The sequence below is a fragment of the Candoia aspera genome, chromosome 1, assembly GCF_035149785.1.
Source record: "Candoia aspera isolate rCanAsp1 chromosome 1, rCanAsp1.hap2, whole genome shotgun sequence".
NCBI lineage: Eukaryota > Metazoa > Chordata > Lepidosauria > Squamata > Boidae > Candoia > Candoia aspera.
Window position 1 is genome coordinate 76,761,737 of NC_086153.1, and position 63,863 is coordinate 76,825,599.

General features: G+C 41.1%; 1 protein-coding gene across 4 annotated transcripts; it reads left to right on the plus strand.

Annotated features, from left to right (window-relative positions):
• Window positions 1-16,579: 16,579 nt before the first annotated feature.
• On the plus strand, window positions 16,580-56,469 carry FRMD1 (FERM domain containing 1). 4 transcript variants are annotated; one of them, XM_063307480.1, is made up of 14 exons: window positions 16,580-16,796; window positions 27,400-27,594; window positions 32,688-32,778; window positions 36,218-36,297; window positions 36,917-36,993; window positions 40,722-40,908; window positions 43,872-44,027; window positions 46,024-46,089; window positions 47,319-47,387; window positions 48,873-49,047; window positions 50,240-50,575; window positions 50,716-50,829; window positions 52,313-52,392; window positions 53,146-56,469. In XM_063307480.1, the coding sequence occupies exons 2-14, from the start codon at window positions 27,526-27,528 to the stop codon at window positions 53,431-53,433; spliced, it is 1,788 nt and encodes a 595-aa protein (XP_063163550.1). In that variant the 5' UTR covers window positions 16,580-16,796; window positions 27,400-27,525; the 3' UTR covers window positions 53,434-56,469. The 4 variants fall into 4 exon arrangements, with proteins under 4 accessions (XP_063163550.1, XP_063163558.1, XP_063163566.1 ...); XM_063307488.1 differs by lacking the exons at window positions 16,580-16,796; window positions 47,319-47,387 and having other exon boundaries at window positions 27,159-27,594; XM_063307496.1 differs by lacking the exons at window positions 16,580-16,796; window positions 50,716-50,829 and having other exon boundaries at window positions 27,161-27,594.
• Window positions 56,470-63,863: the final 7,394 nt, after the last annotated feature.

Genomic DNA, 63,863 nt, shown 5'->3' on the forward strand with positions numbered 1-63,863 from the left:
GCTCACATACCTGCAACTGAGCCAGTTGAAAAGGACAAAAATAGGAGCTTGCATGTTTAAATGTCACAAAGTGTTCAGAAACTACCAACCTCTGGAAAGCTACTACTTCAAAAAGCAAGCCAGAGTAAAATGAATTAGCTTTTCAGACCCTGGAAGCATCCAACTCTGTGATTGTCCATTGCATTTTGGACTGATACAGATTAGAAGGGATTCCACCATCTTGTTCTTTCTAAATGGGGTCTCAGCTTTCACCCCTGCAGCAAATGTATCCAGGAATCTCCACAAGGGGGTCAACAGTATCAAAATCGTGGGTGCAACTAGGTGATTGACACCCTGCCCCATTTTAACATGTGTTGTATGCATGTAAAATGGGGTGGGGCTTCAATCACCCAGTTGTACCACCTCTTGGATGCTGTTGACCTCCCCTGCAGAGATTTTTGAATATGTCCACACTTATCGGCTATTGTGAGAAATGGAGTTTTCTTTTTTGGTCAAAGAAAAGTAGCATTTAGAAGGCCTTTCTATCAGGATTCTGAAGCCACATTGAAATAGGAAAAGGGACAGGTGACCTGGCAGATGTTGGTGAGCCTCAACTCTTGGCAAGCCTCACCAATTGCTGAGGTTGTTGGGAATTTGGATTCAAGCACATCTGAAGGGCCACATGTTGCTGACCTCAAATTTAGATAAACTCAAATTCTACCTTTGTCTTGACAAATGGTATTTTGGGTAGAAGTACTGAATATGGATGCTTATTTTATATTATATGCATTTTCCCATAAGACTATGCACAATAGTGTTTCCATGCAAGCACTATTCTTTTTAGAATAAGTGTGTATTTTCCTTTTTTTATTCTTACTAGAAAAGGGGGAGAGAAAAATTTCCAATTCTTATCATTACACTACACCCTATTCCCACCTCAGTTTTCCTGTCTTTATCAATCCCAAGCTTAGTCTTGACTGTTTTTTTCTAAAACAGGAAACAATTAAAAATGCCCCTTAATTTTTTCCCCCCAACTTTTCCAGAGTCATTCTGGAGTCAGGTGGCACCTAAACTGAATAAATTTAGCCCTTTTTACAAACCTTGGCTTCCCTCAAACCTGCTTATGCCATGTCTTGCTATTTTGGCTATTTTAGGAAACCAGACTCAGAAAATGAGTGTATTATTATATAGGATGAAACAAAAAAGCAGCAGTATGGAAAAATTCTTTAACAGTTTAAAGGGATCAAAAATAAAGAAAAATTCTTTAACAGTTTAAAATTCTTTAACAGTTTAAAGGGATCTTTAAAAAGAAGCAGGCTTGTGATGTAACTTTAGATGTCTAACTGAGCTGTGTCTCCAATATCTCTTTGATATATTACAGAATTAAAAGGATTAACCTTACATTCCCTTCGAAGTTGATGGCATGATTTATGTTTTAGTGAAGATAGTTTAAAATTCTCAGTCACTGAAGCCTGCTTAAACACACAAGTCCAGATTTTATTGCATGAAGCTTCCCACACTTTTTTGAGGGGAGGCATGGGGATATGATATCCTTTATCCAATTTTGGAGATGAAAGGCCACAAGTTGATCCTCCACAGACATTAGATTTTAGAGCCACGTTCCTAATTTACAAGGGTATTTAGTGACGCAGTCCATTTGTATTTTAAGATGACAGACATAATTTTTTCCTACTTTACAAGCCGATATAAAAATGTGTAGCTTAACAAGTGAGATAATCCTTTGAAACTCTTTAAAAAGAAAAGTGTCAAGAGTGACATGTCAACACTTTCAATCTATCAATTGTAGGCTGGAAAAAGTGGTGTGTGTGTTTGTGTGTTGTGTTTTAACAGCAGTTGTGGAGTAGGAGAAAATCCAGGTAGAATTAGATCTTCTGAAGGAATCCACTCTCCAGGCTTTGTGTTCTGATGTGCACTAGAATGTATACCTATCATGTAAAATATTAATAAGGGATATCCATGTTCAAATAATAGAAATAACATCAACAGCAATGCTCCAGGGAGCCACAGAGCAGATCCACATGACCTTGGGTGTTTGAAGATTAGTTTCAAGTGACCAGAGACAGCCTCTTATTCGCATACTCCTAAAGTGTCCTGGAACTTGGATCTTTTGCATCATATTAGCCAGAAGAAGTATTAGCGAAAATCATGAGAAAATGTCTTGATCATATGATCGGCATGCTTCCGAGAAACTTCTGCTACTCCAAAGAAAAAGACTCAGCTACTGTATAGCAAAGCGCAAGAACTTAGCAATGTAAACCAAGGGGAATCATGATAGCATGTTGAGTGCTGTCAGACAATCTGTCACAGTAGGGATGGCCAGTCACAAAATCCCTTTCTGATTATCCTTTTTTTTTTCCCCAGGAGAAATGGGGATGCATTTTCTGCCATTGTTCAATAATTAACTCGAATCCATTTTGGCCTACAGCAAATCACCCAGAGACATTATGTAATTCTTTGAGCGCTGGGAAAATATGATAGCTCCAAAGAAGAGCCTTTTGTAGATGAGTTTTAGGCAGGGAACAAAATGTATAATTAAAATAAACTCTTCAGGCAATAGTTCCTGGAAGAATCTCTGCAACTCATGTGTTTTTCTACTACCATTCTTGGCTTGAGACTTCCTTTGCTTGTGCAGCCTCTGCCCGCCCCTGTTGCTTTTCAGGAATGTTGTTTGCCTCCAGGGCAACATTCAAAAAAGTCTGGGACCAAAGAAGGGGTCCCATCTCACTTTGGCTTGCAGAGAAATGGAAAGGAATGTACAAAGGACAGTTTCGGTGGGGACAATTGCTTCCAATTGTTTTTGTTTCAGGGCTTCGGCACCGGCAGGGCAGAGCTGCTTTGAGTCACGTCTGCCTCTTCTCAATGCCTTACTCATACTCCAAGTTCCTTCTTTCATTTTAAAGAGGGAAGAGGGGAGGAGGCAAGATTACAATTTCCAGATTGTATCTGCCAGATCCTCCATTCTGGGTGGATCTGGGAGATATTTATTTATTTATTATTCAAATTTTGCTACTGCCCATCTCCCCCAAAAGGGGGACTCTGGGCGGTTTACAATAAAATATTGAGGTGTAAATCAGAATAAGCATTTCAGGAGGAAAAAAGAAAAGAAAAGAAAATCAAGGACAAAAAATTGAACATACTTTCAGGAAAAAGAATCAGGAATGAACCACTGCTAATCCCCCTTCAATAAAATGCTTGTACCATTTAACTTCTGGAATTTTAGCCATGTGGAACCCTGCTTGCTTAAGAAAGAATACAATGGTTAATACACAGGCACACAAAGACAAATACCAATTTGTTGGCATTAAAACCAGGTAAAACCGGAACTGAGTCTCGCTTCCAAAACATAAATATTGCTCAAGGTTCTGAATCCCAAGTAGCTCCCTATTGCATCAGAAGCCTATCATTATCTTCAGCAGCAAAACTCTTCGATTATGCCACTTAAATATATTTGCACATCTGTTTTCAATTCAAAAAACATCTGGGAGGCCAGAAAAAAAGTGCAAAGGTTCAGGTCTGAAAACCCAAAGCTGCTATCTTGGTGAAGGCAAGTAGGCCTGGGTCTGGTCAATCTCTGAAGAGGAGATGGTCTGGAACTTTCATGCAGGCTGCTTGACTTCCACTGAATATAATGAAAGAAATAGGGATTGAGAAAAGAAGAGCTGCGCAAGGGAAGGCTTTTGACAGAACAAGCTATTACCAGTGAAGGGTCGTACTTTAATAATCAAGTGCAATCTTCTCTAACTTCAAACTTTCCAGAATTGCCAGACTAGAACCTATCACTATTCTGGAAATGAGATGAAGCCCAACACAGCTGGAGGTTTACCTTAAATAATTTTTAACAATTTTATAGTACTTGTTCCAGAACTCACATAAAGCTGTAGAAAAAGCTTTTTTTTTTTTTGGTCATTTCTATGAGACTGCAGTTTTAGATGGTATGATAGAAGGGAGAGAAGTCATTGTATTTTTTATTATGCTGATCAGTGTCACCTGGCTATTCTTCAATGGTTTCAACAGTTTTGATACTTTTCTATCACTGTTTTATCATGCTTGGGATGGCTTTATCCTAAAAGAGGGCTTATGATTGAATGAATGAATGAATGAGAAAGAGAGAGAGAGAGAGAGATTTGGTACAGACTGCTTCATTTCCTCATTAGCACAACTGTTCATAAGCAAAGTACTGGATATTTTAGATTAGGTGATCATAAGCAATTTTGTTTTGTACCAAATAATTTACATTTACATAGAGTTGTTTTCAATGCAGACAATCTGGACTAAACAGCATGAGCCTTCTGACTCAAACACCACAAGCAAAGAGTGCAATTTGGCATTATATTTGTTCATGACTAAAGATCATGCATGCTCATAACATATACCTCCAATGACCCAACCAATTGCATGAATCGTGGTGTTTCGGCTGAATGCTGTCCCTGTAAGTGGTAACATGAATTATGCCAGCAGACCCAGGAGGAATTCCCTATAACCAAAGCCATATTTTCTGCATGATTTCAAAAGAATCTTAGCATAATTTCAGCCTTGAAAGTTTCTGTCATAGAAAACAAGCATGCAGATGCTTCTAACTGGTTTCTGCAGGGGTCACAAAATCCCTGTGGTTCATAGTATCAGAAGAAAGCATTTTTTTACACAACTAGTCTCCACATTGAAAATAAATATATATGTTATAGGTAAACTAACTTTCATTTTACAGTGTGCCCTCCTGATGGGTTGAATTACAATACAATCATTTCCAACCAGCATAGAAATGGGATGATGAAAATTATAGCTCACCACATCTTTTCCAGGTTGGGGAAGTTGTTTTATTTCAATGTGGTTAACTTGTTCATTCGTGTGTACATGATCTTAACAGGTAACTTCTATTGATAGATAATAGCTTGGGTGCTGTACAATCCATTTTTAAAATCATTATTTACTTTCCAAATATTTTGTCCTGTTTTTCTTCTAGAAACAATCTAAAGTTGCTGGTAATAAATAAAAAAAGGAACAATGAAATAACATTGAAACAGGTTGTTGAGTTTTTTTTTAATTCCAGCGAAGCAATCGTGGCTATCTTTTGTCCCATTTGACTGTTGTTTCTTAGGTATTAAGTAGCTGAACAAAAATGCTATTCAGGTGTTACTGTCTGAAACTGTGAATACTACTTCTATCCCTATGTCCTTGTGTGTGCTAGTTCTAGATGGCAACATAGATCACATCATTTACTTCAAAATGCATCTAACCAACCCTGATGAATTTGGAGCCCTTCTTCTAACTGTCCCAAAGTCCCACCCTGATGGCACCAATATTTCCAGTATGACAATATATGCTTATATATCCTTCCTCACATGTCCCATGTAGCAGTTCTTAGCAGGGCTATGGCTAAAATATGGAACTCCTTTCTCACACAGACACACAAACATCTGCTTAGAAATGGTTTCTTCTGCAAAACTGCTATGGCTATGAATGCTATTATAGGATGCACATTTAGGGCCTTTCCCCAACTGCTGAGATACAGAGGAATCCACTCATCCTTTAGTCAACAAAAATCTATGCTAGCAGAATTGCTGTTCCCTGTTACCAATTTCTATTTTGACTTTATTCCCAGTCAGTCACCTGACTGTGACCTTCCTCCAAGGTGACATTTTTACACACACCTTGAGGCTGTCCTTGGAGAGCATTGGAATAAGAGGGAACTGCTAATTTAACACTGGTACAGCTAAAGATGAGCTATGCCTATCTTACGCATAGAATGGGATGAGATGAAATAAATGCTTTAGAACATTGTATAGTTGTTCATGTAGTTTAAGGCACACTGTTGTCAGAACAAACAGTAGCTAGAAAAAGTATAAATCAAGCAACGCCTCTGGTTCCTAATTATATTTAAACTTATAAATGTAGCAGTAGTGATAGCATTAATGGACATCTTTGTGGCTTTCCTGATAATATCTTCAGGTGTGATCTTCTCAAGCTATGAAGGTTTTAGTTAACATGGTGTAAGTGCCTGGGAAACCTCTGCAGTCTTATTTAATTGCATTATTTTTAAAATATTTTCCAAGTAAGTTCCATTTACACATTAGTTTCAGTCTACTGTACCATTAGCTGCAGAATTACAGATTACTTAACATGTCTTCAGATATCCAGAGTGGTTAAGTCAAACTATATGGAAAGTTAACAGAAAACTACTTGAATTTTTAAAATGGTAAGTTCTTGATTGTGGATCTGGAGCTCAATGCAAAAAGAATAGAATCACAGATTTCCAGTTTGTCAATCAGAATTAAGTCCTACAGGCCCAAGTATTTGTGGATTGGCTAATTTAGAACAACATGATGGATATTGGCTGCAAATCTCTTCGTATTTGGAATCAGGACCACAAGTAGCTTACTCAGCTCTGCTACTGAGTTCACCCAACATACTAAACTCTAAACCAGGTAACAAATTACCTCTGATACAGTCATATAATATAAGCCCAAATAAAGCATACTGTGTCATTATGTGATGGCCTGATTCATACAGCATGCTAAAATAATGGCTGCGTTGCTGAACTATTTTAGCCTAATTTAGTGTGTTGGGTGAATCCAGTTTAGCTGTAACTAAATCTGGATCTAAGCCATGAGACTAAATGGGTGTTGAAGGATTGGAACGCTGAAGTATGTTTTATTAGATGAAAGCTGTTAATTTTTGGAGTTAGCACTCCTTTTTAGTGTAGAAAAACCTCTCAACCAAATACGAACATAACCTAAAAATAGGGTTCACAATGAAATTTGCAAAGAGGGTTAGCTTGTGTTTTCGGTGTAACCACATAATAACTATCCTGAGTAGCAGAAGAACCTGAAAATTCTTTTCTAATTCTGGGTACCAACAAGCAGTGTAATATTTAAGAATGGAAAATAATACCCAGAGAGGATATAGTTTTCAGCTTAATATATCAGAAACTAAATATAATTCCATTCCCTACCCTATACTCTTACAGAAAAAAAAGATAGAATTATTCTGCTCTATTCTGCTCTTTGAATAATTTTATACTTATGGATGCCCTCTAAATATTCTTCCACTGATGTGTGTTTACTAAATGTGTGGAAGCTAAATACCCCAGATTTCTAACTTCTGAGTCATTCACTTGTGGCTGAAACAGGTTAGAGCATTTAAAAGCCATGAGAATTCCCATTGTTTCTACTGATCAAGTATTAGCTCTAGTAGTTGATCAGGGATTATAGTTGAAAGACTACTATATGCTCTGTGTAAAGGGGAAGTAGCAATATTTCCATGTTTGAAATCAAAACTTTCTATCTACTTCTTTAATAGGGCTTACTCCCTAGTTTACAACTGTAGCCTTAAATAATTATTTAACCCTGATATTAATCTCCATGATTAAGGGACCAATAGTCAATGATTTGTCCTAAATTAGCTCCCGGAGAAATAGTCATGTCACAATAACGAAGAGTCTTACAATAAATATATTATTGCATGAGTTTTTCTTCAACCATTAACATTTAACTGTTACGTGAAGAGGTACTTCCTAACAGGTGGATTCACACATTATGCAAAGCCAAAATCTATCCTAAGCTTAAAATATGTGAGCCCAGCCATCATGGGTTGTAAACTATGATTTATGGCCTATCATGTGTGAACCCTGCCAACTGTGATGCACTGAGTAAATCATGGTTAAATAAACCATGATTTAAATTAAAGTATGAACCAAGTTTTTGTCTAATTTTCCATTTAGTTTCACTGGCTATTTGTGAATTCTACTATTTTGGCAGAGTAAGAAAAATTTCTCCCTAGCCACTTTCTCTAGGGAATGTATACTTTTATACACTTCCTTCAAGGTCCCCCATTCCTCATTTTCCCATGTTACAACATCCCAACCATTTCTTGATAGGAGGGTCAGTACATTCCCAATAACATTTGATACTGGGTAGATGAAAAGCATAGAAGAAAATAGCATAGCACAGCATACAACTTTAGTTGCTATTTTAACATATACAGATTTTTTGAAAATATCCTGAGGGGGGTGATCTTCCAAATATCTTTTTGTTTTAAATACTCAGAATAATTGTAGTGGCTACCTCACTACTTTCCCTAACTCCAGTTCATTTATACATGAGTTCAAAATCATAGATTCTAATCAGCTTGCCAGACTTAGCTGAAACATAAAATTTGGGTGTGTGTCCAAGGACTATGAGTTGGTTGGGTTGTGAGCTTACCCTCTCTGCTATCTACTCATCATGATCTTACATTGGACAGCCTAGTGGAAATGAGTTACTCCTGGAAAATTAAAATGTGGGTTCAAAGCAGTGCTTCTTTGTGTTGTTATTGTTGAGGTTTTCCTACTAACAGATTAAGCTACTTTTATACCTAATCATTTGGCCAGGTGAAGGGGTTGCATTTGATTGTCTCCTCTCACGTGCTTCATGCAAAATAGCCTGGGGGGAGGACCTGCCCGGACTTGTTCTTCACTTCTTCTTTTTCTCTCTGCTGGAAATGTAGCTCAGCAAGGCTTGCTCCAAAAAGGGAGCTAGGTCCTTTAAATGTTTTGCTTTTGTTTTTGTTTTCTGTAAATAAATTATTTTTATAGAAATGCTTGGTGTGTGACTTTTTTGACCTCTCCTGGGCTAAAGGCTTTCCCAGCATTCTGCAACAGGTTATGGGCCCAGTAAACAACGCAGTAAAACCCAGAGAGAAAAGAGAGGTCAGCTCCACACCTCGTGCACAATTTAAAGGCAGGTAGCAAAGACCTGTGAAGATTTTCTTTGGAGCCACCTGGAGATTTTCCAGCAACTGCCGGTCTGCAGGACAAAGAAGCTAGCTGAGATGACTTGCAAAAGAAGGAAGAAGCCATGGCTACCTCCCAGCCCTCAGCGATGCCTCTGGAGCGCCTATCAGAGACCAACTATTTGAATTGGGCCCTGAAGATGGAGATGTATCTTCGCAGAGAGAATCTTTGGCTGCCAATTGGTGAGCAAACCCCCCAAAATCCCAATGCTGAATGGCTGAGACAGGATGAGCGGGCTAGAGCCACCATTATCCTGGGAGTTGAGGACAATCAGCTAGTCCACGTGCGAGGCATGCAGTCTGCAAAGCAACTTTGGGACGCTTTGAGAGACTTATATGTAAAGGCAACAGCAGGGAGTAAAGTTACTCTGACGAAAAAGCTGTACAGAGCCTACCTTGCAGAAGGAGATAGCCTTCCTGAGCACCTGCATTATATTCAGCAGCTGTTTGTTGAGTTGCAGGAGAGAGGAATGGAATTTACACCTCTCACAAAATCCTATATCCTCCTGTCCTCACTGAATGAAACGTGGGACACGCTGATTTGTACCCTGGAGGCTATGCCTGAAGCAGACCTCACCCCATCGTATGTTACACAGCGCTTACTCGCTGAATGGGAGAAGAGAGAGGAAAGATCCCCCCCCATCTCTTCTGGAAAGCTGCAAGACCAGAAAATGAGGGAAAAGAAGGGAAAGGAACCTGAGGCCACAGCGCTAGCAAGCCAGCGATGCTTCACTTGTGGTTCAGCTGGACATTTGCAAAGAGACTGTGCCATGAGACCCAAGAGTAGAAAGACAGAGCAGAAGAACACAAGGGCAACACAGAAGAAGGCTCTTCAGACAACCCAAATTGCACAGGTTGCTGAGAAGGGTAATTCTGATGTATGGGTGTTAGATTCTGGGGCCAATTGTCATTTATGTAATTGTAAAAGCTCTTTTGTGTCACTGTCTAAAACTGAAAGACAAAGTGTATCTTTGGCTGATGGGTCTGTCACCAAAATTATGGGACAAGGTGACTTGTATTTATCCTGCTTAGGAGAAACTGTAAAAGGTGTGTTGTATGTGCCAAATTTACAATCAAACCTTTTATCTGTGGCACAATTGGCTGCAACAGGGTATATCATAACATTTAAGAAAAATGGTTGTGAGATACGTAAAAATGGGAAATTGTGTGCTACTGGTATGTTAAAAGACTCCTTGTACATTGTGCAAAATGCAAGGAAGCCAAGCTGCAAGGCTGCAGTTGGTAACACTCCATATCATGACCAATGTGTACACCTGATGCACAGGAGATTTGGTCATGCTAATATCAAGTATATAGAACAAATGCCACAGCTGTGTGCTGACCTAAAGATAAAACCCTGTAATAAGTACTTAGACTGTGTAGTTTGCAAAGAATGCAAAACACTAAAAGCTCCTGTGAGTAAGCACAGTGACAGAGTTACAACTAGACCTTTGGAAATTGTATACTCTGATATTATTGGTCCTTTTGCTCCAAGTCTTGGACAAGCAAGGTATGCAATGACCATCATTGATGATTTCTCAAGATACACATTTATCTACATCTTAAAACATAAAGATGAGGCATTTGAGAAATTTAAAAGTTTTGTGACATGGGCAAATGGAAAATTCCCTAGGCCTGTATCTGCACTCCAATGTGATAGAGGAGGAGAATACCTTTCTCACAAATTCAGAAGGTTCCTAGTGGAAAAAGGGATAGAACAAATTCTTTCTAACCCGTACACCCCTCAGCAAAATGGTGTTGCTGAAAGAAAGGGCAGGACCTTGCAAAATGCGATGGAATGCATGTTAAAAGATTCACGATTATGTTTTAAGTACTGGGGAGAAGCTTTATCGACTGCTTGTTATGTTCAGAACAGGTTGTATAACTCTATGATTCAGGACACTCCATTCCATTTGTTTTATGGTGTGAAACCAAAGGTAAGCCATCTTAGAGTGTTTGGTAGCACTGCATGGGTTCACATTCCAAAACAGCAGAGAAGGAAAGGAGGCCCCACAACAAAGAAAGCCATCTTTGTTGGCTATGAACAAAGCCAGAGGAGCTACAGGTTCATAATGGGAGAGAAATTAATAATTAGCAAAAGCGCTTCTTTTGCTGAACAAAACTGGGGGAGATTAAATTCTAGCTCTCCAGTTGAACTGACCACCACAAGAGAACAGCAAGGACTTGCTGATGGTGATCTTTTGCCTGATGAGGACATTAAACCAGAAAAGCAAACTGAAGATCTGTCTGATGAGACAGATGCTTCTCAGGAAAGTGATAGGAGTCAAAATTTAAGCCCTGTATTATCTCGCAGATCTCAGAGGAGTAATAAAGGCGTTCCTCCATCACGTTTTCAGGCTGAAACAGTAAAGGCTTTTCACATATTCACAGAACCTGAGTCTTTAGAACAAGTGAATGCTTTACCACCTGAGATTGCACAAAATTGGCATTCTGCCATGCAACAGGAATTAGCATCCTTGAAAGAAAATAAAACATGGAAACTGGTAAATCTACCTCCCAATGAACGCTGTCTGGGTTGTAGGTGGGTTTTCAAACTGAAAAGGGATGCTGATGGCAAAATCCAAAAATATAAAGCAAGGTTGGTTGCAAAAGGGTTCACTCAAAGGAAAGATTTAGACTTTGACAAGACTTTTGCACCAGTTACTAAAGGTGAATCAATTAGATTACTGTTAAAAGTTGCTGCACTCAAGGGAATGTCAGTTAACCACTATGACATTCAAACTGCATTTCTCTATGGTGATTTAGACCAGAGATTATACATGCAGCAACCCCCTGGCTATGAAAAAGGGGAGAATCTAGTCTGTGAACTGCAGAAGTCAGTCTATGGGTTAAAACAAGCTGCTAGATCCTGGAACCAAAAAGTAGATGAAAAACTGCAGAATTTTGGTTTTGAAAAAGGAAAAGCAGATCCCTGTGTATATATGAAGAAGGACAAACAAGGCTGTATGTATCTGTGCATTTATGTTGATGATTTGCTGCTATTCACATCAACAGAAAAACAAAGGCCTGATTTTAAAGCCTGCATGAAAAGCCATTTCACATTAAAAAGCCTTGGAATTATAATAACCTAGGTTTGGAAAAACACAGGAAGAAAAATGGTAACTTTCTGTTAAACCAAAGGGGAGATAGTGGTAATGTGAATGGAAAGACATATAGTCAGAGAAGATTGGTTTGCATCTTAATCTGTAGTGTAAAAAGGGGAGTGTTGAGGTTTTCCTACTAACAGATTAAGCTACTTTTATACCTAATCATTTGGCCAGGTGAAGGGGTTGCATTTGATTGTCTCCTCTCACGTGCTTCATGCAAAATAGCCTGGGGGGAGGACCTGCCCGGACTTGTTCTTCACTTCTTCTTTTTCTCTCTGCTGGAAATGTAGCTCAGCAAGGCTTGCTCCAAAAAGGGAGCTAGGTCCTTTAAATGTTTTGCTTTTGTTTTTGTTTTCTGTAAATAAATTATTTTTATAGAAATGCTTGGTGTGTGACTTTTTTGACCTCTCCTGGGCTAAAGGCTTTCCCAGCATTCTGCAACAGTTATAATCCTCCACCTACTGCAATTCTGGGACCACTGGCTTTGCCTCTATTGATTCTGGCATTATCAATCATTATATTAGCCTGCCACTGCCTCTGATTCCAATCTGCTGTCCTCTTTTCTTCCCCACCAGCTCTAGTCTGTACCATCTGCCTTTGGCTTAGGAGCAGAAGGGGGGTATGAAATTTAGCATCTCTCATTATTGACTTATATCCTAATATCATAGGGTAGAAATTAGGTGGTGAGGCACTATGACAAACATTGTTTTTGACACACAAGAAACTTAACCCTGAAGTGATGAAAAAGGGTATTCCTTTTAGGATTTGTGTTGTGGATGTTGTTGTTCTCCAACATTTGGAACTCGGGCTTCCCATTCAGAATATGTTCTATCTTCTCTCCAAGCCAACATTAATAATCTGCTGCACTGGTGATCACAAACATTCCAAGATCCCCTTTCTCTGATCTGTCATGATAAGGCAACAGATTTAGGGATCTAAGAGCAGCAAAATGAGTAGCAAACATATCTTATCTACATGGCACAGGCTACCAATCTCTTCTCCTGCGCAAGCTCCACTGAACTGAATAGAAATTCTTCAAGGGTATAATAGTGTTAGATGTTCATAAGGAATTACTTCCAAGCAAAGCAAGCAACAGAAGAGAATATATGTAGCTCATGGTTGAACTGTGGAGTTCTTGGTGCTCTCTAACCTCAGGCAAACAATCAAGCAGAAAACAATACCCTAATCAAGGAACTACCAAGGAGAATACCTAGTTGGGTAATGAAACATCTGCAAACAAACAGCCAAGCTCAGAGAGCACCAAGGACTCTAAAGCAAGCAATCTCTGTCAATTTCATATGGTTCTGCCTTACTGTTAGTCTTTAGTGCAGTGAGTAACTAGCTAAAAAGGCAGAGGACCAAATGTCAAGTGTGATTCCTATGTAGTGTGTGTGTATACATTCAAGGGAAACTGGTGTCATTGTGTAAATGATATTTCTTCATCAGCAGTTTAATTGCAGTTTGTCCTGATTAAGCTGCTCTACTGCATCCTGAGAGGAAACATGGACATTTTCACAATGGCCTCTACTTAAAGAGCACCTCTGGTAATGACACCTTCCAACATGTGTTATCATCACTGACACACAGCTAGAGCTGAATGAAAAAATGGACTCCATTCTAAGGCCTCATACACCAGAACAGTCCTAGATACAGAAGGTTGGACCACGCCTCTTTCCCAAGGTATGGTAAAATTAAAGCATGTGAAATGTCATGAACCCGTTGCACATCAATTACATGCTTTGAGTGTTAAATGTACTCAGCATGGATGGGCAAATGACTAAGAGCTATTGACTTTGAATAGGTGAGCAGAATGCAAATATTAGCTCCTATTAACTGAAGCCCACATGTGCTATGGCAGTTGCATCACCAGCTCTGCTGGTTGGTGGTCATTTTATTCATGTTGTCCATTTCATCTGACTCATGGAGCTGTGGGACTTGTAAGGACCGGTATCTGTTCTGTGTGTTCCATCATTATGTGGCTGTGGAGTTATTTATCCCCATCTCTCAGAAAACAGGTGAGGAGAAGGCTCTGGCCTTGGAACTGTTGGTTTGAACTGGGTTGGGTTGATGTTGAAGGATGGTTGCTGATTGTCATGTGGTCACCCTTGGGTGAAAAACAGGGGGAAGGGTGCAACCTGGCACTGAAGAGTTCTGTTTTGTTCCCCCCTGGTTACACGGGTGAGAACAGGGTGACAGGGTGGTGGTGGAATGGAATGCTTTCTTTTAATGAGGGTGTCTATGGCTGTGGTACAGAGTGCATGCTACTGGTTAGATCAAGGGACATAGAGTGCTAGGCAGAAATGCCCCTGACATCTGACAAGTTAGCTGGGTGAGACAGTGTCACCTGGAGTAGGATGGGCCCTCTGAATTGGAGAAGGGAGGGAAGGAGTTGGGGAAGGGTGGTGCTTTTAAGGGAGAAAGGGCCGGTGGCAACATTATGGTGGTGCTGGACACAGGGAGATGTGAGGGAGCTAAAGACTGGATTGCACATTGAACTTGGCATCCTTCTGGCCCAGTCAGGGATTTAGGATTCGGAGACTCGGGGTTGCAGTGGTTCTCCTTTCCCCATGGCTGTCAGGGGGACAGAGTTCCAGCCCTTGATCTCTGCTTTACCAGATGCCTTGGGGCTCTATGCTCTCCTCCTATTCAGCATCTACATGAAGCTGCTGGGTGATGGCATTCATCAATATGGGATAAGATGTCATCAGTGTATTGAATATACTGTCAGCCTGACCAGATGGACACAACCAGATGAGCTAATTCTACTTTACTGTAAGGCTTCAGTAACAGAATCTTGCAAGTCTGATAGTCCAATTCTCCCATCTCCTTTACAGCCTGGGAAACTAGGGAAGGTCCCTTCTGAGCCTCTTGCCCCACCCACTATCCAGCTGTGGGCTGTGCTGTCTCTTATCTGACCATTCCCTAGGCAGCGTCTCTGGGCCCCATCTCCCGATGTCACTCCATTCCCACATACTATTACAGATACCCAACTATACATCTCTGCCACAAGCCAATCAGATGATGCCATTAAGAATCTGCCCCAACCTTGGCAAGAACAAATGGCTGTGGGCATTGGGACCTCCCCAATTTGGAGAATTTTCATATTTAATTTCCATATTTCATTCTGAATAGGGTTGCACTCCCCCAGAAAGAGAGGAGGTCTTGGGGATCTTCTAGGGCTTACAGCTGCTGCTCAAGGAGCAGGTGGCCAAGGGAGCCTTTGCACAAATCCATCTCGTGTACCAACTGTGCCTGTTTCTAGACCAGGAGGCCCTGCTGATGCCTTACTTACCTCCTATTTGGACTACTGTGATGCACCTTACGCAGGGCTGCCCTTGAAGAGTATTCAGAAGCTTCAACTAGTCTAGGATACAGAATATTTGGGGGCACCATGGTATGCCCACACAATGCCACTGCTTCCCAAGCTGCACTGCCCCACATGCAATTAAAGTTGCTAGTATTACCTATAAAGCCTGTCTCCAACGGTTTCTGCCCATCCCACTGGATCTGACTGAATGGGCATGCTCCAGGTCCCCTCCATAGGGCAGTGTTATCTAATGGGACCAAGAGAGGTGCCTTCTCTATCACAGCACCTGCTTTATGAAACCATGCCCCTGCACAACCCAGATGGCACCAACCCTGTTGGCCTTCCATAAAGCCTTAAAGACCAGGCTATTCCCCTAAGCATTAGGCCAGATTTTCAGTGAGCCTGGTCTGCATGATGGCCGTATGTCAGTTAGACCTGGGAGTCTCAGTCAGTCTCTGGCAACGTGGCATTATATTGGTTTTTGTTGTTACTATTTTATTTGTGTTATTGTTCTTTTAAATTGTTGTTAGCCCTGAGATGGGTGGCTGTTTAGGCCCTTTAAATAAATAAATAAACTCTTCACCCAGCAAGTAACAATGATTTTCAGGAAAGCTGTAACCCAGTGATCCCAGACCCATGGCTGTTCTCCCCACTACCATTTTTTTTCATTGTATTAAAAGATAACTTTTCCCTCTTTTTTGCCCCCTACCCTATTTTTATGTTGGCTGGTGACCATCACCTCCCCTTTTTTGGCCAGCTAAATGTGACACAAATGAATCCATATATGAGTTACTTATGAATCGCCCACTAGTGAAGTCTGAAGGATCAGACTAAGGCACTAGTCCTCAGTAAACGTCTCCAGCTGAACTCTACAACTTCCGCGATTCTCCTCTACGTCCTTAGCTCCTGCAGTAATATATTTAATGAGTGACCCGCTACAAAGCACTTTAATTACGCCTTAAAAGTGGGATGGGCTGTTCTTGGGCTCGGCTGCAGTGCCACGCTACTGGTTTCTTGGTGGGCATCCCATTATCAGGAGCATCAACCTGAATTATAACTAAATTTAGCAGCTGCGCTATCCCCTGGATTGACGAACCGCCCATCCACCAAAAGGGGGACCTCCGCCGCTGCTCGCCCGGCCCGGGGCATTGTGGCGGCGGGGAAGCGGGGCTGCTCGGTTTTCCCGGGGTTGCTCCGTATTTCGGGCACCGCCTCTCCACGTGGGGTTCCATTGAGAAAGCGACAAAGCTGCCCTCTCCGCTGTTTACAAGCAGTTCGGTTTGGAAGGCGCCACAAAGCAAACGCGGGGGTGGGATAGCAGGAGCAGCGCCGCGATTGGTAGCTGATTCGCAACGCCGAGGGCTTGATGACTCGGCTAACCCTTAATCCCAAAGGGCGAGCTTGAAGGGAGCCTCCCGAGGCCGAATTTCAGCGGCTCTCCCTCTTTCTGATGTGTCGTCGGCATCTCGCCGTAGAGGATAAGGTTGACTGAGTTCTTGGGGGAAGCGCGAAGATTAGATGCGCCCAGGAGAAAGGAGTGACCGCACTTGTCAGAGTCAAATTAATACATTCTCCCCTTCATCGGCTACTTGCTGCTCTGCACGCAGGACTTGGCTGTAAGTACTAGCTACTGGATTCCCCCCCCCCATCTGCATATTTTATGTGCGCACACGCATGCACGCGCGCTCCGTTTAACCCACGTTTTACTGAACAGTACCATTACCCTGGTGGGCTTTCTTAGTAAAACTTCAAATTAGCATGAAGCTTAAAGTATTTCTTGCCGATCTTCTCCTTGGCTGTTGTTTTACGCTGTTAGGGGTTCTTTGCTGTGTTAACTTCTAGAGTCGCGTGCCAAGCAACAGGTTTAGTAGGCATCAGCTTCAGAGACTTCGTCTTGAATGTTCCTTTCTTCAATGTTGTGCGCTCCCGAAAGATCACCTCTTTGGGATAAAGCTTTCCTGAACAATGCTTTGTTTAAACAGCGTGTAGATAGCCTAGCTCTGCATAAAAACGTTTAATTTTACTTCTGGGTTTTGATCTGCCGTCGTTTCTGGGGTAAGCGTTTGAAATAGAGTTACGATAGAAGAAACGATTAATGTAATTCTAAATTCCACCGCTGTAACCTTGAAAAGGCTTCTTCTCCTGAGTAAACAGGTTTAGAATTATACTAGTCCTCAGATGAATCCCTGAAAAAAGTTCAGAGTTTCTTGACTGTAATTTCCCTGCCCTGCCACCGCCCGGCTGGGTTTTCCCGATTTATGTATGGTTGAATATTAGTAGCATTAGACAATTGCATTACAGAGATGAGGTGCATCTTTTAATAAATAAAACCAATTTTAATAAATAAAATTGGTTTTATTTATTTTTATATACTGATTTTTTTTAAAAAAAGATTAAATCCAAATATAGGACGTATGTATAGAAGATACAGCTAGCTAATTTATCAGACAACTGAATTTTGGAATTGCTATGAAAATGTGCTGTTCAAGGGGGTTCATTTTAATTAAAAGGTGAGTGCTTCAGCTGAGAAGGTAACTTTTCTGTACTCCTTCAGTTAAAACTGTGTGCCTAGGGCGGCTTCAGACTTTTTTTTTTTTTACCTACAAGAAGTAAACTAGGGACATTGTCATCTGGAAATACCATGTGTACATATTTTCTGAAGCTAGTCATTTTCCTCCAACTGGCCACATAGCAATATAAACAATGTTACTTCCTTTAACAATTAAAGGAAATAGATTTAACCCAACTGTTCAGCTAGTTGCATGAATTATTAGGGGACAGGGCACACAGAATCCCATATTCACTCATAATTTAATGGTTTAATGGTCAATGGATGTGGTTAGATCTCATTTTGGATTGCTTTGGGATCTGCCCCTTTTTAAAATATTTTTTGTAGTTCTATAGATTTCAGGGTTATCCTCTGTTGCGCACTTGTATACATAAAGATCAGCAGTCAGATGTGGGTGAAGGCATTCAGTGAAACCCCTTCATATGTTATTTTTCTATATATTGAATGAACATGTGAAGGAGAGAGCGGTAACAGATATTCAGGCGACATCCTGGATGTCTCTGTATCTTTGATTGAAGGAATCTGTGCATTCACTGAATGTGTGTAGACTAGAGTTAGATGTCCTGCACAGTTGGGACTCTTAATCACCTAGATGGCTTAACTGAACTAGGACAGGTTCCCTTTGCAGACTTTCTCCGCAGCACATGAAGAGCGGTTTAAGAAGGGCTGGACCTGGAAGCAAATCTTCATTGTGGCAGCCCCATGTCTGGAATATACTGCCTCCCTCTCCGCCCCATATGTAGAGCTCCCTCCTGTCATTTTGAAAGGCCACAGAGTGGCAGGGCATTTGGGATATGCCGCTGTGGCGTAGCCCATATTAGTCCCTTAAATATATGAATAGTGATATTTTCTCATCAAAGTTGCATTATATTCATTTTTTATAGAAGCTACTTGCATATTGGGGAAGAAGAGGTGGAAAGCTGTACATTTTAGTAAATCGTGGACTGGTGGGGGAAGGAATGATTTGGAGAGTGAAGCACAAATGGATGGCCTTTGCCACATGTTCCTGATATATGGAATCATAACTTATGAAGAAAGGCCAAAAGTGACAGAATTTGGGACTACAGGTAGCCAGTAAAATTTTTAAATATTAAAAAAAATCTTATATGTAATATTGCTATATATAAAAAAGACTGTAAAACCAATTCCCTGGTGGAGACCTTCAATATTTGTTTTAATGTACAGGAGAGCCTTCAAAATGGGAATAGCTCCATCTTCAGTCCTAACTGGGATGATCCAGACATGATCTACCACAACAATCTGCAGTAAAATGGTGTCTCTTGTGGAAAAAGCAGCGAGAACCAAAATATATCAGAAATGATATGTATTGCCTGCTTGTTTTCCAACAACTGGGTTTGTTGGGTTTTCTTTTTTCTTTTCACAGTCTGATTTGCTGGTCTGCAGCTGTATAAAAATATCTTCCTCATCTTATCTGATTAAAGCATAGCCTTGTCTCCTGTAAAGGATTGGAACATTCCCTGGGGAACTGATTCAAATGCAGTTACAAAAACTGGCATTGAGTATTAAGTCTCATCTCTGGAATAATCTGTTCAGTGATCAGTCTCTGCTTTTGTAAAATATTTACAGTGATGTTCTATTTCTCTGCCTGTCTATCTATCTATAAAATTACCTTGAGTGTTTTATTGTTTGGCACAAGTTCACATATTCTTCCTCAATTCTGATTTATATGTTTTGGCATTTGGACAAAATGTACCCAGTGTTCCAGGGTTTTGATGTTGAATTAAACTTCCATTATCAGTACAACTGATAAATCTAAGTGTAACTGGCAGAGAAGGTGAGTTTGGTCAATGGGAATATGTTGGAATTTAGTGATGTTTCCTGAAAAGCAGAATTGAGGGTGTGACTCAGTTTCTCACTGAGTTCCAGAGTTAGCGTGCAGGTTCCATCTCTGTTGGGTTTGCAGGAGTGAAGCTCATTCCCTGCCCACACACAGGCTCACATATGCATTTACCTATAACAGCTTGGAAGGTAGGCCAATATTATTTCCTCCATATATTTAACGGGTAAAAAGTATTATTTCCTCCATATATTTAATGGGTAATAAGATAGAGCTAAGAAACAGCAACTTCATTAACTTAAAAAAAGACTGCAACAAAATGATTAGCAAGTGAAGAAAAGCAATGGATCTGTGCCAAGAAAGAACTTATGGAGTTGCCGAGTTATTTTGATGTAATCTTTATTGGGGCAACAATGGCAAGCAGGTTCTTCTATGGCAAGAAAATAATTGCACCGTAGCAGAAGATGCAGTTGCTGGCTCAGTAAAACTCTAATGCTTTGGGCAATTCGAATTTTCTTTCTTTCCTTGGCGCCTGTTTGAGGTCTACCTCATTATTTATTTATTTATTGCAAAAGGGACCCCAAGGGTTCATGGTTGAACTGGGTTTTAAATCCAGGATGAAGAATGCTCCTACCTACTAAAGAAGTATTAATCTGCTAGGAGTGGTTTGTTTGTTTGTTTGTTTCAGTGGTCTAGCTCTATCACTCTGCTGAAAAATAGAAGCAAAAGGTATTTTTCTACCTCCAGAAATTAATGTTTAAGTCTGAATAATGGGCAGTAAGAGGAATACACACTGTTGTGTATAGGGTCGTCTTGGGATTAAAATTATAGCAAACTGTAACCCTGATCTTGGCCCAAGCTTTCCCAGCCCTGTTCTGTTATCCTCATGCGGACGTACGGATGTCTCAAAAGGATGTGTATAAGCTTTTATGGAAGCTAAATTCCTGTGTAAGGAGGATTCTGCCTCCTACAAAAGCAGATGGACGGACGGACAGACAGACAGATGATACAAAATAGATACCTTTTTGGGACACACATGTCTGTCAATTTATGGTCATCATTCCCATTCCCACAGAAAGGAGCACTGTTATGAGAGCCATTTCCATCACTCCTTTTCCATAGTCTGTTGTGGGGACATCTAAGCCAGGTTTTTCCACCTGATGTTCTCCCCAGTATTAGCTTATAGCTCCCGCTGCCTTTGCCAGCATCACAATCAATAGCAATAGCTCGGGTTGATGGAAGTTGTAGAATAGCACAGCTGAAAGGTTCTAGGTTGGCAAACGCTACTCTAGGTTCTTTTCAGCTCTACGTTTTCTGCCTTCCAACCTTTTTTCCAACATGGTTATTTTCTTTCTTGAAAAATGTAGTTATAAATCCCTGCCTTGAGGATTGTCAGGAGGTTAATAAAATAAATCTTGTTAAATTATAAACTGCAATAACATTAAGTTCTTTAAAAACTATCCCAAAGGCATTCTCTCAATAGCTACGGCACCTGCCACATTGCACAGGCCAATCCTTCTTTATGTCTTGCCCTGCTGCAGTGGTTGCTGTCATTAAAAAAAAAAAAAATCCGACAGGATTGTTCACTACTTTTGATGAAAGAAAGAATGTGAAATGCTTTCTTATTTATTAGCTGATTTGTGTGTGTAAGAATATGCAAGTTTCCAGACAGTACACAGAGCTTTTAGGTAATAACAAGACCTACTTTTATTTACAAGTGAATGTTCTTGGAATTATGTGCTGAATAAGATGGAATGCATGGATATTGGCTGCAGTATCAGTTATATAGGATAGAAAATGATGACTGTTTTCTCTTTGTTCAGAGGGAATACAAGACAGAATTTATATGAAACTCCATGTCCTTGCTAAACAGGGAACATTAAAAGCATCTTGTGTTTTCAGATCCTCACAAAATGTTAAGGAAATCTTAAGTGGGTCGATATATATAATAATTGTGTTCAAAAGGAGTACAGTACTTAGCAATCTTCTCAAGCATTTTTTCCACAGCTCTTCAAAAGCCAAATCTTACAGAGTAAAAACTCTACTCTCACCTTGGGCTGAGAGTACCTTATACAAAATGGATTAAGAATTGACATCTGTTTGAAGCTTTCCATGCTTCCTCTCTCTCATTATAGTTGATTTTTTTCATATATTCAGGGATTTTCTCCTTCCTTCATAACATGTTCTGCCATACCACAGTAATAGTTAGGAAAAACACTGCCACTATATTATTTTAGAACATAGCAGAGAAGAATGCAGTTCATCTTATTGCTTTCACATGTTATGCTAATACATTGGAGGAAAAGATGGTGGTCTTACTTTCCCCTTGAATCTTTTTACTTTTACATATTTGAGAGTAGAGTTTTTACTCCATAAGATTTGGCATTTGAAGAGCTATGGGAAGCTATGTCATCCCTGGTTCTATTGCAGAAAGGGGGAACATACTCGATTCTAAATGTTCCATGTGAATTCATGTACATCAGGGCTATACCCATCTGCCCCACTGTTCAAATCAAGCTCTTTTGTGGTCAAAGACCAGCACAGTGCCCCACTGTTATGGCAGGCCATAAGTGTTGAATTTACTACATCTTTCCATTCTGTTTTGTCTGTGTGTCCTGCTTATCTTCAGTACATCATGAACACTGAAATCTGCAGTATTGAAACAAAGATCTGTTGTCATAACAAAGAGATTGCCCACCATGTTTGCCTTGATTAACTGCTCAATTTTTCAACAGCAATACTTAACCTTTGCTGCCAGGTAGCTTAACACACCAAGTCTATTTAACATGTTTAGATTTGGAGCCAAGCGATTTCCTAATACACATGGCTACCATAGGAATTGTGCTACCTTCTGTGTTCCATTCCTGCCAAGGGAGTTCCTAAAGCCAATAAAAATATAACTAGTAAATTTGGGTTTTTGTCTGTCACTGTGGGTCTTTTGTGCTGTTTGTTTGCTTGTGTTAATTTCAAGCATTCATGAACAGTGACACACTCAGATCCTTTGATTGGCTTTTGGGCCTTCTGCCAAGCAATTTTTACTTAACCTTACAGGTAGGATATTATTGTTCAGAACAATGAAAGTGAGGGGTAGACTGAAATCAAGCGTAATCACATATTTAATTCCCCTTCTTTCAGAGTAAAGGTTAAAACTGTTGGTACTAGACAATTTTGTGCTGAAGAGTGCTGTAGCTAAAATGGGGGGGGGGGAAATCTTGACTTCTGGTATAATCAGTCAGTAAACCTAAGCCTGACTTCTGGTATAATCAGTCAGTAAACCTAAGCCTCTGCTGCCCTATTGTATTTCCATGTTCAAGGGCATGGCAGTAACCACGTTCATAGTTCTTGTATCAAAGGCTCAAGTGATGGACATTTGGGTGGGGGCTAACTTAGTGGTAAAGACATGTGCAGGTTTCCCAGGTTTAATCCTTTAATCCTTGGCCTCTTCAGGTAGGCTGGGAAAAAGCCCTCTCTGAAATCCTGGAGAGAGTACAAGTATTCAGCTAGATGGGCCAGTGGTCTGACTATATAGCATCTTAAATTCTTTGGATTTATGTGGTCTAATAAATCATACTTGCATTCATAATCTGATTTAACTGAGAGAAATTGAACCCAGGAGCTTCATAGAAATAAAGCACAGAATTCTAATGAGAATTAATTGCTTTGAAAGTTATCTGGTTTGTTATGCATCAGAAGGAATTTTAACCCATAATTTATTAGGGGAGGTGATGCAATCAATCATTTGTTTCATAGGTAATAATGTTTGTGTAGATATAAGAATTAAAGAAAGCAAAATATTTTTGGAAAATATATATGCTGTGGCTTTGACTTTCATCTCCTGGTCTGGTTTGAAATCAGCGTTTCCTTTCAAAATATTTGCCATCCACACATGGAATATAAATAGCTGGGTGGATTAATTGATTTTAACTGCCTGATGAAATGAACCATACATGGAATGGAAAGAAAATGGAAGCAATTTACATATCCCTGCCATTAACAAGCATACCACTCTGATGCTGGACCATTTAGGTTGTCCCCGGGTTAAGTACGCCCCGCTTATGGACAATCCATAGTTAAGAACGGAGCCTATTGTAGCAAAATTCGAGTTAAATACACAATGATTCAAGTTAAATACACAGTGGTTCGAGTTAATTACACAATACTACTTAAACAGTATTATACAATAATACTGTTCCAGCTTATATATCAGGGTGGAAAATATTTACCCCCATCTCTGCATGTTGATCCTGAAGCTCTTTTTTTTTCCACTTACAAGAACCTTCTCCTACTTCACTGCTGAATTTTGGCTTTCTGTCATGATGTAGCTCCACTTAGTTTGCAGTTACTGTACCCTCCAAAGAACTATGTGGTGTGGTTCCCAAAATCTGAAGTATATCAGTACTGAATTCATTTTCCAAATATAAATCTTTGGGCATCCACTCACTAAAGAAGATGATGATAGATTCAGATTAACCCCCAAATTTTACAGATGTAGAATAAGATAGCATGTGCCAAAGACTTCATGCAGCCTCATGATAGGAGAAGGAGGTAAAATGGAAAGTGGTTGGAAGGGGGTGGAATGGAGTATCCTAGGAGAGGAATGGCTGGAACTTTGAGCATGCCTCATGATAATTCTGTTTCAAACCTGTTGGTCATCATTCCATACTATGTGTATTTTCATGGATACTTGCTCACTATCTAGCTTAACATTTAAGTGTTCTTCTTCCCACCTTTTACAACTTACAAAAGGAATGGTTTTCTTTCCGTTTTATTCATACGGAGAACAGGGAGATACTCCTGTAGAGTTTGACAGTTGCACAGTTACCAAGTGGAGATGTTTCTAATAATCTACTGGATGGCCATATGGTGAAAACTTACCTATATCCTCTACTCTAACAGTAAGAGATTATGTTTTTTTTTAATGCCTTCAAGTCAGTGTTGACTCCTGACAAGTGCCTGGAAAAGTCCCTGCAGTTTTCTTGGGAGGATTTCAGAAGCGGTTTGCCACTGCCTCCTTCCTAGGGCTGAGAGAATGTGACTGGCCCAAGGTCACCCAGCCATCTTTGTGCCTAAGGCAGGACTAGAATTCATGGTCTCCTGGTTTCTAGCCTGATGCTTTAACCACTACACCAAACTGGCTCAACAGTTAGAGTTACTGATCATTAATCTGTCCATTCAGCTCATCCTCATCATACTACTACATATTACATACTATATCATACTATCACCACTACTGATCATGAATGGTTATTATGCAATATATATAATGCAATATCATGAAATGACTGATAAGATTGTTTGCCCATCCAGTTTTGTTTGAGCCTCTAGTACTGAACCATTAGGAAATGGGTTAATGTCTGAAACTGAGCAAATTGAAAATTTGAGATCTATTAGATATCTATCTGAAATGCATTAAAACAACCATTTCTTTGGTCCAGCATCTCTGCTTTTAAATACCAAAACCAGAATGATGCTTTTCAGTGGCACCCAAAAGGAAAAAACATGAGGAAACTCTTAAAGCTCTTTTTTTTCCTCCTGAAATTACCTACTTTCCAATATTTTAGAGCAAGGGATGCCCTGGCCTTTTGTTTGTTTGTCTGTCTGTTTTGGGGTTTGGCTTTTGGCAGGGTGGGGGTAGAGCGGTGTTTTGATTTTATTCAGAGTAAATTCACAGGTGCCTCTTGGTTTAACTGTGTATGTTAGTCATCATTCATGCATTCCAGAGGCTACTCAGTTTGGAAACCTAATCCATCATTTAGGAATCATTGATATACTACAGGCAGGTTTGGACTGATAATCTTAGCTACAAGTTTATCTGGAAACCAAATGATACTCATCAAGGTTATCTCTTTTCCCTGAGCTGACCTCAGCTTTGTAGGGAAAGTACATCAGATGCTTAATAGAGGAGGTATGTTTAAGGGTCATGTGCTGGTCATCAGCACATTTTTAAATAGAAATAGTACCTACCAGATAGACCTTGGAATCAACAAAGGTAATTTCTTGAACTAAGTCAGTCTTCCACAGTTCTGGTCCTTCAAACTTGTCATTTTGAATTAAATTTAGAAGCTGATTAAAGAGGTACTTCTGCTTAAGATATTTTAGCAGATGTTGGATAGCTATCAGTCATGCATGCCGTAGTTGGATCCTGAACTGGGTATCTTGCTATGGACAGGGTATGCTAATTAAATGCACTCTCAGGTTCCTTTATGGTTCTTTTTGCAGACATGGAAGCTCACTGGTTAAGATTGGGCTAATCATACTTTCTCAGCCCAATCCAGATCCATTCAAAACCAGGCAAAATATAGAATATTCTAAACAATTCATTCATTTTAAGAGTATTAACCTTGCCCCAAAGGGCAAGGTTTAAAGACTGCCATCTACTGAGATCCAAAGAGATCTATATTTTTTATTCATATTTAAAGTGATTATCTGCCATAATCACGTGAAATAAGAACCCCAACATAGGTAGCATATTCACTGCAAATCTGAGACTGATAATTGCTTAATAAATTCAAGCAGGTATTTTTATCTATTGGCATAAATTCTGAATTGGCCCAGTTAATTCAGTATCCTGCTGTTTCCCTAAACATATTATTAAATGCATCAGAACTAGAACTGAAGCACAGAATATAGAGATCAATAATAAAATATCAGCATATAATATGAATTTATGTTCTGCAGAATTAAGATATAAACCATGAAGATTATAATCTTGTCTAAGAGCACACACTAGGGGTTCCAAACAAATATTAAAAGTCAAAGGAGGAAATAGGCTTCATTGTCCAAGGTCTTTACAAAGTGGAAAAGTGAATGAAGAAAGAACATTAACTGTCTTTTTGGATACAAGGTCGACATGGATCCAATAAGTTTCTGTTAGTGAGACAGCTCTAAATCAGGGTTATGAACTACCAATGAAGCAACAATGATCAGTGCACTGCAGGACCTGTAAAAGCTACAGGGCATTTTTAACAATGAAAGAGTCTTAAGCAGGTCCATATAGAAAAATAGATTTCTGCGGGTCCCCCACCCACTTTCATTGGTTGCAATGCACCCTTTTGCTCCTCTATCCAACAGCCTTGGAATAGCTAGGTGCTCTCACAGTGAAGGATTAGCCAGGCTGTCCCTGCTTAGTTTTTGAGATTAGCCTAAGTGCTGTAGAGGCCCAGGATATTTAGAGAGGTACTAATGCCGTGATGCCTTAGGACAGCATTTCTTCTGTGTGCCTCATTTCCCTCATGTTCCAGTGTAATCAGGTGCTAGATTAAAAGAAAAACTTCCCCACATACTTCTACTAATACTTCTAAACCCACAGAAACACATGATTGCACCTTCTCTGAGTCATCTATGGCGCTATTTACCAATGGCTTTGTAATCTCGGGTCCAATGTTCTAAGTATTTTTTCTCCCCTTCATTCTTATTGCCCCTTACATTGCTTTCTCTGTCTCTCTTTCCAATGACTCAGGACTTTGCTTTTTAAAAGCTGAGTGACACATAGGGGATGCAAGTGTGCAAAAAAAAAAAAACACCACCAGCAACTCTGGACTACGATATTTGGCACACAGGCTAAAGTGGCTGATTCAAGGGAAGGGAATGTGAGCCTGTGGATGCTGCTTTCCTGGGCCTCCCTCAGATTATTTTCCAAGCTACTATTCCCACCTACAGTGTAACGTAACCAGCTGCTAATCAGTAAAAGAGCTGACTAATGTGAAGATTAGGTATAACAATGCCAGAGCTTAGTCAGATGCTTGGTTGTTAGAGCTGCTTCTTAGAACAAAGCTATGGAGAATCATTTAATGTATAGGCTTCTGGCTACAAAGTACTCCTACCCTTTATTCTAAGGATTTTTATTTCTCAGGTTGAAAGAATACGAGCAAAGTTGGCTTGATTCCCAAGGCTCTGATTGCGGCATTGTTACTTGGTGAAGCAGTATGAGAAGTTTGCGACCAGTTCTGCAGTGAGCAACCAGCTATTGCCAAAGAAGATGCCTCTGGATTTCAGGAACGTATGTGTCCTTCTGCCAGACAGAGACCAGCTCAGTTTGACTGTCGGGGTAAGTGTATCTAAGCTTGTTTTAGAGATCACTATGAATAACACAGATAGGTGCCTGGGTTATTTAGGTAGTGTGAAGAATATCGTGGAAGTTCTCAAAATTTGCAAGTTGGAAAAAAAAAAGCTTGTCAGCTGATAAGTTGATTTTAAAAATTGATCCAAATTAGCGTAAGTTGGGCCTGTTTCTTCTGAAACTTCTTTTCATGTTTGTTTGATGGTTTTATACTGTTGGAAAACTAAAAAAAAGCTTTTCCTTAAAAGCTGTTGATTTAGTTGTGTTAATTTTTCATGGTGGACCTGGGGAATCATACTTTTCAAGTTTTATTATCTTGTATTCCTTCAAACAAAATTAAATAGCACTATATCCAGAGAACTTTTCCTTGTAGAAAAATAAAAGTTGAAATGTAGTCCAGGAGTTAAGGTAGAGAATGATGTAGTTTGTAATCTGTGGTGCCTGTTAAATATATTAATAGCATTATGTTTCTCTGCAGTCATGCAGGTTTTAATGCCCAGGTTTTTCATGCTTCTAAGAATCTGTATTTTAATGAACAAAAAAAATAGTTATCACTGAAGTTAAATTTCTGTTAGGATTTGCATGTTTTCTTAAAAATGCAACATGCACCTGTTTAGGTGGATTCCCCTTAGAAAATATACATTTTGAGTCAGGCAGCTATTTCTATTCATGCACAGACCTGTCTATTACTTCTTTTTTAATCTGTTCTGTCACTGAAGGGAAAAGTATAAAAAGAAAGATAGAAAAGAATGGAAAGCATATTGAACACTTTAAAATCATCTGTGAAGATGAAACATGGAGCTGTGTGTGTTCAGAGTAAACTGTCAAAGGAGTGTATGTCATTCTCCCACTCTGTTTTTCGAATAACATGGCCCTTCAGAAGAGCATCAGAAAAAAACAGCATAAATAGCCAAAAGAGTATTGTTGAATTTCCTGATGGCTTTGCAGTTAGACTGTTAGTGGCTTCATACAGTTATGTCTGCTTGCTTCCAAATAATTTTTACTGTGCTTTCTAATGCTAGATAGTCAGAGAATTTTTCTCCCCTGATGTATGTCCCATCACATCCTAATGGGAACAAATTTAGCATCATTATTTATTTATTTAAAACATTTGTATAGCTGCCCATCTTAAACCATACTCTGGGTGGCTTATTTCTCTTCTTGTGCCATCTTTTTATTATCAATTTCCACTACTTTTATCTTCTACTATCTCTCTCATCCTTCCTCAAATTGCTGCACTCCAGAGATACTGAATTACAGTTCATCAAACTGGAGCTACTCTGAACATTGGCCATGTGGGTAGAAATGATGGGTATGATACCACATCTTTGGAAGAGTGGTCTAACTTTGTATGTAAATTTCTTGAATCAGGGTTCTTTTTCTCTCCTCATACATTATTCAGTAAACTGCCATGTGTATAGACAAGTTCATAATCATTGTGAATTACTAATGACAACCCTTATGTGTGGATTCAATTTGTACCTTATAAACACAGTTCTTCAGCTTAGCTTGTGTCTGGATGGTGACTGAATACCTTAACAAGTATTAAGCCTGTTTGAAGTCTAGATTCTGTGTAGAGCTTATCATGCCATTCTCTGGAAAAAAAAGTCAGATCAGCCGTAGGAAACTCCTTAGAGCGGATTTCTGAGGAGTAGTCCTTTAATGATGTTCTTCCCATTGCTGAATTTCAAGGAATTGCATAAATCCCTCTAAGTAACTAACCCATAGAATTTCAGTAAGATAAACACAGTGGTTAGGAACTTAAATTGACAATTTTATGTCAGACAAGTCTAGTTGGGAATTGTGAAAACTTTACTGCATGGGGTAATGCCCCTATTATGTCTTTGAGGAGGTGGTGATAGTCATGGAAACAAACCACCATCATGATATCCCATGATTCTTGCCCTTGAGTGAGTATTGTTTTCTAAATAGGATGATGGAAAGGGTGGCTACAATTCAGCTGAAGGTATTCTTGAAAGATGCTTACTATTTAGATCAAGGTTGGACAATCTTTTCTAACACTGGACACTGTCACACAATTATGCATGATGTTGCAGGAGTCATTTTTTAAAAACGAACTGCCAAATCCTGCAAGATTTGATCATATTTTGGCCTTTTAAATGATTGGGTTTTTTGTTTCTTTGCACTTTCTTTTTTCATGACCCAATTCTTCATTTTTACTTTGTTTTTTATTGCTGTATTCTGTAAGCCACCCTGAGTTGTAATAGATTAGGGCACCCTAGAAATCTGATAAATAAATAATCACCCCAAATTCATGAGAGTTTGGCATTCTTGTTGGGGATCCCCTGGGTTTATTAGAGATTAAAATGGTACAACCATGCTTTTTCCTCCTCTGAGCAAATATTGATTAATCGTTGCAATATTCCTGCCAAGGAGGATAACTGACTTGGATTCAGGAAGCCAGAGGGCCCTTATTCCTAAGATCCCCCACCTCCTTTTCCTGATTCTGCAAGAGGTCCCATCTACTTCTACTTTCTTTTAATGCAGTGATACTTAGTTTTCAGTAAGTTCGCATCCATTTGCACTTTTTAAAGCTATAATCTTCCTATCTTCCCCTGAGGTTATGTGATGGCTTCAAAATAATTTTTCAGAAGTTGCCCTAGATCCTTCACTCCACACGTGTCTGTATCAAATGTGCTATTCGTAGAGGTTGTTCAGTATCACCTTGATTATAGCCTTGAAAATGGTATGCTACCCTGGAAAAACTTGGTTTGGAAGAGCAGCGCACACATTTAACAAATAAAGTGATCCTTTTTAAGAGAGACAGCACATAGTATCTGGATGGGCTGTATCCATTTTTAAAGAGAAGTCAAAGGCCTTTTGGTAGCATTGCTGTTGTTGTAGAGTTGTAGAGAATATTGTTTATGGATACAGTTGGCTCGGTATAGATTGTGAAGAAAAATAGTAGATGTGCTGATGTGCTGATGCAGGCAAGTTGAATATTGTATGTACCGTTTCCTTTTGATTTCTGGAATGTCTTGCTTTATTTACCTAAAAGGGTTTCCCCCCATATAATTTACCTTAAAATGGGAGTGTCATTTTAGAGTTATTGAGAATATGCTAATGGAGGCACACCAGTTTTTCCCTTTTGTGACAATGGATTATCTCCCTTTGGGTTAAATTCTCTACGGATATTTAGCCATTTCTGTAAAAGTTTAGAATATGCAACATTCCTTCCCCGTTTTTCCTCCTAGCATTATTGAGTATAGGATAAGGAGAGAGAGATGGCTGGGTTCTTTTCCATAGCTAAGACACTGTGGTTTGTTTAACAGGCACAGTTTTCCATTGCTTGCTTGTTTTGTTTTCCATCTATTCAAGCAAAGCTTCATAGCTGCACTTCCATCCATATGATTCTGTACTCATGTGATGGAGCAGATACAGAAGTGCTCTGAAATGGAGCAAGGGCCCCAAATATGTCCTGTCAAAAGGAAAAGGTCTGTTAATTCAGACTTAACAGGAAAGTACAATTAGGACAAGCTTCAGTTTCAAATCCTGGTTTGTTGGTTTCAGATCAAGGACCATAGCTTGTCAGCCATTAAACATAAACCAGAGTTTATTAAAAGCAAGATTGGGTAACCTGGGCACCTGCAGATATTTTCTAGTCCTAAAGCCAATGCCACCTTGGCCAACTGAATAATTAAAAACCTTTTGAATACTTACCCCAGACTTGTAGGGGATGAAGCTGTTGAGGCAAGAATCAGCTGTGCTTGGGCCAAGCTGAGCCATTATGTAAAAATGGAAGAGGTGCCTTAGAAAAGAACAGTCTGAAGTCTGTTAATTTAAAAGGGCAGAGAGAAAAGGCTTAGGATTTCAACCCTGGGGCTGGAATATATATGCAGGGCTTGATTACTATGTTCTGGAATAGGCAGATCATCTCCTGCAATATACTGTAAGCATTCTTCCTTGTCTGCAATAAAATAACTTATCTATGTTTAACTTGAGAAGCAATACAGAAAGAATGGCTGTACATACATGACACAGTTAACTGGGTCATGGGTGAGATTATGTAAATGCTATAACTCATTCATCACTGGGGTTAGGGAGCGTTGCAGCCCCAAGTTTGTTTTGAATTAAACCAAATTCCCCTGAGCAGCCATGTTGTCCAAATAGATTGAAAGAGGTAGCAGAGTTAACTCTCTGTCCTTGCTGATGGCACAAAGTGGCCCTCAAAAATGGGAATCTAGTAACTCTCTTGAGCTCTTTGTTTACTTTTTCACTTCTCCCTCTTAAAGCCATGTGAGGATGAATAGGGGAGGGGAGGGAGGGAGGGGGAGGAGGGAAGCTTCCCCCAAATTTGCCATGGGTGTTGACCTCATTTGGACCATAGACATTTTTAAAAAAACTTAGAGGAGCCAAAAAAAATGACCGCCTCTCAACCACACTTGCAGTGCCTGGGCGTTCATCAAATATGGGCATTCTTCATTTGATTGGGATATCTGTGATTAGGCATTCTTGGTGCTGAGCTTATTTACCCCAAGACAGAATTAGACAGGCTCAGTGCCAAGTGAACATAGTCTGTGTGTCATGTTCTGCCTGAATCACATATGCATCTTGGTCAAGAACATACAGTTCTGTGACATTAAATTATTACAGTGATAATTGATTAGTTGATTAGACTTATAGAACAAATTAATCACAAACCAAGCAAATCATGTTTTTGCTTGGTGTATTGTGTGAACCAAGGCAGTGGATCACACTCTGCAGATATATAAAATGTCCACTGTTTGTTCTGTCCTTCAGGTGTACAACAACATAGCAGTATATCACACAATATACCATTGTTTCACTATGTAGTAATATCCTGATTCATTGCTAAAACATTGTTTAAAAATTAACATTGTATTAAGCTAATTTAAGGCCTTTGACTACAGAGTAAAAGATACATTCATAGTAGTCATTGCCCTGGAATCCTACCATAAATGCTTCAACAATCTGCAAGCTTACTTTGTAGCAATGTGTTCCATTCATGTGTCTAATGCCATAATGCAAAGGAGTGCATAGTTATGATGGGCTTGAAATACCTTGCTCTAAACTGCTTAAATACTATTTTTGTGTTGTAGGTAAAAGCCACAGGACAGGAACTCTTTGACCAAGTTTGTGATGTACTGAAAATTAAAGACCCTCACTTCTTTGGCATCAGTGTTGTAAAAAGTAAGCATGGAGATCAATTATTTGGCTGATATCAATCGGATAGCCTGTATCTGAGAGAGATTTAAGTAGGCATAATTAGAAGACATCTCAAAGTCCTTTGATCACTGACCTGTGAATATGCCTATAAGATAAAGGAGGAGTATGTTCTTTTGCACTCATTTCTCTCCCTCTCTCCCTCCCTCCCTCCCTCTCTCCTTTCGTACCTTCAGCTATTCTTTCTGCCAACTTTTTTTTCACCTCTAGGTAGAATTTAAAGCATTGTTTGTGTAACAAGGCTGAATATTTGCAAAGTCATCACAAAGTCTGTTTCTTTCATAGCTTGCGAAGAATGTTGTTGCTACAAAAATCTGAAGGACTTTGAACTTTATTAAATTATGCCATGGGAAAGGCTTACAAATCATTCCAACATATTAGACAGCATTTTTGTAGCCAATCCTTGTCACCCTGATACCCTGGGAATATTTGCATGTGATATAACTCAAAAAGAGTTCCTATACAAGAAAACCGATCTTTGGTATTTGGATGCCTGGCTCTGCCAGTATATTGGAGACAGTGGGTGGACTGTTGTGGGGTTCTGTGTCCTCTCCAGAAATATTCATTTGGTATATATTTGCTCTCTTAGATATTGGAATATTGCTGTGAATTTAAAACATTGTCTCCCTAAAACTATAATAGTGAAGTATTCCTGTGACATGAATGATCACTCTTAGGTTTTGCATGTCAGCAGTAGACAGTCTGATGTCCATCAAAGTGTTGGCTTCAATCAACTTCAGTCAGCATGGCCAATGGCAAAGGAATGTAGGGACTGTAGTCTGAGAACCTTGGAGAAGAATGTTTATTTGAGCCTTTCCTCTGTTTTCTTCTCGGTGTATCTGATGTCACTGGGAGGAGGGGAAAATCCATTGATTTTTTTATCCATTAAAGTCAGTGGCCCAGTAGCAGGGGCTATGTATGGAAATTCAGATATTTCCAGGCCTTCTATGAGTGGACCTGGAACAATTGCTTTCTCCAAAAAAGTTTCTGAATCTAGACTCTCTGGAGGGTACTCACCTAACTTCATTATGTGTTTACAATCCCTGTTAAAGTTATCTCTTTAGACACAAGATAATGACTATGAATTGATTAACTTCTTATTTATCCCAATTTAGTTAGCATCAATAAGAACATTATGCTCTTTTGCCATATTTTATTCACTATAGAAATTAATAGTAAAGGAAGAGGATCAAGATTTGGCCCTCAAAACACATTATTTCCTCCCTGGTTTGCACCTCAGTATAAATGGGCTCTCTGTGTTCAAAAGTAGAGATTTTGCACACATGTGAATATAAACCTTTACCTTTTACCTTTACCTACCTATATACATAACAGTTTGAACCTGGCCCAGTAGGCACAATCCCAGTCTAAAATGAAAGATTCCCTGGATGAAACTTGTGATTCACCTGTCATTTCATTCAGTCCTAAAATGAGAATTACACACTTCAAAATTACACTTGTGGTTCCCTAGAAGTCATATGCATTTTTTAATTAGCTTTTCTTCCAAATGGGTGCTGTCCAGTCATGCTGAGTCAATGGGGTTAGACATGACCTCTGAGGATGCTTTAGTGCTTTCTTGTTCATTATTTTTTCTAAAGGATTTGCTTTCACCCTGGCTTGATTTCTCTCCTGGCCCTCCTTCTTTGGGCAGAAGAGTCTGATGGGAGATTATAACAGCTCAAGTTCACAATTGCATCAGACTTGGTTGGTGAGAAAGTGGGCAGAGCTGGCATTTGTGGCTGTGGCCCCGCCATGCACAGAAGTCAGACCCACCCACCCCATTTTGTTGAGGAAGGGTGCTTTCAGCAAGATTACACTTGGCATCCGCTAAGCTTGTGTGCTCTAGCAACATTCAGAAGTGCAGATTTATCTGCATAGCTGTCTTTTTCCCCCCCAGGCCACCTTAATTAAATGAGTGTTCAGGTGCCATTCTTTCAGGAGAACACATCTCCCCTCCCCACCCCCAAAGGAGAGGAAACTTAAACACATAACAGGGATCTCTAAACATTACCTTTAATCTTGGAAACACACATTCTTGCACACTGGTTTTCTGTGAAAGCAGGGGGGGGACAGCTGAGCTGTGGGGTTTTTGTAGCTGGAGGATTACACTGCAGGTTGGCATTTTGACAATATTAACCTCATTAGAGTTGGAATGTAAGGTTGCATTCCTGCACGAAGGGAGTATGGCTGCAACTGCAGGGTGAGGCTGGGGACAGGTTGGGGATGAAGGAGGAACAGGAGGAGGGTTCTTGGTGAAGGAGGGCAGGCAGGTCACTCAGTGTTTATGGAAATTCCAAAATGGCTTAACAAGTTACGTAGGTTGACTTGGTGCAAAGGAATCATGCTCAGCTCCTGTATTTAGTCCTCCCATTCCCTCCCCGCACCAAGCAATTAAATATCTAGTTTTACTCCTTTTTTAGGTACAAAATAGTTTCAAAGGCTAATTCTTAACAAAAGGGGAGCTAAGCTCCCAGGCAGAGTCCACAAGGCTAGCTCTGGCTGAGAGGCAGCTCCACTTGTCAGGCAGGCAGGCAGGAAGGAAGGAAGGAAGTAAGGAAGGAAGTTTACTCTGACATACGGGAGAGCATAGCAGGGTATTTCCCCCTAGACTTGAACAACTTTAGCTGGGAGGTAGGCTGATAATGAGATCACTGCAAAGAGGGTTTGGGGAGGGGAACAGTCCTTTCCTCCTCCTTTCAGTTCTGAAAAATCGTTTTCATGAACTAATTTTAGGAGAAATTCCTCATTAATGCCAATGGGAAATTTGTTCCTAGGAAAAATCAAGCTTCAAAGAACTTTTCTCAGGAGTGAAATGGAGACGGTGGGGGGTTAAGATTACTACACCCACATCCAAACACACAGAAACCCTCCAAGTGTATTGTGGTCCTGATAAAACATCAGCCTCCTGATGATGCTACTTGTGTTTTATTGGACCCATAACCATGTACTGCTGTGGCTTCCCATATCCTTGTGGACAGCTGGAAAATTACAAGTTGGAATATGCTATCTTCATACAATACAAAATTCCATCTTAGAATAATATTTATACTAGGGAAAAGCTGGCAAGAATGTGGATGGCTACGTAATCTGAATTTTCTAACATATATATTTATGTTAAAATTACAATATATGTCAAATAATGTTAGTAATCTGTCTGGCTTGCAAATAACTACATTTCATAAAACGTACCACAGATTTGGTTCCAACCCTTGTCTGCCACGTACAGTACCCACAATCACAGAGATCCATCAGAGGAGGCTCAGACATTTTAATTATTCAGATAGTGGGGAAGCAGAACACAATCCAAAGGATTTAATCATGTATTTAATTTCCTCTGTTTATAAAATCTTGAGCATTAAAATAACTTCAGGTTTTCTTCCTACCATTTCTTCTATCTCCTTTTCAGATAACGAATATGTATTTATTGATCTGGAACAGAAGCTTTGTAAATATTTCCTAAAGGAGTGGAAGAAAGAAGGAAGCAGAGTAAGTCCTTCAGTGTGCATTTGTGACATTGAATTCTTTGCAGAGTTGTATGCTGAGGCTGCATCTGATAGAACTGAAGCTAATTATAACTTGGGCCCAATGTCAGTTTTATAGTCCACATGCATTTGTCTGCTCCAGTGATTTTTCTTTTCTTGGAGCTTTCTGAGATCCTAACAATTCAATCCTGTACTTTAGTTATTTGTTTGTTAGATTTATATTTTGCCTTTCATTCAGACACTTGGGCAGCAGTATGTAGCATTCCTTCTTCCCATTTTTTCCCAGAAGAATTATCCCATGAGGTAGGGTGAGTTTCCACGGCTAAGGGTAGACTCGTAGCTGAGTCTCCCCAGTGCCAGTCCAACATTTGAACCGCTATACGACAGTCTGTATACTCAGAAATAAGCCCTGTGCTAAATATAAATGTACATTGGTGATCATTGAGGAAATACGTCATTCACTCAGAAATTGAACCAAAATGTCATGGCTTGTTTTGGGCCCAATGTTTAGTGTTCTACATCTGCTCATATTTGCAATGTTTTTCTGTAGGTACAACAAGGTTTTTCAGCTATTATTTTGATTGTGGAAGTTGTCTAACTCTTCCGCTGTTTTTGTTTCAAAGGGAACAGAAAAGTTCATCCCTCCTTTGGTTGCGTTCTTCAGAGTACAGTATTATGTAGAAAACGGGCGAGTCATAAGGTACTGTTGACTATTATTTCCTTAAAAAAAAAAATCCCTACGTTAATGTTCACCTTTTTGTTCTCCTTCTATTTAATACAATGCCATATTCAGCTTTCCATAGCCAATTTGCTTAGGATGGGATGGATTGTGAATTTGTTGGATCCAAGCAGCTAGTCCCACCATCACACAGAAAGTGATAGTTTGGCACTAATCCACTCTTCCAACATATGTGGCATCTTCTGTAAATGGAAATCTAGTTTACTATGTTTGATTAATGTGATTATGTGAAAAAGGATGGCTTTGGCTAATTTAGCAAGCTGAAGAGAGAAAAGTTGCCCCTCTCCAAATTATCAGAGTTCTGAAGGTTTTTCTTTTCCACAATTGAAGTTAGAATAATTCCTTCATTAGCTGCATTACCTATCATGGCTGTCATGTCTGCCATGCTTGCAGAGCTGTTTCCTACAGCACACATGTAAGGTATGAATGGCATTGAAACACCTATGCACACGCACCTGGAATACTTTGATAGAGCTGCATTCTCTACCAGGGTTGTGCAGTGATCTGGATTTGAAAAGGAAAAGGTGATTTGCGGCATGTGTGAGCATGCACATCACACGCATTGGCATATCTTTAAATCAAATCAAAAGAAGCTGTATCTTTTTCTGGCTCACATGGTTACTGCCACGTGATTCCAAGAAAAATGAATTGTATTTAAGGAGAGGCAGACAGGTGCAGCACATGTACCTGTGGGCACACCAAGTCACCTTTTCCCATTGAATCCAGATCCCCTGCACAACACTTTTCTGCATACGTAATAATAATTAATAATTTATTAAACTCGCCTGCCACCTAACTCTGATGACTATGGGCAGCTCACAACAATCAAAGAAATTACAATAAAGTCAATAAAAAATAAAAAATAAAGATAAAATATGGCAAGTGTGATGGCGGGAGGTCTCACTCTCCCTTGCCAAATGCCTGGGTGAAGAGCCAGATCTTCATGGCTCTTCTAAGCAACAGCAGAGTTGGGGCCACCCAGATCTTGGGGGGAACCTTGTTCCAGAGGGTGGGCATTACTACAAAGAAGGCTCGCTTCCAAGTTCCTAAGAGATATGGGAGCATGCCAACCCTGCTTGATCAAATCAGCTGGGCAGATGTTATGGGAGACAAACAATCCCTCAAGTAACCAGGCTCTGTGCCATGAAGGGCTTTATTAGTAACAACCAGAACCTTGAATTGCATCTGGAAGCAAACTGGCAAGTGGTTCAGCTTGCAAAGCAGAGGTGCTACATGGGCATACTGAGGCATGCCCATTATTGCTCATGCCGCCACATTTTGGACCAGTTGAAGCTTCCAGGTGGTCTTCAAGGGCAGCCCCATGTAGAGAACATTGCAGTAGTCAAACCACAAGGTGACTAGGGCATGAGTGACTGACTATCTGAAGGGCCCCCTATGTAGGAAAGGGTGCAACTGGCACACCAGATACATGCTGCAGATACCCTACTGGGGCAAGTACAGTAGATGTATAAAGCATAGAAACATTTTCAGATATGCTTTATCAGTGGCCTCATTTTCATACCAGTGTGTAATAAAATCTGACAGCACAACAAACAACTATTTTATCTTGTTCTCTTGTTTTCTTATGGGTTTTTTTTGGCGTAGTTTTATTAGTGAAGAACAAAAGTAGGAGTAGAGGAAAAATAAAACAGGATTTGGGGTGGATTTAATTCTTGTGGAATGCAGCCTGCAAGAAATAGAAAGCTACTGATCTCTCTAAGAAGTGCTTCCATTTCAAATAACTAACTAACAGAATGTAGCTGTGTCATAGTCACACACTTCAAGCTGTATTTGTGTCCTTGGGTTAGCCAAGCACATGAAACTTTCGAGGGGCCTAAATTGAAGTATACCCCTTGTTTTTGTATAATCATTTATAGCTTGTGTCTGAACAAGACTGTGTTGTTCATTTTCCTTTGGGCTGAGGGAAGGACATCTTTCCCACTCCTTTATAAGAATGTTTCCTTGTACCATCCCTTACTGTTTTCCAGAGCCTCTTAGTTCAAGGCAACACTCTATAATTATGAGGGCCCTTAAAGTATATGTCCTTAGCCACAATCCTAGAAAGGTAGCTTCATTTTGAAATGGTCCATTTGTCTCGTTGAAAGGAAGCGTCCCCTTAGGATGCCATTCAAAGGTCATTTTTGTACACAGTTGCCTGGTTTGTCGTCTTCATGGCCCATTGTTATAATGTGTGGACAGAGGTAAAATAACTTTCTTTATCATCTGTCTCAGTAACAAGGGAAGTTCAGTTGAATGGAGATGATGGGGCTGAACTCGCTAAAGCAGTGTTTCTTAACCTTGGCCGCTTGAAGATGTGTGGACTTCAACTCCCAGAATTCCCCAGCCAGTCAGTCTTGACTCCTGGCAACTGCCTAGTCTAGTCCCTGCAGTTTTCTTGGCAACATTTTTGGAAGTGGTTTGCCCTTGCCTGCTTCCTAGGGCTAAGAGAGAGTGACTGGCCCAAGGTCACCCAGCTGGCTTCATGCTTAAGATGGGACTAAAACCCATGGCCTCCTGGTTTCTAGCCTGATGCCTTAACCACTAGAGTCTTAGTTGTGGCTATTTTGTGATAATTAATTAATGGGCGGTGGCAAAATTTGACAGATAAATTAAATAGATAAATAAAAATTGACTCCTGTTACCAGAAAGCCAGCAGTGCTGCCCCTGCCAGCTATGCCTTGGCGCTACCTTTATAGAGGGGCTGACTCCTGAACCTATATCGGCTGGGCTGTCTCAATTACTGCTTTGGACTTCAAATCACAAGGAGAGTGTCCATGGCCTTTGCAGATGTGCCTCAGGGTTTGGATCATGGGGGCTAAAGGAGGGCCTGTGTCTGTCTGTCTTAGGAGGAAGAATGGCTGAATTCTTCCTCCTAAATTCTGATAGCAAAAGGAATTTTGCTGTTTGTTTCAGGAGAAACCAGATCTTTGGAGAGACAGAAATGCTATACAAAGCAAAGGGCCAAACATTTTCTAGACTGGTTTTTTTCTCAGTTCATAGCGCTCTTTTGGCTGTCAAGAAATGGGATGCCAAAAACATCAGTGAGTTTAGAATATGGCACCCAGATGCTTTACTGAGACTTGCTGAGTACATATTCCTAGGACTGAGCAATACTGTATATTAACTTTGTAGCATTGTTGCTCTGTATGGGTTTTATTTATGTCAAAATAAGCACGAAGTCTTCGGTTCGGATTGGGGCAACAATACATGGAAAGAGGATATTTAATAGAGCCCTCTGTGGATTTCTTCTCTCTCAAATTACTCTCCCTCTGTGCCCAATTATTCAACATAATATAGAGTTTGGTCCTTAGCTAAACTTCTAACTGGTCTGGCTTCCCTGAATTCATGGTTTAAAATTCCCTTCACCCATAGTTAGTATAACCATTGCTTCTATTGATTAAGTTGCTGAGAATAATAAAAACTATTACTCAGTATATCTGGAGAGTGCTGAGTGGAGAAGGTACCTTAAAATACTATCCAAGGAGTAATTTTCTACCTCTCAGATGTATCACCCTGAAGAAAGATTTTAGACTATTCCCTAAATGGCACACCTCGAAATGAATTTTTCATCAGAATAATAGTTCTTTAATGATGGGAATTTGGTTACATCTCCTCCTTTCCCTTCTACTACTGTTTTTCTTTTAACTAATGGTCTGCCTCTTCTCCACCCTCACTCTTGCCCTCTGCAGTGACAAGGTGGCCCGGCATTATTATTACCGTCATCTGAGGGAACAAGTATTGAAGTCACGATGCACCAACAAAGAAGAAATTTACTTCCTATTGGCTGCTTATGGTATGCAGGTTGACCTGGGTGACTACAAAGACAACTTCCATAGAGGGAACTATTTTGAACCTCAGACGTATTTCCCTCAATGGGTGAGTCTGCAAACAAAGCCAAACCGTTAGGCTTTGAGGTACTGTGAGTTCAAAGAAGATTAAGAAACTTTCCTCTTTTGCACTCTCTCTCCCTTCCTGTATCGCCTTTGCTTAGACAGGATACAATTAATCTGAATTCACCCCACAATTCAATGATGCTGCTCACATCCTTGCAGGATGAGCCACTCAAGTGTGCTCTTTCTCATGCCAGTTCGGTAGTTCTCCCAGAGTTTCTGTTTATGGGTCTTCAGGATGTGAAGATGTTTCAAATGAAAAAGGGGGTATTGCACTGAGAGAGAGGATTGTATGGAGACTACTTTTGCACATGTTTTGCTCCACCCACCAGCAGCCTCCTTAATCTTCAGCCTTTCCTGAAAATTCCCCAGCCAATAAGGCCACTAGGACTGCAGTGTGGAAGGGGACACTGGGAATTATCCTGAAGCAAATACTTCACTGGATATAGCTGATTCTCCTGAACACTGGAAACTAGGCTGAATCACCAGAAACACCTCCCTGAGAGAATAGGAGGGAATTTTATACCCAGGGAGGCTGGTTTTACGATTACACACACACTCTCTCTCTCTCTCTCGTTATCTTCCTGATACAATGCTTCAGTCTCAGCCAACCTTGGTTTTCTCTCATATGGATATTCTCCATTGAGAATGAAATTAATCATGCATAAGTGATGTGGGGAAGGGATAACATTGGTCTGTTCTTATAGCCAGTTTTTACACCAGCAAACACCCTGGAGTCCAAACCTCATTGTCCCTATCTTATTATTTACCTGAAAGCAAACAAGTAGGTAATTTACTACCAGAAAGGAACCTGGCATCCAGTGGGATGTCTCTCTCCCTATCCCCAGGGTATGGCAGTGAGATGATACATAAAGTACTTCTCCTTTGGTTCTGTGGTTCAGGATTGTTGCAGCATACAGCAAAGAATTATGGTCATGGTCATGATAGCTGTTGGGGTGGAGACTGTTGTTTGGAAATCTGGTTCCTAAATCCTTGTTGCTGAGCTGATGAGCTAAGAAAGATGGGCCCCCTCTGGCAGCCAGATAATTAACACTGTGTAAAATTTGATAAGGCACTCAAAGAGAAGGCATACCATAGCTACCTAAGCAAACCTCCCTGTAATTAAGATATTCAGGAGGAATTCTTGTCCAAGGTAGAGCTTAAGGGCTTCTTAAATGTCAGATGGTGATCAGGCAAAAGAATGCTAGGATAACCAGCCTAAGTTGTAACAGCCTACTAAATGCATGCTAGCTCCCTAACAAACATGATCGTATGTGGGCAGGTTGTTAAGAATTGCATAGAGTCTGGGGCACCCACAGAGGGCAAAGCTGATCAAGGTGGAAGGAAGATCTCCAGTTGAAAGAGATGTTAAGCCTCCTCATACATAATGAGAAGTGTCCAGGTGACTGTAAAACTGCCAGATAAGGTCAACGAGTCTTACACTTCCCTCATTGCCACCTGCTGGTTTCACCCAGCTTTTCAGTCTATGAGACTTCTATCCCACCTTTACTCCAGGAGTTCAAAGTAGTGTAGATAACATTTCTTCCTCTATTTAAGAATATCCTTGCATTTGGGCACCCCTTTAATAGGGAATGTGTGCAAATTACTTCCACTTTGATTGGCTGATTCACTTTTCTACAAGCAAAATGACATGGAGGCTCTGGTCTGCCAATTAGGAGGGGTCATTGCTTTGCTTCACTGAACTGCTTTGAAGGTGTGCTTTGCTCACATCTCCAATGAACTGGAGAACCCCTTTGAAGATCAGCATAACCCTACTTCTTAAACCTTTTTAGGTTACTTTCTTATAGAGTATCCATGAACTGTGGTAGAAGCCAAAATGCAGGAGAAACTCTTGTGGGTTCACACACTTTGAAAAATAAAGAAGCTGTTGATCCAAATCTAGGGTGCTAGTCCCATGAACAGGATTTAAGATATCTGGTGCATTCTGAGGTCTTTCTCTATCCCCGCAGTCATGCTTGTTGACATTAGATCAATTATCAGTCATAACCATTGGGATGAGATAATGAGAGCAGAAAAATAAACTAAATTAGACTTCCCCAACTTGGGCACCCTCCAGGTGCACAGATTTCAATTAACTTAGTATGGCCATTATCAAGTATTTTGATGGCTGCAGTACACACATCCGGAAATTCCCTATGATGGGAAAGGCTCAACAGAATAGTCTTTAAGAGCAATAGAGAGCTCTGAAGACAAAGTTTTTTAAAATTCAATTTTTATTGTGCTGTGGTGGGAAAGAAAAAATTTGTATCTGCTAAACTTTTCTCCAGTCCAGATTAAAGTTTACATTATTTGAAGACCATACTTTGAAAATTATGAATCCACCTACCATAAATGCTTTTTGGATTTATTGAGAGGTTTTGCCATGTACTTAAAGAGAGACGAAGTTAGAAAGTTCCTGTTACACATGTGGCAAATAATAATAGCTAACGCCTTGATGTATAGTAGATGTACTGTATGTAAAGATGTACAGTATGCATTTATGTATTTTTAACTCATTTTTACACATTTTAATATAGCACTTCACCTTGTTTGGAGCTCAGCATGGTGTACTGTTTAATTCTTTTTCTCAATAAAAATAAATCAGTAAGTATACAATAAAAGCCTTAATGCTACAAGAAATTGTAGATTAAAATAATTTGGGAAATACACTTTTACAAAATTAAAGAGATTGTAATGAAGGCATTGGGCAGGCCTCTTTGAGTGTGTTCCATAGTCAGGAATAGCAGCTGAAAAAGCTCTCTATTTGACAAAGAGAGAGCACCTGAAAAAGAGGATTCTCACAAACATCTTGCACTGTGTGCAGTTCAAAGCTTGGCCAAACGAACTTCTGAGAGAGCTTAGTTTAATAGCATCATCTGTTGAATCCCAGCTGCCTTCTCCTGGCAATTTTTTTGGAGGGAAACTGATTGTGTTTCTTCCTTCTGGCAGATAATTGCCAAACGAGGGAGTGATTACATCCTGAAGCATGCACCAGAGGTGCACCGAGAACAGAAAGGGCTGTCAACCAGAGAAGCAACTCTGAAGTACGTCAAGGAGTCGTGCCTGCTGGAAGACGTCCCTGTCCACTTCTACAGATTGCAAAAGGTGGAACAAGAAGCCTTCTTTCAAGCTTTAGGATATGCTGCTGGCCAGTAGTTGTCTTTTTTGAGCTCCTGTCCCAGCTGTATTTTGAAAGAGCTGTAGTTGTGAGACTGTGATTCAGTAGCAGGGATTTGCACCTCTCTAGAACAGTCAAAATGGATGGTTGACTGTCAACCTTCTATCTTCATCTAGTCCCATATTTTCCTTCCCTTGTAAGAGGTTCATGGATTTTACCTGATGTAAGCTAAAAGGGCTAAAATGTGGCAAGATCTAACATGCCTCATGCCCAAGTATGCAACAGGTTGAAAATGAGTTGCTTTAATACTTGAATTCCTGCTTGACTTGAAATACTGGAGTGAGTGATTATGAGTGTATATGCACTTCTTCCCCCACTCCTCCTCCCCCGTACGCTGATAGCTAGGCACACTATATTTATTTCTCTTTCACTATTGCTTTCTGTGGTAGTAGTGATGATGAAGAAAGATGGATCACTGTTCATGAAGCAGGCATAGATTTCAATCTAGGGTTTCAAAACAACATTGTTAAACCACTGGTACCTTCACAAGGAGCTCTTTCATAACCAGTGTAATTGGATAAAAGAGAAATCTGGAATTACTACTGAGAGTTGCACCAGTCAAAACCTAATCCTGAAACTATTCCCTATTTCATAGCGCTTGTTTGTCACTGGTGGATGCTGCCTAGTGATGAAACCAAGGTGGACAACAAAAGGCCTCCATGCATCCTGCCGAGTGACTTTCTTAGAGAACTTGTGATGGTCTTGGCTAACCCTTTGGAGCTTGACCTGTCAGCTCATTGGCTGCAACCTGTTTGCTAGAAAATATTCTCCTCATTTGCTGGTCTTCCACCATAAGAATCTTCATCAGTCCTGAAATGACCTGAACAGTTTGGAGAAGCTTAGCGCAAGTGGCTCTTCAGGGAGAAAAATAGTGAGAGATGAGGGGAGTTTTATGGTGCTTCCACTTCAAGTTGCTCAGTGCCAGAAAGAACTATTTAGTGTTGCTGGATGGAAATTCTGAGTGAGAGGGCTTTTCTTGAGACTCGTTTTCCATGCAGAGAAAGGGCAGGTATCCAGAAAAAACTGAAGTGTGCAGCAACATTAATACCTTTTGACTGGTTGATTCTAAAGAAATAAAACTTTTTTAAAATCAATGAAATGTCCAGCTCAATTGACCTGAATTTCCAAATGCTATTCCAAAAAGTCTTGTAATATCTCCTGAAAGTGGTCAAGGGAACCATTCTTCAGTTCAGGACCAGCAACAGAAAATAGTGGTGCTGGACTGGACTTGTGTTCACACAGGCTGCATTTACAGAATACATATCACAAATTAACCTGTTTCAATGACATGGTAAGCCATAAAACAGATAACATGCGTGCCATGTGTGCAAATGCAGCTGCTGGGTCTTTTCCTGACCTGGTTGAGAGGGTTGTATGAATACAACCACAGGGATGGAAGTCACACAAGGTAGACCTTAACAGGTAGGAGGGAGAAGAGTGATAGTTTAGCAGACACATTGAGATAATTGTTGCCATAGGAATGCAGCTTCAGCTTGGAAGCAACTTTAAAGATTAAAAGCAGCAGCTTGAGCAGAACTTGTAAACTTCCCTCTGGCAGATGCAATCACTCCCAGTTTAGTTCAACGTGCTCCCACACGTCCACATCTTCTGGAGGCAAGCAGCTAAAACCTTCTGAGTCTTCAAGGTCAGCTCCTTACATAGTACATTTCAGTCATTCATTTGAAAGGTTACCAAAGCATGGATGAACGGAACAAAGTCTCTCTTCCAAAGAAGTGTTGCTTAAGAGTGAGAAATGTTGCTGATGGAAGATAACCTTGGCTATAGCTCTTGCCTGCAACAGTATCAGGTTGAGGATCACTCCAGGCCATGGCTCTCCTTTGGTGGGTAATAGCATCCTCACTGATCCTCAGGGAGTTGAACATGTAGAATCCCTTGTCATGTTGAATTTCTCTTTCTTCCCAGGATAAGAAGGAAGATCGCCCTACAATCATCCTTGGTTTGACGCTTAAAGGGATACACATCTATCAGGTAAGAACTTCCATAGCATTTGAATGCAGATATCCCCTCAGTTATGTAAGACCTGACTTAATTAAGCTTGATTTTAATGTTTCCATTGGTCACATTTAAAATTTTCAAATACATACATACAACTGAGTATTATGCATGCAATGCAAAGTAGTCAGGCCAGAGTTAGGAAGTTGGTCCAATGCCAACAGACACAAGGCTTTCCAGAACAGAACAGTATGTTGGAGCATGCTTATATTCAGAAACAAGTCACATTCATTTCAGCTCAGTTCCTGGGAAATGAGTGTAGAATTTCAGCCATAATACAGCATTAGCATTAATTCTGCTGCACATTCACAGGCACTCATGTTACTCTCCTCTTCATTATTGGGATTGTAGGAAAGTATGGTAGATTTTTTAAAAAAAGATTTGGACATTTTTAACAGTATTTGGGGTTTTATCGCTTTTGTTTGTTTGAATATTTAACTGAAAACAAGATTCTGACACTCTTTTGAGTATTTTTGCATTATTTTTCTTGACTCAGGAGCAGGTTGAGTTTTGCTTTTATAAATATATGGAGTTTTATGAAAAATAAGTCTATCTGAATGTCAGAGATATCTAAGAGGAGAATGATTCTTTATAAAATAAAGTAAATTAAAACCCCAAGTAACATTTTCACAAGAAACAAATTCTTTTTCATGAAAAGTACTTTGTGAAGAACTGGATAGTCCAGATATACTATATGTTTTAATTTGAAACTGGCACAAGATGTAGCTATTTTGATCAATGTCTTATGATCTCTTAGAAGAACATGGAATATCTATTGATCCCATTTTTAAATTTTTGGTGATTAAAAGTTTGATTAATTTTATTAATTGTTGACAGTACATAATGAAGTTAGTGTGACAGGAACATTTATTTCCTCATTTTACTGAGGCTGACATTCTGATGTTCGTATTAACATCAGGTAAAGACTTGATAATCAATGTTCATGTTAAAACCTTCACAACAACTAGCATGGAGATTTCAGAATATCTTTCCTTCCATAGTTCATCCTGCACAATCCAGCTTTGTAAAAGGAAGGCAAACCAATAACATTAAACTATTAGATAATTTTAGAAATTCAGCTTAAGAATTTCATTGTGGCAGTTTCTTTAGATGCAAAAAAAACAGCCTTTAATACTGCACAGATCAAAATGTTGTAACATGTTTTGGAAAAAAAATGGATTCCCATGTATTTAATATTATTGTAGGAAGTAAACCATGTTCGCCAACTGCTTTATGATTTCCCCTGGTCATATATTGGAAAAGTTGCATTTTTGGTAAGTGTTAAACATGACTTCTGAAGCCTATTTTATAGTTTAAATCATATCATTTCTTAAACGCTTGGAACAGATAAATATAAATATAATACAAAATTTGTTTGTATGTATATGTATGAATCTCTCTGTGTGTGTGCTTATTTTATAATAGAAATAGATAAAGTGTAATTTAAGCTGTAGTCCTGTTGCAATCCTTTATTCATATACCTGGAATGAATGCAAGTGAATTAAGTATGCTTCTGCATAGAACTATACTCATAGTATATTAAAATAAAATAAATTGCAGTAGCAGTGCCAGAAAAGGGCAGTGAGTACATAGGAGAAGGAGGCAAAAAACTATACGCACATGAAGGTTGAAATGAAAATGGTCCCAATTTTTGGTTAGAGCTAACAGATTTTTTGTAAAATATAGAGCACCAATCCTTCAGTGGTCAATCTGACAGCTCACCCATTTCCTCCTCCACCCCATATGCTAGATATAACCTAGGAATTAGTAAGACAGTGGGCCCACTCCAGCAAGAGCCAATCACATGGGCCCTCCCTGCTCCCCAAATGTGTTCAGAATTGAATTCCATGTTCCCCTTGTAGAGACCCTCCAGGTTTCCAAGAAATGGATGTGACCATGCTTACAATGCATTGGAAAAGAAGTGGTAACAAAAGTATAGCTTGCTATAAACCTCCTCTAGAATATTGCTATGAGGAAGACAAAAATTCTGAGTGCCAGAAATGTGGTATGCCCATTGGTAAAATTTCTTTCCAGCTCTGGCAAAAACTATGGGGATACATGTAAAGGCAACCAATCAAAAAGAGGAAGGGTGGGAAAGACCCAATCAAGGCTTCCTTGCAGTGGTACATCTTCTTTAAGCTCGGACACAGGAGGTTGGCCACCTTCTGACAATCCTTCTAGCTTCTACATCGGCATATGCAGCTGCCTGATCCCCCCCGCCCCCCAGGTCACTAGGTGCATGTGGGCTGTAAGAAGCCCAGTTGCCTGCCTCTGACCACACAGATTATGGCTGGTATGGAGTCTCTGAAGGAAACTGTATAAAGGAATCCATGCTTGTGTGTAAAGTGCAGGTGTATTCTTTGCCACTGGAAAATGCTTGAATTTAGCAAAACTTTCTCAGAAAAGAGGGCAAAGATATAGCCCTAACCCGTCAAAGTCTCTTTACCTGCTCATGTGCCAGTATGCTGCTTTTACGGCTGAGAGTAGTTTGGATCTTAAAAGATCTCGGCATCTGAAGAAGACAGCCTCTGAAGATGTTGGGACCCGATTGATAAGCTCACTGATAGGAAGCAGTCGTAATTCAACAGGAAAAGTTATACTTGAACACCCATAGAGGACTAGATGGCAAATTAATTTTATTCATCACAGTAAAACCCCTTTCTGTGCACAGCTTGCATAATTCATTCCAATGTCCTTCAAAGGCCTCACATTTTTCCTTCCCTCCCCTCTTTTGCCTTTTTTTTTTCCTTTTAATTTAGGGGAAAAAATTTGTGATCCAGCCTGATGGTTTGCCTTCTGCCCGTAAGTTGGTTTACTATACAGGCTGCCCCTTCCGATCTAGGCATTTACTACAGCTGCTCAGCAACAGTCACCGGTTGTTTCTTAACATCCAGCCCATACTCAAACAGATCCAGATGCTGGAAGATGCAGAAGGTACATGAAAATGATGCTGCCAACAAAGATTTTAAAAAATGAAAGCCCTGATTCCGTTGGTTGGTTGGTTGGTTGGTTGGTTGGTTGGTTGGTTGGTTGGTTGGTTGAATATGTAAAAATTTATCAGGTAAGCCTGATACTCAGTTTGAGCCAGTTGAGGCAGGCAGGAGCAGCATCAATGGCTGGCAGTGTTAGGTACCTGCCAAAGCTTGTACCCTTATTAATAGACTACCAACCAAGCCCCTCTAACCACTGCTGATCATTGCTACCCTTGCTGGTTTGCTTGTCTTTGGAGCCAAAAAAAGACAATGATGAGCAGGTGCCAATGGTAAGATGAAAGAGGACAAGGTATTCCAACTCAGTTTCTCATTTTATTCATTATTCGTTTATTTATTTTATTTAACTGAGCTGACGGGACCCTCCAATTATTACTAACTCTGAGCAGCTTACATACCCAACATCCATAAATCAAATTAAAACAATAAATGATTAACCTAATAAAACACAGTTTCCGCCTCTAAACTGAGCAACATAATAAATACTACATTACACAAATACCCTGCTGCAAGAAGGGACAGCCCCAACTTCATATGGGGAAGGTGTACAGCAGTTGAGATGGCCTGGCTTCATTGTCCCTACGGGTGACTTCCCTGAGAGCGGGAACCCAATGACAGCCAGCTCTTCCTGATCTTACTGTATTGGCAGATCTAATGGGAGTAGGTAGTCTCAAAGCCGGTGTGTGCTCCAGCTTAGGTCTATAATACCTTCAGTGGACATTCACACTGTAAAAACTACCACAAAAACTCACATTCTGCATTCAGAATAAATGCTGCCTATTGGTAGGGCTGCATTCACACCTTTACCAATGTATTTTTTCTCTATAAAGGTATCTGTTCTTCATTAATCTCAATTCATTGAATAATTCCTATGAAAAACAGGTATGGTTTAATGAAAAGCAAGGAAAAATGCTATCTGGGACAAAACTGGGACAGAAGTGGATCAGAAATGCTATATTTGATACCTGTATGGGATAGTGCCTTTTTTTAATATATTAATTTTTGGTTGCTAGGTTTTATTTCTCCTTTTCCTGTTACATTTTTTGTATCTTGTAGTGATTGGTATTTATTTGTTATGTAAGATTCAGTTTATTTCTTCTTCATGCTCTTCTCTACCTCTCCCTTCACTCTTCCAGAGAAGAAGAGGTATCGGGAATCCTACATCAGTGATACTTTGGAGATAGATCTTGATCCATCAGATAAGCATTCGCATGACAGTGGAAGCAGCAGAGGAAGTGAGATTAACAACCGCCTATCCCGACAGTCTACTGACAGCCATGGCAGTTCACACACCTCTGGCATCGAGGCCGACTCAAGACAACAGATGTCCTTGGAGATGTCCGTGGACGAACCCTTTGGGATGGATCCAGTTCATCAGAAGGAGCAGTCCTGCAGTTCAAACATCAGTTATAGTAGCTCTGGAATTGATAGCAGCAGCAAAGAGAAAGCAGAAAATGACTTGCAGGATGATGGTAAGATGCGGAAGGAACAGAATCACTAGCAGTGGTTTTGTCTCCAAGACAAGATGAAAAGGGCAGGAAATGGTTGGTGGTGGGTGGGTCCAGAAAAAGGCAGCATTAATTAATGCTAACTTTGCTTATATCATGTCCAGAGGTGGAATTGTTAGTGGATGAGCCAGACAGTGTACTCATGGATGAACCTCATTTTGAAGAAGTGATCCATGGGCAGTCTATTGATTCTCAGTCAAAAGATGTTTGGTGCCAAGGTAGGATGGCATTTGCATGATTCTTCTTAATGTTTCAGTGTTGCCCCCCGTTAGTAAAATTTTGAAATGCCCTAACTCTTTAGTTAAAGCAAGCTGGGTTAACTGTTATTCAGATGAGATTAATTTTACATAGCAAACTCCAATTCTATACTTTTACTGAACTGGAAAGGTTTGTAGGTATGGGGTGAAGGAATACGAATATGGGCAGGTTTATTTGGCCATTGTGGATTAAGAAAGGTGCAAGGCCAGGGGTTTGTGGAGGTTGGGTTTCATCAAGAATAACCGTAACCCAGCAGTTTCTCTAAGCAGTGGGGTTCCTAAGTTGCTAAATGAAGCAGTAGCATATTCAACACCTTTTACAGATCATGTTCTGTGCGGCAGAGTGAGCCAGAAACTTAAAGGCAGTTTGAATATATAATGTCTATTGCCTTATCTATAATTTACTTTAAAAATTCTTATTAAATATTTTTGTACATTTATCTGTTATGCCCATAGTATACTAGATAGCCATAGGACTGGATGTGTGAAATGGTAGATAGCGTACCATTATGACTGGCCCGTAGATATAAAGGTAAAGGTAAAGGTTTCCCTTGACGTAAAGTCCAGTCGTGTCCGACTCTAGGGGGCGGTGCTCATCTCCGTTTCTAAGCCTTAGAGCCGGCGTTGTCCGTAGACACTTCCGAGTCATGTGGCCAGCATGACGACACGGAACGCCGTTACCTTCCCGCCGAAGCGGTACCTATTGATCTACTCACATTGGCATGTTTTCGAACTGCTAGGTGAGCAGGAGCTGGGACTAGCAACAGGAGCTCACCCCGCCGCGCGGTTTCAAACCGCCGACCTTCCGATCGACAGCTCAGCAGTTTAACCCGCAGCACCACCGCGTCTCCCTGTAGATATAAAAGATCAATTATATTAGGAAAAAGCATTTTTTTGTTTGCTCTGGGTAAAAAAACAGAAAGACATTTTAACATCCTTATCTTCAGGGAGTAATCTAAAACAAAGGGATTCATATTACCAGAGGTTTTATCTTTTGGCCTGAAGTTCCTTAAATAGATACAGAGCCTAATCTGTATATAGGCATAGCTTTTTCGTGGCTATGAAATCAATGCATCAGAATCCAACTGAAACGACGTATAGTTGGCCCACATCTAGACATACTCAAGCTTTGAATCAGATTTACCTGTGCTCACTTCTTTAATGGGACATCCACAATCTCTATTCCTATGGTGTTCCTCTGCAAGAAACAAGTCTTCAGAAATTCCATTTCTGGCTGACTTGCTTGAACAATCTTAGGATCTCACCCTGGCAGCCCAAATTATATCATATATTGAATGGAGTCATTTCTTTTGACTAAGATTGCATTGATTTCAATGTGTCTAATGAAGTCTGGCTTCAACTCTGTCTCTGGAAGCTTCAGGACACATCTTCATTTTCAACTTTCACTGACTATCCTGATTTCCTCTGTCTTTGCCCACCACAGATATTAATAAGAATCCTCTATCTGTAGTGCATGTCACCTTAATAAAGGTCAAAGGCCAGAGTGTGGACTCGCTTAATCAGGTAAGATCGTGGTTAATTAAAGAGTGAAATTAAATCTCATCTCATTTATATTCTGCTCTATCCAGGCATTTTGATTCCTCTGTGAGGCCACCAGAACACCACCATCACAAAATTCTGCCACAAAGGTTGGTGGCAAAATGCTGAGAAATGAAAGTGCTTTTTTCTTTTGTTTTTCAGTGCACAACTAAATTGAAACATGTTTTACATCAAATACTTGGGGGAAAAAACCACCCAAATCCCCCCCAACATTCCTGCCCAAATTCATTCATAGCCCATTTATGCATCATTTCATTCTGTTGCTCCTGGCTGCCCCCCAGAAATCATACTTTTAAAATATATTCCCTAGCCACAGAAGACAAAGAAATCAACCAGTCTTATCTGGGAGGAAATCTCAAGTATCATCAAAACTGGTGGATTAAGTTCTCATGCCAAATTGTGTGTGCGTGTGTGTGCGCTAGATCTGTTTCTTAATTCTTTCACCTCAGATTATTTAACACTTAGTTTATTGTATATATCAGTGGGAATGATGTGTTTTGAGCTTAGAATGCAGCCATTAAGCACTGAGTAACTTCACAATTGCTTAGTGGTCCATAGCTTTTTCACAGGGACAGGTTTCACAAAAGGAATGCTGGCAATATTGGATAAGATGGATAATCAAGGGCAGCTTGCATAAACAGAAGCTTTTTTAAAGGTTTTTTTAAAGGTTTGGTTTGCTGTTTGTTTTTAAAATACGTGCTCTTCTTTAATCGGCAGATTGCCCAGCCCAAAGCAGCAAACTGCCCAGAGCAGCACAGCCAAAGTCTAGATGACGTCCGTCTCCGCAAATGTCTTCATCCGCCGCTGAGTGCCACGTTGACTTCAGATACCTCCCACAGCTATACATTTGGTTGTGCCTTAGAGGATAAGCCAGCCAGCTATGGATGTGTGTATTCAACAGCCGACTGTAAAACTAAGTCAGCCCTCTATGGAAAGAGGTCCATGAACTGCTTGTCTTTAGATCTCTTGGGAGAAGATCAGCTCCCAGAAGAATTTGTGGTGTAGCCACATGGGGGAAGCTCTCAGACCACCTGCTCAGAATCTGCCAAACAACTGAATTACGATTGTTGGAAAACAGATGCCATGTGATACAGACACATATACGTGCATAAGTATCTTTAACACTTTGTATCTCACTGGAACATTTTCTCACCAAGAATGCAGCTGGCAAATGACCCCAAATAGTGAATGTCCAGCCTAAAACACACAAAACTATTTCCTTCTAGTCTGGTGCATCAGACACTTTTTCTTCACCTGATTTCAGTATGTATAATTTTTTTGGGGGGGTGGGGGGACATGGTTTTCTGAAAGCAGTCCACTGCCAGCATCAAGACAGAATATGCACTGTTTTTATAAACTGTTTTTTTTAAATACACAGCTCTTTTTTCAACTTTTTTTTAATTATAAACAACCCTATTTTGCATATTTTCAACATGAATAAATCAGTGTAGGTGGGGAAAACTGTTTTCGGTTTTGCTTCTTCTTCTTCTGTTTTCTTGTATCCTACATAGGGAGATGTTCCTGTCTGTCGGGCAGCTCACTCGCAGTCATCCTTGCAGGGGCTTGAACTGTGTAATAGAATATTACGTGAGAAACGGACAAGATTATAGAAATAAACGTTGCCCCTTTTTTAGAAATGATCAGCAGGTCACTGACTAGAAAGTTCTGTACCATTGGTGTAAGGGCTTCTCAGAGTGGTATCAACATTATCACACCTCTCTGAAGGATAATACCGTTCAGTGTACCTTGACATCTCATTGATTTGTAGCTAGATGCATTTCAGTGTTTGTATGGTTATTATTCTAGATGGAAGGAAAGACATTGTGTTTGGTAAATCTCTTAACTGTGAAATGTTGGCTTGTTAATAATGCTTGATTTATTTCACAAAGGGGATGTTGCCATAACTTTTAGGAACAGTGCGAAAGGTTACTACACACTAACATGTGTTTCTTCTGAGAGACAGTTCATTGCTCATTACCTGTAACATCTGTCTGTGATGAGCCGATAACATAGTGCCAGCAGGTCTGTTTTGAATCTTTTTTGCAAACGTGAGTTGGGGAATAGGGCTGATGGCTGCTGTTTCCTCCCTCAGTGGCCCCTTGTATTGATGATGTGTCATAAAACCATCATTCCAAGGATGGGATTGGAAGGGCAAAGGGGCCACTCATAGGAGTATCATGGCAGTAAACCTATTCTGGAAAAAAAGATTCTGTCATCCTCACTTTTCCAATATTCCCATATGTTTCCAATCTCCTCCTCAGTTGGCAGAATTTCTCTCCCCAAAGCAATAAGTTGACCCTCTCTAAGTTCACCATTCTAAAGGGCAGAGAATTGAAGAGAACATTTCAACCTGTAGGTGTAAACAACGATGTCACGGATTCCATTTATTATTTATTTATTATTTATTAAATTTATACGGCTGCCCAACTCACACACACTGGCTTACAGAATTAAAAACCATAAACATACAATGCAATCTGTCCCCATTGCCCCAAATTTATTCCCCTTCAGTGCTTTTGAGGGAATATATAATTTACTGTGAATCACTACGGGCCACGTTAGATGAGAGATGCCCATCACTCAGATGGAGGAAGCTGTTCCCCCAATGCAAATTAGGGGAGCAACACATTGATCAAAAGCCTACCCCACCACCCTAATCTATACATATACACTTCACAGTCATGACCCAAACCAGACTCCCCACATGCATTCTTTTAAAAACAAATGACACCTTTCTTAAATTACACGATTGCCATTTCACCACATTTGCGGCTTTGTTTTGAATAACGGAAAACGGATGATCAAGAGATATACGTAACGATGGTACCAGGCTTGATTGTTTCAGAATTTTCCTTTTACCTGTTTCCTTCAATGTAAACTACCTTCTCTCAGAAGTATTTGCATTTTGATAGAGGATCTAAGATGGTCGTTATAGCAATGTAGACTGTATATTATTCAAACTTCTCGCACAAGAAGGTTTGTTTATTCTGACCTGTGTTTTTATATTCCAAAAACCAGTAGGGAAGGAAATTTGAGTTTCACAGCAATCTTACTTACCTTTTTGCAGACATTTGAGAAGCAGGAATGAAGAAACGGTGGTGTTAACAGTTTTTATTCTCCTGATTCTCCTTTTAAGACAATACGAATAGCATCAAACTCTGAGCCTCCTCTGCTATGAAGTTCTCTTGCACAGAGAGAGATTCTGTGACACACAGCTGAAGCAATATCTTAGCTGAACCAGCTGCCCTAATTAGTAATTTTTGCGACTAACTTTATTGTAGCTGCTTGATTATGAAATGATGCCAACTTCCATGTCCATGCATGAAAAATCACTTTCTTTTCCTTTACATACTGCCCCATTACAAAAGGCTGTAATATATTCACTCTATCTACTGTATAAATAGTAGTGCTATTACTTTTTTTCTAGTAAGTGAGAATGGAAAATCTGCAACATTTTCAGATTTTGGCTTGATTTCCCACAAGAGATATGAGAAGGGGAACATGGCAAAGGAGGAATACCCAAAGCATGGCCAATGTGAAGATAAGTTCTTGTGGAGAGCCATGGGATCCAGTAGTGAGTTTGGCAGAGTTCAGTATTTGCAGGGCCATTATTTAATCTTTAATTCTTTTCCACTGAACTCATAACATCATTCCATTTCTTTGCTGGATTGTGCCCCCAGAATCTTAAACATTTTGGAAAGGAAATGAGAATCAGGCTCCACAGATGCAAAGTCTTAATGAAAACTCTGAAGCTATCATGGAACTTCCTTTTGATTCTCTTAAACTCAAGAGTTACAACATGTATTTCTAATTTCAGTCTTGAGATTCTGTTTTATGTACATCTTAACTGATGTATGGGATTTCTCTGTTTAAATGCCTTACAGTTCACAAAAGATAGAAAACCCAGCTGTCTCAAATGAAAAATACTTGTGGTATCTCCATTCTTTATGCCCAATGTTTCTCCTTTTTATGAAAGGAAATGTTTTCTTTAAAAAACACACCAATATGTCTGTCTACATAATAAAAGATGCCCAAAAAGTACACTGGAATGTGTGCTGCTGTGCAACACAAATGAAAAAAACAAGGTCTCTGCACCCCAAGGGAAGAACTGCCTGTCAGCCACATAGATCCTCATTGTTATGATGCAGCTATGGTTGCCAGATTGGCTAGTGTCCATATGAATGGTATGCTGGAAGCCCAGCGCTTAACTATAGACACCCCAGATCCCACCGGTTTTGGGGAGGTCTATTCCTTCTATAAGGCAAACATCTGCTTAAGATTGAGTTGTGGTCAAACATACCTGTGCTTTGCTCATCCCATCAGAAATAGAATTGTTCCAAATAGGAAATAAAATGCTAGAGAAGAAAGGAAGACCATTTATATTCTGGAAATTCAGGTTTGTGGGAGAAAGCAGATATTGTCTGAAAAAGAAGAGGGGGGGGGGGAAAGGTACATGCTTAAAAAATAGCAGAGCACAAGTCAGAATTACAAAGTTAAATATAAAACAGACATGGCAGCAGGTATTATAGTCTGATGTCTGTTGAATGTATTCGTTTAGAATGTATTTATTAGCAGGTGTCTGATGTCTGTTGAATGTACTAGTTGCTGAACAGTGTATTTCAGGGGCACTTCAAGTAAAAATATTCAGATACGAATTTCTACAAACATGAAAAAATGTCTGTTCAACTTACAAAATATGCAAATGTTTGCCAGGTGACATTCTAGGTAAGAGTAATGAAAAATAAATTGGAAGTCACATCAGTGGACTAGCAGAATGGAGAGCTTTCATTAAACTAATGAGGGGGAACGATGGGAGTTAGCAAGCAAAATAAATCCTTACCTTCTGTAAGTGTGGAAAGGTGCACTACAAATGTTCAGGCATGGGTATAAGTGACATGCAGATTAGTCCAGCTTTTGCCCTAGCATTCCTCTATATATTCACACTGCTATATGTGTAAATCTTTTCTCATGGGGATTGACCCTATAACTTCAATGGAATATTAATCTTTAAAATCCTCTGTATCAATGTGTGTATTTGAATCCAATTTTTTTTATTTTTTACATGTCTACCAAGCATGATAGAATGACCCTTCATGTTCACATTTCCAACATACATTTGGAATGCCATTATATATTCTAGATAATTGCTCCAGCATCGTACTGACGATACATCATCTTACAAAAATTATCTTTAAGATCATAACATAATGTAAATTTCAACCCTTTTGACCACATATTTTCCCATTGATCCATCTGTATATTATAACCCAAATTCTTAGCCCACTTTATCATACATTCTTTAACCTGTTCTTCCATTTCAAATTTCAACAAAAGTTTATATATTTTAGCAATTACATGTTCATCACTGTCATGATCACCCTTGCGATGTTTGCGACATCGTAACGGCTCGCATGACAAAGCGCGGATGCGTGTCAATGGCTGGAGAGGTGCGGGCGATAAACCGGACAAAGGTAATGGGGTTGGGAGATCTACTGAACAAACAAGGTCCCATCGCCCGGTAATCGGCCATTGACGCCCCTGATAAAGAAAGGATAAGGGCGAGGTTCGGAAAAGGCGTGTCCGGGCTTTCGAGGAATATTGAGGTCTAATCACCCGGTAATGGACCATTACCTCACAGGAAGATAAACAGGGTGACGCCCAGGGCGAATGGGGCTGGATGACCTCTCACCTATCAAGTCTTGATGGCCTGTCACTCCGTGGAACTCGTGGGGCACACCCGGGGAGTGTGGGGGTGGAGCTGTTTGGCGCAAGACTATTTAATTCAACTTTTGGCGTGCTTCCCTCACTCTCAGCTTTTTACTGGTGTGCATTCTATTCTAAGTAAAAGAACTTAAACTTGATTTAGAGTCTGAGTCTTTTATTTAGTCTTAGGCATTCCTTACATAAAGCTGAGAGTCTTTTAAGAATGAACCTCGCTAGCCTCTACCAGGAAAAAATTTTTTGCGAGAGAAGCAACTAGTGATGACTGAACCAGGGACGATCCTGGAGTCGGCGCTTCAGAGCGGAGACGCAAAGGACTCAACGCGAGTGGGGGAGGTGACCAGACAGCTTCTGGAATTGGCGCTCCCAAGATGGGACACGAGCCCCCTCCCTACCCACACCGCACCCCAGTTTGGAGCCTGGAACCCCAGCCCGGAGTGGAGGGCCCCAGTGGAAAAGGGAGTCATGAGTCAACACTTCAGGTGGGATGGCGTAGCGGACCCTCGGCTGGGGACATCCCACACCACTTGGAGACTCCAATACCCCCAGATGCCCGAGAGGGAATTCGCAGGACTGCCAATCGGGCAACAACCGGCAGCACCGAGGATGGACGATCCCATCACACCGGACAGGATCAGGGCTCTGGAGTCCAAGGTGCAATCATTAGAACACATGCTGCGATCCATGTCAACTGTGGTGAGTGAGCTCACGAAAAGTGCTGCTGCGCAGGGAGGGGTCTCGGCATCCCACCCACCCTATTGCCGGCCCTGAGAGGAAGGGGCCAGGCGCGGGACTTTTTCCCAGGGCCCCGTGGTTTTATTCCAGTGGGGGTTACCCCTACTCACTCACAGGTTGGGGTCTCTCCAGTTGGTGGGATCGCTAAAGACTTTCCAGTAAAATTTGATGGCGACCCCACGAACCTGTCATTTTTTTTAACCAACGCAACAAATTACGTACAGCAATACGGACATTGTTTTGCATTGGAAGGGGCTAAAATCTCGGCTATTGCCACAAAACTTAAGGGCAGAGCCATGGACTGGTACATACAAATGTCAGAGTCTGGAGCCCCAGCCCTGGCTACCTTCCACACCTTCCTGGCCACCTTGAAGCAGTACTTTGAAGACCCCCTGGCAAAGGAGAGGTCTAAAGGCGCTCTCAATCGGGCAGAAATCGGTCGCAGATTACGCACTAGAATTTAAGGTCTTGGCAGGGAAGGTCCCTGAATGGTCGGAGGCTACCCTGATCAATATGTTTAAGGATGGCCTCAATTGAGAGGTGTTGCAATGGGCGCTGTACAGAGACGATCCGGACTCACTGCATGACTGGATGTCTTGCTGGGAAGGCTGAACATGCCCAGTGCACCTTCATGCTGGCGACTAAGAGAGACAGGCGTCCTCCCAGCGGGAAAGGGCCAGTGCCACAGTCGGGTCTGACATGGGATGCCAAAAGACAATGTCGCTTTGCCTGTGGGCAATGCATCCAGTGCGGTAAGGCAGGTCACCGTGCGGCAGAATGCCACAAGGCTAGGACGGCAGATCGCCCACCTAGACCAACACAGAAGGCTCCGCAGAAACCACCCAACCCTCCCCGACGGCTGACGGGCACTAGCGACCCCAGATGAAGAAGATGTCTACCTCGCAGGGGACAAGTTGGCCACCCCGGAGCAGCCGGCGGAAAACGTCTTCCACCTGTCCTAAACAGCGCCACTGGGCAGGTGGTGAAGAATGGGTGCGATACCACCAGGGTGAGTGCGGACTGTCCCATCCTGGCCATAAAAATTGAACTGAGCTACTGCTCCAAGACCATCGAAGTCGGGGCTTTGGTGGACTCCGGGTGTTCCAGATGCCTGATCCACCCCAACCTAGTCACTGTGCTAAATTTACCGTTTCCCTCTCCCGAAGCCGCTGATCTTCCAGCAACTCAATGGTTCCACGGCGGGGGGGGGGGCGGCCACCCAGGGTACAGGGAATGTTACCCTACAAATAGGCACACACAGGGAAACCATAGAATTCGTGGTCACCCCAGTGGGCAAGCCTATAGTGGTTCTGGGAATCCCCTGGCTAACTTGCCACAATCCCTACATTAACTGGAGGACCTGTACGATAACATTTGAGGATGGGTTTTACCAGGCGCCTGCTAAGGGGAAATCCCTCACTTTGACTGTGGGGAGGGCTGAGATTGTCGACCCTCAAGTTCACGCTTCCCCCATGGAGGGGTTGCCGGAACAATATGCAGACTTCACTGACATCTTCGGGGAGGAGGAGGTGGACCAGTTACCCCCCCATCGCAAGATGGACTGTGCCATTGAACTGCTCCCTCATGTCCCATTGCCTAAGCCAAAAATTTACCCAATGACACAAAAGGAATTGGCGGCGTTGCGGGACTTCCTCGATAAAAACCTCGCTCGGGGCTTCATCGAACCAGCAAACTCGCCAGTTGGAGTGCCTGTTCTGTTCCGCGAGAAGAAGGACGGTACCCTAAGACTGTGTACAGACTATCGCGGGTTAAATTCAGCCTCCTTGTCAAACAAGTATCCCCTCCCCCTCGTGAAAGATATGTTGGCACACTTGTCAACTGGAAAGGTTTTTTCCAAACTTGACCTCCGCAAGGCATATTACCGCATTCGCATCAGGGAGGGGGACGAATGGAAAACAGCTTTTAACTGTTCCTTGGGCTCCTTCCAGTATAAGGTACTGCCTTTTGGTCTTGCAGGAGCCCCGGGGGTTTTCATGCAACTAATTAATGAGGTTCTGCACGACCATTTGTTTAAAGGAGTACTGGTTTATCTGGACGATGTCCTGATATACTCCAAAACTGAAAGAGAACATGAAAGATTGGTAAGACAGGTTCTCACCAAGCTTCGGCACACTAAACTTTATGCTAAGCTTTCCAAGTGCGAATTCCATAAGTCGCACCTGGATTACTTAGGTTACAGGATTTCAGATAAGGGCATCGAAATGGATCCTGCAAAGGTTCAGGCTGTTTTGAGCTGGGAGTGCCCGCGCACCCAGCGCCAGCTCCAAAGTTTCCTGAGATTCGCAAATTTCTACAGATCCTTCGCAAAAGGGTTCGCGGAGATTGCCCTGCCCTTGACTGATTTGTTGCGGACCAAAGTCGTTGGGGAAACACACAAGGTAAAAAACCCAGGGGCCGTGTTCAATTGGACTCCCGCCTGTCAGGCTGCTTTCGACCAGTTGAAAGCTCTCTTTACAGCGGAGCCAATTTTATCCCATCCTGACCCCGAACGGCCTTTTGTTGTTCAGGCTGATGCCTCTGATTTTTCAATTGGGGCTATCCTATTACAAAAGGATTCTGCCAGACTCTTGAAGCCCTGTGCCTATCTCTCTTGGAAATTTTCCGAGACGGAAAGGCGCTGGCATGTCTGGGAGAAAGAGGCATTTGCAGTAAAAGCGGCACTGGAGGCTTGGCGTCACCTTTTAGAAGGGGCGACTTGCCCTTTTGAGGTCTGGACAGACCACTGCAACCTTGAGGTGTTCCGCATGCCCAGGCGCCTCAGCCCTAAGCAGATTCGCTGGGCTCAATTTTTCAGCTGTTTCAACTTTCAGCTGAAGTTTATTCCGGGGAAGAAGAATTTTTTGGCAGATGCACTTTCCCGACTGCCCCAGGACGCGGAGCCTGTCTCCGACGTCGTGGGGACTATGCTCTCTGAGTCTCAATTGGGTTTGGCTGCTGTCACCCGGAGCCACGCTTGGGAACAGCCTCCCCCCCCCCCCATTGGGAATGACTCTGGTGCAGCCCGCTCCAGGCCACAGGCAACCACAGATGCCAGGTGGGTTGCGTGCAGATTTTGCCCTCGCATTAAAATCTGATCCCTGGCTCCTTGGTAACCCTGACAAGGTTTCCATGGAACAAGACCTCGCCTGGGTGGAGGGACGTTTATATGTCCTTGACTCACAATGATCAACTATCCTCAGCCGGTCTCATGACAGCAAACAGGCTGGTCATTTCGGGTTTCTCAAATCCCTCCACTTGACCCGATGCCAATTTTGGTGGCCCTCACTGAGGAAGGATGTCAAAACGTATGTGGCATCCTGCCCTGTTTGCGCAATGTCTAAGCGACCGTCCGGTAAACCCCAGGGGCTGCTGCAGCCCGTGGCTAACCCTTCACGCCCTTGGGATGAAATCTCTATGGATTTCATTGTGGATTTACTGCCCAGTCAAAAGAAAACAGTCATTTGGGTAGTCAAAGACTATTTTTCCAAACAGGCTCATTTTGTCCCCTGTGCCTCTATCCCGTCAGCGCAACAGCTGGCGAAGGTCTTTCTGGTGCACGTGTACCACCTTCACGGCTGCCCCTCTCGCTTGGTGACCGATAGGGGCACACAATTTACCTCATGGTTTTGGCGGGCTTTTCTGAAATTAATTGGCACCAAGCAAGCATTGTCAACCTCCTGGCATCCCCAGACTGACGGATCTACTGAGATCCTCAATGCCACCCTTGAACAATTCCTCCGCTCCTACATCAACTACCACCAGGACGACTGGGTGGATTTGCTTCCTTTCGCGGAGGTTGCGTACAATAACGCTGTGCATCAAAGCACGGGACAAACCCCCTTCAGGGTGGTATCGGGTCGGGACTTCATCCCCATTCCTGAGCTCCCACAGCCCCCGTCTTCGGTAGTGGTGGCCTGTGATTGGGGTTCTAAACTCACAGACTCCTGGCCCATCATTAAGGATGCCCTCAATGAGGCATGGACCTCATACAAACTTCAGGCTGACAAGCACAGGTGCCAACAGCCACCTTTTCGAGTAGGGGACCTGGTTTATCTCTCCACTAAATTTATCAAGTCACCTGAGCCTTCCAAGAAACTGGCCCCCAAATTTATTGGCTCCTTTCAGGTTACACAAATTGTAAACCCGGTCACGGTGCGTTTGGATCAACCTCATAATTTGAAGCGGCTGCACCCTGTGTTCCACTGCAGCTTACTCAAGCCGGCCAGTGACCCCTCCCGGTGGCATCCATGCACTCCCCCCCTCCACCCGTCATGATCGACGGACAGCAGCACTTCGAAGTCAAGGAGGTTCTTGACTCCCACAAGTTTCGTGGCTCTCTCCAATACTTAGTGCGCTGGAAACACTTTCCCCACCCTGAGTGGGTCGCTGCCCACGACATTCAGGCCCCCGAGCTAGTCTGCAACTTCCACGTTGCATATCCCTCCAAGACCTCGGCTTGATTTTCTTCAGGGGGGCGGTATGTCATGATTGCCATTGCGATGTTTGCGACATCGTAACGGCTCGCATGACAAAGCGCGGATGCGTGTCAATGGCTGGAGAGGTGCGGGCGATAAACCGGACAAAGGTAATGGGGTTGGGAGATCTACTGAACAAACAAGGTCCCATCACCCGGTAATCGGCCATTGACGCCCCTGATAAAGAAAGGATCAGGGCAAGGTTCGGAAAAGGCGCGTCCGGGCTTTCGAGGAATATTGAGGTCTAATCGCCTGGTAATGGACCATTACCTCGCAGGAAGATAAACAGGGTGACACCCGGGGCGAATGGGGCTGGACGACCTCTCACCTATCAAGCCTTGATGGCCTGTCACTCCGTGGAACTCGTGGGGCACACCCGGGGAGTGTGAGGGTGGAGCGCTGTTTGGCGCGAGACTATTTAATTCAACTTTTGGCGCGCTTCCCTCACTCTCAACTTTTTACTGGTGTGCATTCTATTCTAAGTAAAAGCCAGAGCTTAAACTT

Excerpts from the sequence above, each read along its gene's own strand:
- FRMD1 (XM_063307480.1), top strand. The coding sequence starts at position 27,526 with ATGCCTCTGGATTTCAGGAACGTATGTGTCCTTCTGCCAGACAGAGAC. Across the intron at positions 27,595-32,687 it reads AGCTCAGTTTGACTGTCGGG|GTAAAAGCCACAGGACAGGA; the intron begins GTAAGTGTATCT and ends TTTGTGTTGTAG. Across the intron at positions 50,576-50,715 it reads AAATGACTTGCAGGATGATG|AGGTGGAATTGTTAGTGGAT; the intron begins GTAAGATGCGGA and ends TATCATGTCCAG.